The sequence below is a fragment of the Camellia sinensis genome, chromosome 1, assembly GCF_055761805.1.
Source record: "Camellia sinensis isolate YWXY chromosome 1, ASM5576180v1, whole genome shotgun sequence".
NCBI classification, from domain to species: domain Eukaryota; kingdom Viridiplantae; phylum Streptophyta; class Magnoliopsida; order Ericales; family Theaceae; genus Camellia; species Camellia sinensis.
The window spans coordinates 20,046,393-20,107,340 of NC_138961.1; the positions used below are offsets into that span (position 1 = coordinate 20,046,393).

The 60,948-nt window shown below is 36.1% G+C and overlaps 1 protein-coding gene across 1 annotated transcript; it reads left to right on the forward strand.

Moving 5' to 3' along the window:
* Nucleotides 1-41,627: 41,627 nt before the first annotated feature.
* LOC145822324 (uncharacterized) lies at nucleotides 41,628-42,026 on the forward strand. The gene has a single exon (XM_082919055.1). The coding sequence runs from the start codon at nucleotides 41,628-41,630 to the stop codon at nucleotides 42,024-42,026; it is 399 nt and encodes a 132-aa protein (XP_082775181.1).
* The last annotated feature ends 18,922 nt before the right edge of the window (nucleotides 42,027-60,948 follow it).

Below are 60,948 nucleotides of genomic sequence, written 5' to 3' on the forward strand. Positions count from 1 at the left end.
CCGTTTGTTTTCAGAGGTAGAATGGAGGGGATTGATAGCAAGTGGATTTATAGTGAGGGATTGATAGTGAAGGGAATGTGTTTGTTTTGATAGTAGTTGTGGGGATTGTTAAATTATTACCTTATAATAGAAATATAAAGTATTAAAACAAATAAAATTGTCATTTTTACTTAACAAAAAATACAAAAATATTAAATATTAATGTTTAAAAAAAATGCCCAACATGTAAATAAAAAATAAAATAAATCAAAAAAAACTAATCCTATCGGACTAATTTCCTAATATCATCTTTACTTTCTCCATCTCAATCCCAACACCAAGGCCCATTCTAATCCCATGAGATCTCTTTATATCAAAAAATAAACGTAACATATAGTGAGTCCCACCTCCATCTCAATTACAATCTTATGTCTATCTCCTAAAATAAACGGGGCCTTAGGTTAGGAAAGTGGGTGTACAATATTATAGAGTTATCTTTATTTGGTTAGTGGGTATTTTATTAAAAATTGAATTTTATTATAATTTTAGTTTGGAATATAATTATAAAAAAAAAAAAGGGAATTGGAGATTAAAAAAAATCAAGTAGACGCAGCTCTTTGAAAAATATGGAACGTGGTGCTAGGGTGCGCTCTGGGTGCGTATTGTAATGGTGTGATGTCCTCCATCCACTGAATTCTGTGTGTCAATCATATAAGAGTGTTGTAAACACCCCATTTTTGATCGTCCTCAAAACTGGGATATGCTTGCAGGTACATCCGATGACAAGTTCGATTGCTCGTCGAGTACTCGACTTTCGCGGCGGAACGTCATAGGTTTGAGTTTTCCAAACCCTGTATCCTTTCTGCCCCATTTTTGGATCATGTGTTGGTCTTTTCAGCATGCTCCTCTTGGTGCACTGCCGGCCACTCCCTGCCACTGCCAGCCATGCTTTTGTCCCTACCTGCTATTAATGAAACCTGTCGACCATCAATGAGGCATTGTCGGCTACAACTGATGGCCAGCAGAACACTTTGTCTCAATAGATTTCACTCCATATCTTTTGAGCCAGCTAGTTTTCACTCATCTCTCCTTCATACACGTGTATGGAGGGATGAAACCATTTCCAAGCTTGTTCAACAAGCTTTGCTTTGCATGCCTCTTTATAAGGAGAGGCCCCTCCTCCCCAGCAGGGGTTCAACATTTTTTTAGAGAAGATCTCTCTCTATATATATATTTCTCACTCTCTCTCTCTATATTGTATTGAATAGTGTCCCAAAGTGTGTTTTCTCTTCACTTTTGCAGATAAACACTTAGTGATACACCACCATCTTTGAGCTGAGGTTCTTGGGAGTGTTGTTTGAGCTCTGAAAGTTTGTTTTTGGCCTCAGAGTTTGCTTGTTTCGAAGTTGAGCTTCAAGGGTGAGTATTTTTCCCTTTTTAGCATTTGTTTGTATTACATTTTGGCCATCCTTGCATGTTGTTTTAAGCCTTGCTTTCAACTGAAAAAAGTTTTGTATTTAAGTGTTTTTTATGGTTGTTTAAGGCCTCTTTGGTGTTGAGGGTGTTCTACCCTCTTGTGTGCCTTGTTTGGCCTTGTTTTGTGCCATGTCTTAAGGCCTTTGAGTTAGTCTTTGTTTGGCCTTTTAGCCACTGAAATCTAGTTGATTTCCAGCAATAGGCATGTGGTTTTGAGGCCTCAAATCAGAGGGGATGACCCCCTCTATTTTTTGTTTTGTTTGCTTGAGTTATTGGCCTATCAAATGAGCATGTATCTTTATACTTTTGAGGCTTAGTTCAGGCACTTTTTTGTGACTTTTAGGACCTGCTTTAACTCTGTTCATGGCTGGTTTGGTCACCTTATGCATGCTTCTTGTATGTGTAGTGTTATCTTATTTGTGGCACATCAAAGTAACAGGTCTTTCTAGCATGCATTGGCTCCATTTCAGTAGGTTTTTTATCATCATTTGACATGTCATAACTCTAATTTGGGCTGGTGTGGTCACCTCTTGCATGCTCCATGTACTTGTAGTATAAATCTTGCTTACTAGCTTTGTATCCATGATGTTTTGGCTCATCATTCTAGCATATTTTGGCTATGCTCCAGCATGATTTTATTTGTATTTTGGGCTGTTCTAGGACTGTTTTGGGCTGCCATGGTCATATGACTCATGTTTTGTATAGCTATGGTGTAAATGCTTTGACTAGTCTTGAGTTTTGAGGCCCCTACCATGCTATACTTATATGTTTGCATGCTTTCGCATCATTTTAAATGTTATATCAGTGCATATTTCATGGTCATACACTTGTGCTTGTCACTCTTTTAATGCCTTGGAGGTTTGGCTCTTTATGCCTCAAGAGTGAATTTTTGTGCATGCCATCATGCCTAGGCCTTTGGGCCATCGTATCAGTGCATTTTTGGTCTTGTTGTATCATGATGTAACTCTGTTTTATGTTGTCCAAGTCCTGCCATGTTGGGTTGAAATAGGTGTAATGTAATCCCCCTTGTTAGCCTTGCATGTCTCGTGCTTTTTGGACTTCTAACTTGTGTTGGCTAGGTTCTAGCATGTCTTTGGTCTTGTCTTGACCTGCTTTGGGACTATTTTGGTTGCCCTTGGCCCTTTGGGGCTTGCTTGGCATAGCTATGGTATAAGTCCCTTTGCTAACCTTGAGTTTTGGACCTCTTAATATGCTATACTTGCTTTGTTTGGTTGATTTGGCATCACTCCATACATGATTTCAGAGCTTATGGTGCTGACACATATCTATACTTGTCACTCTTTAAGTGTGCTTAAGAGTTGCATCTTTGTGCCTTAATCCTTGAGCCAATTAGCACACATGCTTGTCTTGCCTTTTTCATGCTTTTCGTACCATCATTTTAGCACTAATGGCCATTGATTTGGGCATGACTGAGGTCTACCCCTTTTGGTTTAAGTCCATTTGGCATGTTCACTTGCATGTTGCTTGTATACTTATTTTACTTTGCATTGAGTATGCATGTCCATAGCATTGATAAGCTGCCCTTGTTTCATTGCATTGTACATGCATGCATTACATTATATTTAGAATCTTAAGTTGCTTTGCATTGAATATGCATGCCATTAAGCATTGAGTATGCTTATCTTACATCGCATTGTGCATGCCATGTAGTTCATAGCATTGAGTATGCCATGTAGTTGCATGTTTGCATGCTTAAGTCATATTGCATGTTTGTCATGCTTGTGTTGCGTTGTTGTTTGGATTAAGTATTAATCCGAGCACAAGAAACGAGGAACTTTTAATACTTCAAGTGATGAAACGTGCCTCGATTCTCGGTCGCCGAAGCTCTTGACGATGCATGATAGAGTTCTAGGCATTTATATGTTTCTTGTGCATTCATTTTACATTGATTTGCGCATGTTGGATCTTTGGCCATCATGCATCGAGATGCGTGATTAATGGTCCTGGATCCGATTATGCCTATTCCTTGATTTTTTGAGGTGATATGGAGTGGCATAGTGCATACATATCATTGGGAGACCCTCTATTTTCTCTATTTTGTGCTTTGCTGCAGCTTGGTGTCACAGCACACTAGTGGCCGGCACCCTCTTGTTATTGGCCGGCAGTCCTTCATTCTTGGCTGGCAGTACCTGCTCTTGGTCGGCAGGGGGGTCGGCAGAAGCTCCTCATGGCCGGCAGGCCACTGGTGCACTCCTCAGCACTGTTTTGGTAAGTTTCAGCAGCAAGCACTGGAAGACACCCTGCAAACAGAGCCTCTAAAGAGCATTTGGAGAGCTTGCGGGACGAAAACCGAGCATGCATCTTCTACTTCTTTGAGCAAAGCTGGAGTAGCTTAGTCTAATGCTTACTTGTTAGTTAGCTTCAATTTGTAATTCAATTAGTTAATTTGTTAATTAATTAAGTGTTATAATAATTAGTAAATAGATTTGCTTATTATTCAATTTGGTTGTGTAATAATTAATTAGATTGTTAGTTAGTTCATTAGTTAGTTTGTATTATTTATTCGAACCCTCCGTCGAGAGAGCGAATTTTGTAATAAGTATGCGTGTGTGCGATGCATGTCTTCCAACCCCAATTTCTTTCTCCCTTTTACTTACCTGTTTTCAGTGGTTAGTTTTAGGGCATATTTCAATTAGCATCATTATGCTTGCATACGTCCATTCATTCATCTGTCTTGCATGTACCTGACTCGGCGCATCATACAAACTGCATTGTATTTCAATTCTGATTTGAATACATGATTATCAAGTTGCATTTCACATGCCATTCTAGAATAGCCGAGCCTATTTTAGTTACATTCTCGCATGCGTTGCATTAGCCATCTTAACATGAACTAGGGTCATGCATGACTTCTAAGTAGTTCTTTGTTTTGGCTCGGAGTACACTGTGAGTGTTTACACTTTAGCATACTGCATGTGTGTTATTGATTGGCATGATAGCATACTTACCATGAGGCTATTTGTTTAAATGATATAACTGCCTGAATGCATGTGGGTGAAGGTTGGATTACTTGAATTGGAACAATTCATCAAATCCCTGATTTAGCCCACTTGCGAGTAGCAAACTTCAAACAATTTTCAAACAAACGGATATGCAATGTTTTGTTCCAAATTAGGCGATCTAGTCTATACTTGTTTGTTGTGCGCATCACGTAGTAGGATTAGCTAATTAATCGGAATAAGAGCACATGTGTTTTCAAAAATAAGATATCATGTTAGTAAAGGCCGATCTTTGATCGGGCGAGCGGACGGGCTCATTGCATGACCTTCCCCTCTCGTACCCAAGTTCCCGAGCCGAGGCAACTTTGGTGATGACGAACACGTGGCCTTAGGTACGAGTCCGGGTTTCCTAAATTCTCCCAAAACAAAATATTTAGGTGGCGATTCTGTATCTGGCAAAGCAGTCCATGGTTGGCACTTTTTTAATAAAAATCAGTTTTTCAAAACGATTTGCCGGATTTGGACTCTTTGGCGATTTATCGGTCTTGCATTGCACTTTGCGAGATTAGATTCAGAACCGTGACATGAGTCCGAACTGTAGTAGTAAGCTCAATGAACAGAAACCGGATTTCCGCGCCAATTTCGCACGCGGGGCCCATGGCCTACGGGCGCGTCTGCCAGTGTGTTTATTTGTACGAATTGGATAATGAGATATTATAATTCATTGGAATGTTAGTTTTAGAATACGTTATTTCTAGATTATTTGATTGGACTAGATTTATATCCTATGTTTGTTTAGTCATGGGATTAGATTTTTGAATTTGACTATTTTTAGTAAATGCAATATTTGGTTAGACAGGATAAAGATAAATGTTCAAAAGACTATTTTGTAATTTATAATTTTTATTTAATATATAGTTTTAAATTTGTAATCTATAATTTATTATTTAACAACACTGAAAAAATTTAATTTATAAGGCCTTAATTTTAATTTATTATTTTCAATTAAATTAAATTTATAATTTATATTTTTCATTTAATATATAATTTTAAATTAACAACACAAAAAAAATAATTTTATTTAATATATAAATTTAATTTTTTAACAACACTAAAAATATTTAATTTATAATGCCATAATTTATAATTTATTATTTTTAATTAAATTAAATTTATAATTTATATTTAATATATAATTTTAAATTAACAACACTAAAAAAATAATTTTATTTAATATATAAATTTAATTTTTTAACAACACTAAAAAAATTATAAGGCCATAATTTTTAATTTATTATTTTAAATTAACAACACTAAAAAAATAATTTATAAATGTTCAAAAAACTATTTTACCCTTTTTCCAATTGTTTATTAAGTAATAGCATGAGGGTAAAATTGACATTTCATACATTAGTCTCATGGGATACCAATCTCATGGAAATAATCTCACCCCCTTAGGATACAATAATCAGTCATATGAGGGACTAATAGTCCGAAGGGACTATTAATCCAAAACAAAAAAATTGAATCAAACAATGGACTATTAGCCCGAATGGACTATTAGTCCAATCCCATGGAATAATCCCTTAAAACAAACACACTCTAAGGCCATGTTTGTTTGAGCGGACTAGATTAGGTTGGATTAGCATTCCCATGACTAATAGTCCTAGGATTACGAATCATTTGGATTATGTATCCTATCTTATGTTTGGATTGAGTTAGGATTATAAAGAGGACTAATAGTCCAGACTTTGATATAGTCTTTCAATTTATATCTCACCCCCTTCTGTGAGATTGAATAGTCCATCATAATTAGGATACCATATCCAGATGGATTGTTAATCCGTACTTCAATTGTTTAACCAAATATCGGATTAATAATTTTATTGGACTATTAGTCCAATCCCAAGCTCATGTCCACCCAAACAAACATGCCCAAAGGTAGTCACTCTATTTGGTTTTAATTTTTATAATTCATTTTTCAAAAAAAATTATTTTTTCGTTTTTCGTTTTTCGTTTTTCATTTTTCATATGTTTTTTTTTATTGAATTTTTTTTAATATTTTAAGTATTTTTTTATTTTTATACATCTAACATAAAAACGTTTAAAAAATATAATATTTATAGAAAAAAAATCTTTAAAAAATTCACTAAATACTAAAATATAAAAAATAAAAAAATATTATTTTTTGTATTTTTTGTGTATTTATTAATTTTTTAATATATTTTTCATAAATATTTTATTATTTAGATACATCTAAATAAGGTGTATCTAATAAAATGAAAAAATTGTTTAAAATTTTTAAAATATTCACTAAAAAAAACACGAAAAAAAAAACTCAATTTATAGAAACTGAATTCATAAAACTAAAACCAAACACACGTGTTTTTCTATGTTTCTGTGGTACATTATATGGGCTTATTTTTATGAAAAAAGAAACCATGTTATCATGTATTTTCTTAATTATATTTAGAGTTGTACAGAAATCCAAGTCTAATTTAAATTATACTAAAGCTATGTTTGGCAATAGATTTTTGGCTAAAAAAGTACAAAAGACAAAATTGACTATATAAGTCAATAAGATAAAATGTATAGCAATACCGGTTTTCCCTCCATTGGTTATTGTATTCTAGACTCGGTTCCATAGATGTTGGTTGTTGTATATGTTGTATTTTCATCCTTTAATTCATTGTATTTGAGTTTTAGGATGTATTGGGCAGGTTTGTAACAGGTTGGGTGTGTTTTGAAACAAATGGTTGCTGCCCAGATTTTGGTGTCTTCGCTCGAGCGAGCTCTGTGTTTTAGCTCCTTCGCTCGAGCGAGAGTTAAGTGGTGTGTCTGTTGGCTCAAGCGAGAAGTCTTGCGCTCGAGCTTGCGTCTGCGTCTAGTTTGGACCTGAATGTTGCATTTATTGGCTCGAGCGAGCTTTCCTTCGCTCGAGCGAGCAAGGACTATATTTTGGGTTTCTTTGCTCGAGCGTGCTTCTGGGTTACAGATCTGAAGCTTCGTTTTGTTGGCTCGAGCAAGGCTTTCTGCGCTCGAGCGAGGTCTCTTTGTGTCTGGTCGCTCGAACGACCATTCATTCGCTCGAGCGAGTCTCGAATATATCAGCTCGCAGCAGCAGCAGCTTCTTCTTCATTTTTTCCATCTTCTCTTTTGCACAAACCCTAGATCGGTTGCTCCATCTCTCTCTACATACCTTCTCTCTATAAATCCATCTACTTCTAGTGGTCTCCTACCCTAGTCCCTTTGTAAAAAATGTGGAGCTTGGTATGAGCTTCCTTTCAATCCGAAAAAGTTAGTGTTTGAAGCTTCTTGGGATTTCACCTTCATCTCCTTTGGGTCTCTTCTCTTGAGGTAGGGATACCCTACTCCTTCTTATGGGTTTTGACATAAATTTTAGTCATTTTGATTAATTGGTGAGTTATGGTAATTTTGGAAAAGTTAGGGTTTGATTTGTAATTTATAAAATTGGAGTTTTTCATGTTTGAGTCAAATATGCATAAGAGGCTTGGAATTGGGGTCATTTATGAAAGATGAGTGAAATTTGGGCCTTGAGGGCAACATTGTGAATAAGGGAAAAATACCCTAATTATGTTGAATAATTAATTTGAATAATTAATTTGGGGAAATATGAAATTGAGTTGGAAATCATGAAATTGGGAAATTGTGAGATTGAATGGTGTAGTTGGATAAATAAATTACTCACCTATGAAAATGTTGATTTTTTATCTGTTCGATAAATTTATTATTTGTTTAGAGATAACTGCTTTAGGCTATCGGTAGAGGATAGTCTTGATTATCGTAGACATTGTATGTTGATTAGGGAAAACTGAAACTAATCACATCGAATATGTCATTGAATATGACGGTTGGGATAATTGTGATAACCCTCACCTCTAATTAGTGTTAATCTATGATTAAGCATGATAAGTAACTAATTAAGCTAAAAGTCTGAACTGATTGCATGAGTGTGTTGCATTAGTTGCATTTCTATCTGTTTATCATTAAATAATCTGTTCACGTTTTAATTTCGAACTGCAAATTGAAAGCCTTATCAGTGGCCGAATCAAAAATTGGTTAGTGTTTTATGCTAGTAAGAATTTATATGATTTTATGGTAGGTTTAATTAAAAATTGATTTGGAATGGTTAAATTAGCATTGTTGATGTTAAATTAATTGAACCTAGTTATTTACCTTAATGCCATTGAGTGGGTGTGACAACCCTCACTATTGTTTACTGATAACACCGCTGATTACTGCTAAACTGAGACTGATCATGATAAGTAATTGAATTGATTGAAATTCTCAGTTAATTGATTGAGTGTGTTGGTTTAAATGCATGTCTATCTGTTTGACCGTTAAATTATCTGTTCGTGTTTTATGTTTAAACTGCAAATTGAAGGCCTTGTCGGCGGCCGAATCAGAAATTGATTAATGTTTTATGCTAGTTAGAATTAATGTAATTTTATGATATATTTGATTGAAATGTGATTTGGTATGATTAAATTAGATTAATTAGAGTTGTATCACATTAGTTTGTCTTTATTTCCATTTTGCCACTTAGTGGGTTATGCTAGACCACTCCTTCTCTCACCCTTTGTATTGTCCTAGCACCTTTTTCTCATTCATTCTTGAGACCAAACCGATTAAGAGAGGGAGAGTAGGAGAATAAGTTGATTTTTACAAAACTTGCTTGAATCTAAAGGAATTGAAGAGCATTTACATACTTGAGCTTTTACATCTTAAATTCAAGACCTAAGGTAGAAAATTTACCTTATTGTTTGTGAATTTAAGTTGATTCATGCATGGCTCATGGTAATTTAGTCATCTAAGTCTAGAATTGGTCAGCAATGTTGAATTGAGAGCTAGATCATGCATGCATGTGTATATCTTGAAGTTTAGAGTTGTTTTCATGGAAATTCTTGTATGCATGTCCATATTTGGGTTATAGTCCATGAATTCATCATGTTTGGGAGTGAATTAACTCATTTGATCTTGCTTTGGAAGCTTTGAAGTTGATTAAATTCATGTATATTGCATGTTCATCATGTTCTTGAAGTTTTGATGAAATTGTGTTTTAATTGACTCACCCTTGGGCTTTGATTTTACAAATTGATCTTTAAAACATGTTATATTATGGGTTTAAAGTGTTTTTCCAGAAAATGGGCCCAAGAGGTTGAGTTTTGATGCATTAAAGTTGAGTTTTGAGCTTGAGGTTCAAATCTGGAAATTCCAGATTTTGGACTCACGCTCGAGCGAGGAACTTCATGCTCGAGCATACGCCTTGTGTTCATGCAGTCCGCTTGAGCGAGGAAAGTGGCGCTTGAGCGTGAAATGTGTGTATCCAGTACTTTGCATGTGTTTACAGTCCGCTCGAGCGAGAGAGTTCACACTCGAGCGAGGACTTGTGTCTCACGCTCGAGCGTGGATCGAGCGCCCGTCGAGCGTGATTTTTGTGCATCCAGTACTTTTACTGTAGCTTACAGTCCGCTCGAGCGACGGAAGTCACGCTTGAGCGGAGATCCTTTGTCTGCATGTCCGCTCGAGCGTAGAAAGCCATGGTCGAGTGAGACCCTTGTTTTCTGAAAATTCTGAAAGTGTTTTAAAGTGCATCTTTGCATCCTCATGCCATCATAGGCATTCTTAGGCCTAGTTTAAGGCATCTTAATGAAGATATTGATGTAGAGCCACACCGAGACAAATTAGGGATTAAGTTATTATTTTTCCAACTGTGTAGCTTAGTGTGTGTTCATTCTGAAACTGTAGGGTTGGCATCCGAGGACGCTCTAGCTGCTTATAGCTCAGTGCTCTGTGAGTAACTATGTTGTAAAGATATGTTCAATTGAGATTATTTTCTGAACAAATAACTGTACTGCTTTACGAAATGACACTGTTTACTGAATGAATGTTTGTCGTATTTGTGAACTGTATTCGTGGCATCCATAGCAATTTACTGTTACTGAACTATTATTGCTACTGTTACAGAGATCTCTGTCGGTTCCCATGTTTGGAACCACTATTGTTTACTGATATGATGACCATCATTGACTGTTCGGTCTGTTAAGACCTACTGTACTGTTTTGCTATTGGATGTACCACATATGACTATTATAGTTTTGGAATGACTGTTATGGCATGAATTATGAGCCACAAACTGAATGACTGATATACTGATAAATGACTGTTTTCAATACTGAAAAGACATTCATTCTTAACCTCTTTACGCATATGTTATTCACTGGGCTTTAGCTCGCTGCTCATATATATATGTAGGTGTACAGGCACTAGACCGTTGCTAGGAGCATCGGGCTAAGCTTCATTTTTGTCAAGCCAACCAACGTGCCTCACTGCGAGGTTCCAAGTGCTGCCAAGCTAAGGCTGCTTTGGGGTGTTTTAGATTCCCCCTTTCTGTATCTGTTTGTATCGACTGTATAGACTGTTACTATACTATTATGGTAGGGACTTGGTCCCTAACCTGTATGATTGTATATGAATGTATATGTACTGTTTATGTGGATATGTATGAAAAATCTTTTTGCGTACAGACTGTCACAGCTCATTGGACATCTTTAATTACTGTTTTGGCTTCCGCCAGCCCATGTACTCTGTATTATTGTCATTACTGTTAAGCAGGCCTTCGGTAATCTCAGATTACTGGCCGGTTACGGTGCTAAACCCATAGGGGCGGGTTTGGGTCGTGACAGTGGGTCACCTTAGGGTCATTGTTTGAGGACTAATCTATACATTTCATGCACCATTATTCAGCCATTTTCTTAGACCAAACCGTATGAGAGAGGGAGAGTAGGAAAACAAGGTTGAATTCAACAAGTTTTGCTTGAACTTAGAAGATTTGAAGGTTAATTGCAAAATTAAGCTAGCACACTTGAGATTCAAGGCCTAAGGTAGGAAAATCATCTTCTTAATTGTGAACTTAAGCTATTTCTTACATGGTTCATGGAAATTTGGTGTTTAGAGTCAAGAATTGATTTAAAAAGTTGATTTGAGTAGCTTATTGCATATGCATGTACACATTTTTGAAATTGAGGTTGTTTTTGTGAGAATTTCCACATGGATGTCCACATCTTGGTTGTAGTCCATGAATTCACCATATTTTGGGGTTCAAACTTGCATTTGGTTACATTTTGGAGCATTGGAATTCATTAGAACACTTGCATGTAATATTCTTGCATTGTTCTTCAAGTTTCCTTGAATTTGTGTTCAAATTGGCTTACCTTTGGGCTTGATTTTACAAATTGATCTTCAAAAACATGTTATACTATGAGTCTTCAAGTGTTTTTCCAGAAAATTGGCCCAAAAGGTTGAGTTTTGATGTGTTGAATGCTTGGTTTGAGTTTTGAAGGCAAATCTGGGAAACCCATAATTTGGCTTCCTCGCTCGAGCGAAGAATTCCACGCTCGAGCAAGCACCTGTGTGTTCAGAGGTCCGCTCGAGCGACGGAATGTTGGCTGGAGCGAGAATTGCAAGCTCTCAGGTTTTCTGTGTGTACAGACGCACGCTCGAGCAAAGGAACCTACGCTCAAGCAAGGACTGTGTCTCACGCTTGAGCGAGCATCGAGCGGAGATTTTCAACATCCAGCACTTTTTGCATTTTTACAGACCGCTCAAGCGAGGAAGTCCACGCTCGAGCGACCCCACTGTTTTGGCAAGCTCGCTCGAGCGAAGGAAATCATGCTCGAGCAAGACCCCTGTTTCAGCACAAATTTGAAAAGTGTTTCAAAGTGCATTTTTGCATACTCATTCCATCCTAGGTATTTCTAGGCCAAGTTTAAGGCATCTTAATAAGGACAATATTATAGAACCACGCCATGTATAATTAGGGGCTAAGTTATTAATCCCGAGTGTGTGTTCGTTCTGCAACTGTAGGGTTGGCATCCGAGGACACTCGTTAGCTTGTTTATAGCCCAGTGCTCTATGAGTAACAATGTTGTAAGGATATGTTCAATTATGATTATTTTATGAATGATCAACTGTTCTACTTACTGAAAAGTTATTGTTTAATGAATGAATGTTTGTCCGATTTGTAAACTGTATTCATGGTATCCATAGCAATTTACTGTTACTGCTACTGTCACAGAGATCTCTGTCGGTTCCCATGTTTGGAACCACTACTGTTACTATTACGATGGCCATCAACTGACTGTTCGGTCTGTTAAGACCTACTGTACTGTTTTGCTATGGGATGCACCACATATGACTGCTATGGTTTCTAAGTGACTGATATGACTGTTTAATTACTGAAAGGGCATTCATTCTTAGGCCCTTTACATAACTGTTATTCATTAGGTTTTAGCTCACTATATATATATATATATATATATGTGGGTGTCTAGGCACCGGACCGGAGCTAGGAGTGTCGGGTTAGCTCTTGTTTTGTCAAGTCAACCTATGTGCCTCGCCTCAAGGTTCTAAGTCCGTCCAAGCCACGGCTATTTTGGGGTGTTCAGATTCACCCTTTTGTTTCTGTTTTGTAATAGTTGAACAAGACTTGACTGTACAGTTATAGTTAGGGATTTGATCCCTGACATGGATGTTTGTGTATATGTTGCATATATATATATATATATATATATGTTTTGGTTGTCAATGTGGCATGTTTATAAAAAGTCATTTTGCATTCAGACTGTCACAGCTCATTGGACATATTTTATTTACCGTTTTGGCTTTCGCCAGCCCCTTTACTCTGTATTTCTGTTGTTACTGTTAAGCAGGCCTTTGGTAATCACGGATTACTGGCCGGTTGCGATGCTAAACCCATAGGGGCAGGTTTGGGTCGTGACAATAATATATCGAATATTTGTATTGATTGATCATTGTATATGATAAGTGTTTAAATACATTGTATGTGTATATTGTTTGGGAGGAGATAAGGGATGTGCTCCATGGTTTGAGAAGAGATAGGGGATGTACGCTCAAACCTGTTTGGGAGGAGATAGGAGATGGACTCCATTGATAACTATGCTGGCCGGAATGTCCAGGGTGAAAGTCCCGAAATCTTGATTACGTTTGCATAACGTAAATAATTGAAGTATGGAAGTGTTTTAATATGAGTTGTAGTCTCATGTGATCTGTGAATAATGGAAGTGTTTTAACGTGAGTTGTAGTCTTATTTAATTGTTTGGCTAGATATTAAGCCAGGTTTATGAATGTAAATTGGATAAGTAAAGGAAAGTGGAATGAAACATAGATGTAATTGTCATGGAATTGGGAAGTGTTGTAAGTTGGTTTACAATTGTTTACCTTTTATCGAATACTAATGTTTTAGTTATTTCTCATAATTGATTTAGTATATCTCTACTGCGTTTTGACTCACCCTTTATGGGACATCATTTTCAGGTACAGATGGTATGCCACCTCCAAGGACGTAGCTTGGGAGGCTTAGAGAATGAATGACTCTTTTGTTGTTTTTCTTTTGTACTACATGTAAATTAAGCCAAGGGTTTATTTTGTATAAAGAGTTAGAACTCTTATTTTGTTGTATCTAAGTGTTGACTTGGAAAGTTGTAAACCCGTAGGTCATTTATTTTTTATGTCAACATGTAATACTTTTGTACTTAATACTCTGATGAATGAAAATATGCTTTATTCTCTTATGTCTATACATGTCAAGAATATAGGTTTATATGTATTATTTTGAGGGTGTGGCAAAATGTCACATCTAAATCATAATTATTACACTTGTTTTCTCACAAAAGTCAAAAAAGCAAAAACCAAACGAGGCTAAAAAAATCAGGCTAAAATAACAAAAAAGTCAGACTATTTTAGCTCTTCCCAAACGAAAACTGACTTTATCTATTTTATATGAACTATATTTGACAAATATTTATTTTTCATGTATTTTTTATGATAAATTGAGATAATTCACAAATCTAAAACCAATTTTATATTTCACGTTTTTATTCTTAATTTTTTCAAGGGTATTAGGTTTTTTTTTTTTTTTTTTAAAAAAAATACTAAAAGCTGTCTTCTTTTTTTCTTCTTATTTTGCCATACATTATTCATCTATACCTAATACCAAATTTATATTATTATATATTATAGATTTGTCGTTTAAATTTTGTAATGATTATATATTTGGAATTATAATTCATTTCTTCCATTATTTTATATAATCACAACTCACATAAAAAAATCTGTACAACAATGATACTTTTGATGAACCTCCAAAGTTTGGATTTATTATTTGAATTACTTTTTCAATTGTTAAACAATAGGTTCTTCTATGTTTTGACATCATATTACAGATGATTAATCACTTCACACACTGAGATGTCTATCGTTTGGATATTTTCATTATTTTTTCTTTTTGAGTGTAGATGTTATTATGTGATTATTTCTTGATTAGTTGATGTTGAATTTCTTTTATATAGTTGATATTTTAATTTAATTAAAAGTGTTTATTTTACAATTTTATAATTTAATATATATATATATATATATATATCACATAAAATCATTATATGATATCCAATTACAGCATATTTATATTTAATTTTTTAATAAATTTTATATAATTTATATTTCTACATATTTTTATTTTCTAAATGAGCATAAAAGAAAATTAGATAGTTAGAATTACTTTTAATTTTATATTACTAATTCTTCTTCTAATTTAAATATTATTTTTAATATCAAAACGAGTATTTATTTTACTATTTTATAATTTAATATATATCATACAAAATTATTATATGATAATTATATTTTTATAATACGATAGAACTAAAACTATCAAAATATACAAATAATTCAACTAAAATTAATATATATAAGTATTTATGTAAAAATTTTATTGAATGATGGCGTTAATATTATCAAAATAAATAATTAAAATTATTATTTTATAACACACATTATACCATCAATTTGTTTTTATTAAAAAAATCAGGTGTATTGCACGTGTCAACTGCTAGTTTTATAGTTTGAAAATCAATATACTAGTATTTTGTTGTTTCAAAAAAGTAATTTTAAGGAACAAAATAATTTTAATGAATAAAATAAAAAATATGTTAAGTAAAAAATAAATTTTAAAAACAAAATAAAAAATATTTTTTTGAAAAAATATATATTTTTTTAAATAGAGTTTTGAAAAAGTTTGGTTATGAGTTTTGGAGGAAAAAAAATAAAAATAAATTGAGTTTTGAAAACTTTAATTGGTTATGAGTTTTAAAAAGAGTTTAGAAATTTTTTTGATCCAAATCATTAGTTGAAAATCAAAACAAACGCATGCTAGTATTTTCATTTTTTGTTTTTATAAGAAAAAAAAATCCAATTTGCCATCTTGTTGTTATTTGAAATATGACAATTGGCCCATTTTGGCAAAATAAATAAAGCCACCTTTTCTGAATTTTTTTTGTCTTGGGTGATTTTTTTTTTTTTAAATTATGTTACAAAATGTTACTTTTTCAGCCCGTCTTGTCCAACGGAATTTTAAAATTATATTTAAAAAAAAAATTCAAAAAAAATTCACTAAAGATAAAAATAAGCTAAAAATGATTGTTTATTTTGGCTTATTTTTGTCTTTTTTGTTTTTTTTTTTAATTTTTTCTTAAATAATTTCCCGGTTCGTCTTGTCGAGTTGAATTTAGAAACCTACAACTTTTTGAAAAATTATCACTAAAGATGAAAATAATTCAAAAGAAAAAAAAAAGCCAGAAAATAACACGCTAAAAATAATGAATGTTTATACAAAAAACTGTTTGAATTTTTTTTTCTTTCTTTTAACTAAGAGCATCTCTCCACTTTCTTGGGTTGAGTTTTTATAACTTGTTTTTTGAAAAAAAAAATTTTAAAAAATACATTTTTTAAAAATAAAAACTTAATAATTTTTAATAAACACTAACCGTTTAGGAAGGAAAACTTGGGCTAATTTAGCCACGTCCCGACAAATTAGGCTGATTCAGCCACGTCCAGACAAAATGGGTTTCACGGGTATGTTTGAAACCCTTATTGGTGTAAATTTACCAAGATGCCCTGAAGACAACCCTCTCAATCTGAGGGACAATGCCTCATCCAAAACACACATACCCTTCGGAAAGCTGAGAAGAACAAGCGAAATAGGCGATTCGAAAAGGCCAGCGGCGACGACGACATCTGAACGACCTTCGCAGAGGTGATCGGCACCGGAGTACGCATCCGCGGCGGCGAACAAGAACCAACCCTCTCAAACACAAACCGATCTGCAGGTAATGCTTTATGGCCTATCTGATTTCGTTTCCCTGCTTCTGATCTGCATAGTATGGGTTCATAACGGCATCGGTTCATGACCGATCTGTTTCTTTACGGTCGTGATTGGGTTGATTACGCTTACATTATACACATTTGTGGCATCTAGATATATAAGTATATATATATATATATATATCTCTGTGAAAAATTATTTCGGATCTGTTCTTATGTTAAAAATCTGTTCAGTTATCACAGAATGTTATGGTTACAGCTCACACATTTGGGACAGATATGTATATATATATATATATAAAATATATATCTGTTCTTATTTATGAAAATCTGTAAAATCTGTTCGATTTGGGTTCATTATGGTTAGTAACAAACACATTTGGGGCAGATATATATATATATATATATATATATATAAAATTTAATATATATCTGTTATTATTTATATATCTATTCTTATATGAAAATCTGTAAAATCTGTTCGGTTTGGGTTCATTACGATTACATTTCAGACATTTGGGGCAGATATATGTATCTGTTCTTATATTTTCATGTAGATCAATCTATGGTAAAAAAACAGTAATTTTCATATTCAACCTGTTCTGTTCTTGGCACCTGTTCTGTTCAAAACAGTCTGTTCTGCAATTTTTTTTTTCTTAGAAGTCACATTACAAATTATCAATTTCATATCACAATTTCACATTTATGGCATTCAATTGCTGACTGATGACATCAATTCTGTGAATGAATATCAATTTCTGTTACAAAATTCGGTTGATTACTTATCACTGTCATGATAAACTTCATTTAAAAATCTGTCAATTACCTATTGATGAGTTATGAAATGGTCTGTCAATGAATAAGGGAAACACATTATCTGAATGGGTTCTGTCATTTGTGAGTCAATGCTGGAGACGATGTCTCCATTTGTGAAATACCTATTGATTTGAAGAAAATTGAATTACCTATTGATTTGTCAATGGAGAAAAAAATTTGAAAATCTCTCTTCCAAAAACCACTCCTCGCAGGCAGTCTTCATTCTTAAATAAATGACACATTTTTGGATTGTCGTTATTGAACTTCATTTCTTCAAACACTGTTACGTTCATTATGTTACATGCGGATAAAGCCCCCTGCTTTCTTCATTCATATCTGTCTTCATTGAAAGCCAATACAGAAACTAGTTCAATATAACTCTGTCTCAGTTGATCTAGTCTAAGTATATATAAATTAATGCTGTATTTTCATTCAAAAAAGTAAGTCTAATTTGTGTGTGCATGTGGAGACAAACTTTAATCTTCAAAATTATTGATATGAATACACTATTCGGAAATAAAAAAAACATCAGAACAGAATAATAATAATAATAATAATAATAATAATAATAATAATAATAATAAGAAGTAGCAAAAAAGTAATAATATAATTTCATCATGAATTCTTCATCTCAGTCATGTAAACACAGGGTGTTCATGCCCTGTTGTTATGTTCATTGAAATCTAATTTACCAAATTACAGATTTACCATTCTATTACCACATTCACACTGAAACCATGAGAATGTAGGCTGCTTTTCCTTAAAATAAACGGAAGGAAGTTGAAGTTTGTCTACGTATCCATTGAAACATGTGCTAACATTGTATTCAGAAAATATTTAACCTGATACACAGATAACATAAACTAATTACTTACATGATTCATTGTCTGTATCGATTGTCTGTGAATCATAGCATGGCTTCGTTTACCTCTACTGCAACTTCCAGTACATAGCCACGACGAATGTGTCTCTGTGGACATGGCCCCTATTTTGTTAAGATTTCCAGGTCCGCCAAAAATCTAGGCCGTCCCTACTATGCATGTCCCCGCCCTGTGGTGAGTCACCCATTCTTTACCGGTCATAACTGTATGAGCATTAACAACCCATTCACTAATAATTTCATCATGTGCACTGATTAGCCCTGTGTCAATTGGATTGGTTGGTGCAAAGAACCAAGGCCAGACAACCAAGACTATACGTCACCCAGAGACGAACTTGTCATGCAATTGCGGGCTGATGTCATAGACATTCAACAATCCTTGCGTGTCCTTAAGACCATTGTGTACGTGCTATGCATTGTCGTTGTCATTTTGTTGTTCCGTATGTAAGAAAGGTTTGGATGTTGTCAGTATGTACAAACACGTTAGGACGTTGTTAGTATGTTCGTATAATGTTCTAGTATGACTTTAAGCTGCCTTTGCCTTTGTTAGTACGAAATGTAACGACGTATTAATGAATATCATAACTATGTCCACTACTTAGTTCCATGAAACTTGTGTATGTATGTTATTACTGTGCAATGGTTATATGCTCCCTAATTTAGCATCCTATTTCTCTGTTTCTTGTTAGTAATGTGTAATGGATTACGCGTTTGTATGTAACAACCGAATTTTTTATGGTAATCTTCTGTAACCGTACATTAGTAATGGCTTCCACACGTACTTCTCCGCGTACCCAATCGAAAAGCAAAGGCATTGTCACTGACAAGTCAAGCAGTCTTGAAGAGACATATCAGTTCAGCCACAAGGCTCATGGGATAGTCACTCAATCCGAGTTTTCCTGCAGTTGATTACAAATGAGATTACTAAAGGAAATCGCCCATTCCTAGTCCTCAACCAAGCAGGGTACAAGTCCTTGGCAAGGAAATTTGAGAAAAAAACAGGAAGAAAACATGGACTGAAACAGTTGAAGAATAAGTACATGAGCTTGAAAAAAGAGTGGCAAGCGTGGACAAAGTTGATGGATTCAAGCAAAGGAGTGTCAGGGATAGGCTTTGACAGTGACACCGGTATGTTTCAGGCACCTGAAGAGTGGTGGGACAAGATGGAATCGGTAAGTACATGTACAAACAAGTTTCATATTTGTCATTTACCAGTACATTTTGTACTTGTTTAGTTAGCTTTTAATTAATTTTATGAAATGTAATGTCTTCCTCTGTCATATATCTCTATTTCTACAGATAAACAAGGTGTGCGCCAAGTTCAAGAAAAAAACCTTGGAACATCGTGAGTTGATAGAGACGGTCTTCATGGGGGCATCAGCTACTGGGAAGCACCATTGGACCCCGGGAGAGAAACTTCCTGAAGCTGCTGATGACTCATCTAATTCAGTGCATAGTTTGGGAGCCTAGCCATTTCCAGATTCGATACCCGCAGGAGTACAGGACGTGGATTCAGATTCTTCACAAGAGCATGTTCCGATTGAAAAGGGGAAAGGAAGAAAAACGCCATCAACAAGTGTTTCAAAGTCGAAGGAGGCAACAAGTGGAGCGTCAGTTATTGCGGAAAGCATGAACAATCTGACAAATGTGGTGCGTATGAAGAATCAGCAGGTTACGGTGAGGCACCTCACAGGCAACGAATCGCTGTACACTATTTCGGAGTGCATGCATCACTTGACGAGTATTTCATCCCTGATTGGTACGCCTTTATTCCACTTCGCCTCGACACTTATGGATAACGCCGATTACCGGGAGATGATGATGTGCCAGCTTGATAACGACCACATCATTGGGTGGCTTACATAAAAGCAACTCTAGTGTACTGCGTCGGCGCCTTTTGCAAACCTGTTTGGGGGTCGCCGGATATGATGTAGCGGTGTTACGAGTGTTGAAGATGACTGTCCTTGTCTTCCTTTTTAAAACTTTGACTTATGGTATTGTTAGCACTGTATTAAAACAGAATGGTGGTATGTGCATGTTTTTATTCTGTCGTTTTTTTTTTCTTGCTAGCTATGGTGCACAAAACTTTTAGTTAAGTGCATGGGTTGACGGAACGGAAGCATGGTTGTGCTTCGTTTTTGGGAAATGAATGGGATGCTTATGTTTTAATAATTTGTGTGGCTATTTTTTAGATAGGGAATTACGTTTTTCTTGCTAGCTTTTGAATGCCTGTATGTTGCAACTTTAATTGTTAGTTTATTATTGTGGTTGTTACCACCATGGTCCCCCTGACGTATGGAAGTTGAACAGGTTTTCTTTTTTGTGCAATTCATACGATTATGCGTTACTAATGACATTGGTGACAACATTACTTACATTAAAAACAATGTCAGCATTTTTTAATTGCAAACTTCAATATAATTTGAGTCAATGAATCACGTGCCAACTGATTGAAAGAGTGCCACTCTTGTAGGTTTTACATCAACGAAGACGCGATGAATCCCTGGGATGGAAGCAACAATGATGAAATAACGGAAATGCTTAATCAAATGGCGGTCCAGGTGCAACAAGAACACAACTGCACATTTGTACAAGCATGCCAGTATGCGACAGAATGGTACGAAAAACACATGGATAAAACGCCGTGTCGCACTTCTATACTGATCGGGAATGCATGGATATGCGAACTATATGCGGGTCATATGGATCGATTTGAGGAAAATATTTGCATGCCGAATAAAGTTTTTGCCGCATTGTGTGAGACATTAGTAAATGATTTTGGGTTACAAGTCGCGCAACGTCCACATGGCTTAGCTGTTGAAGAAAGCGTTGCAATGTTTATCCATGTGTTGAAAGGGAAGCAAAATCGAGAAATCTAAGAACAGTTCCAACATTCTGGGGAGACTGTGTCTCGGCACGTGCATAATGTATTAACTTCCATGAAGGAGTTCACTGTTGTTCATTGCCGGCCCATATACAGTCAGCATCGTATACATCCATACGTGTGGTCTAGACGGAAATACCTACCGTTCAGGGTACTCCTGAAAATCATTATTGACATATAAATAAAGATTGTCAGTTATTTTGTTTTTATTATTAACTGGACGTGACGTATGGAAAAAATCAAACACTTGTTACCCATTTATGCAACAAAACAATTGGGTTGTTTGCAGGACTGTATTGGCGCAATAGACGGAACACATATAAGTGCATGGGTTACGGGGCCAGATGCGGCAACATATTTCGGTAAGAAATACTGTCACACGCAAAATATCATGGCCGCAGTGGATTTTGACATGTGCTTCATATTCATTTCGTGCGGATGGGAAGGAAGTATGCATGATAGTCGCATATTCAACGAGATACTAACGAATGACAATGTGTCATTCCCACATCCTGACGAAGGTAACACATGGCCATGAATTAGATTTACGAGCTATACATTTTTTTTCGGAAATAGCTTTACTTGAAAATGAAGCACAATGTTTGGTTTTCGTGTCATACATTGTTGTCATGTTTGCAGGCAAATATTATCTTGTCGATTCTGGCTATCCAAATTGGATAGGTTACTTAGCACCATTCAAAGGCCACCGTTACCACCAACAAGAATTCCGACGTATTGCACGAAACACAATGGCAAACACGCCAAGGAAATTATTTAACAAAGTTCACTCGTCATTACGCAGTGTGGTGGAACGCACTTTCGGTGCCTGGAAAAATCAATGGGGGTTTATTCGAGACATGCCCCGCTATGACTTTGTAAATGTGCAAGTTCAATTAGTAGGTGCGTCAATGGCATTACATAATTACATACGGCGAAACACAGGTAATCCAACAACTGTTCACCCAATCTGTGACGACGAAGAGGCAATGGCAATAGTAAATGCCATACCAGAAGTTGAACATGACGAGGATGGTTTAATGGTTGAGGATGAGGACCCGCATATGGCATTGGTGCGCCTTCGCATACGCGACAAATTATGTTACATGCGTAATAACGGAATGTTAGGAAATATATAATAGTCGACATAATTTTCGTAGGGTTGGAACATTGGTAACACATGTAGAACAGACTGTATTAAAAAATATTATCATGTACAATATGTATGTGTTTACACGGGAATATACCCACTTCCATTTGGTGACGTGCCTAACTCTGAAAAACCAAAAACCACAGAGAAAAACCAGTTCGAAAAAGAAAACAAAAATAGGCCTCATCCAAAAGTAAAAGGAATATAAAAAAAAAAGAAATTAGCATTTGCCACGTAATTTACAAATAAATAAAACACATGAAAATCCATTTTTGAAAAATAAAAACAAGTTAAAGTGAGTGAATAAAAAAATGACAAAATCGTAAAGTAAAAAAAATAACGAGAAAATACGCCTCATTGAAACAAAATAAATAAAAAAGAAAACATAAATTACCATTCGCCACGTAATTTACAAATAAATGAAATACATAAAAAAAAAATGTTATTGCATACCAATGAAAATAAATAAGGCAAAAAACGTAAATTAAAGATCAAGAACTAATTAAAGTATAAAAAAATAAAATAAACAAAAACATAAATTTTAAAAAAAAAAAAGTTAAGCAAAATACGCCAAATCCAAACCCAAAATAAAAAAATAAACAAATAAATAATTTACCAAAATATGCCAAAATAAAACCCAAAATAAAAAAATAAAAAAAATTTCAACAAAATACGCCAAATCCAAACCCAAAATATATAAAAAAAATATTTTACCAAAATAAGCCCAAATAAAACCCAAAATAAAAAATAATAAAATAATAAAATTGAAACAAAATATGCCAAATCCAAACCAAAAAAAAAAAAAAATTATTTTACCAAAATAAAACCCAAAAAAAAATAAAATAAAATCTAAACAAAATACGCTAAATCCAAACCCAAAATACAAAAAAAATAAATAAATATTTTACCAAAATAAAATAAAACCCAAAATAAAAAAATTTAAACAAAATAGGCCAAATCAAAACCCCTCCCCAAAAAAAAAGGGTTAGCAAACAACGCCAAATCCAAACCGAAAAATAAGAAAAAAATTAAAAAAAAAAAAAAAACAACAACAACAAGAAGTTCGGACCGTTGGAAAGCTGACGTGGACGTCAAATACATTTCAATTACAGGTACAAATCTTATCAAGGGCACTTTGGTAAATTCATAGGAAGACACCACAACAAAAAGTCAAAAAATCAAAAAGTCAAAAAGTTTTTCCCAAATCAGGCTTTTTCGCCTCAGGCTAAAATAGCCGAAAAAGTCAAAAAGTTAAAAAGTTAACCCACTTCCCAAACGGATTTTTAGGCCAAATTTAGGAGCCATTTAAAATAGTCTAAAAAAAAAATCACTATCAAAAAGTCAATTATTTTATTTATTATTCTATACATCTTTTCATAAAATGTTAATAAATCAACTAAAATAGTTAGTTGCCAACAAAATTTCACAGTAGGAAGAATAATAATAACAATTGAAGTTTTCATTATTTTTGTTTAAAAAAACAACAAAAACAAATACAGTAAAATTGAAAATGTATACCATTCTAATGTATTCAAAATTGGACGTTGAATGCAATATTAGGTCTGATATGGATTAGCTTTTTCTAATCAACAATGTCATTTTTTTATCATACTTTTTAATCAATTTTTAGCGTCTTCTGGATATGGATGCTTTTCCTTTAAACAGTATATTATTTTATTGTTGTAGTTTATATTTGTTGGGAAATTAGCAGTACATTCACCTCGTCCAACACATGGCTATGTTTGGGAGGTTGGTTTGAGGTTATTTTTGTCAAACATAAATAAATAAATAAAATAAGTTAAAAAATTAATAAAAAAAATATCACATTTAAATTATAATTATTTTATTTTTTCTTTTATAAAAGTCAAAAAAATTAAAAAAAAATTTCCCAAACAAAATTTTTTAATCCCACCCTAAAGTATCTAAAAAATCAAAAACCAACTCCCATGCCAAACAAATGCTATACGAGATTTTGATAAAAGATCAAAACTAATGGCCTAACTCTTTAAAATTTGGAACGGAATATCGGGTTAATATTTTTACGTGACTGCGTTGCCGATGTGTTATTTTGCCATGTAGATTATGGTTAAAGTACTGCTATAGACCACTAATTTGTTATCATTAATTCCACCATTAGTAAAGTGACAATTGAAAAAAAAAAGAAGGTACAAACACACTGTGGCAGTGGGTGATTCATCCCACTAAAAACATCACCACTAATAGCACTAATCCATTAAAAAAGTAAAAAAAAAAAAAAAAAAAACACAACTCCAAGACCAAAACATCACATCATTAATGGCGGGACTGCCACCTAATTAGTGGGAGCACTAATTAGTGCTCCCAAGCATTTTTCGGCAATGGGTACTGCCACATCATTAAAGCCACCACTAATTAGTGGTCTAAAGCATTTATCTAAGAGTATCCACAATGCACATGTTAAACACATTGTTAGTGTCAGATGTTAGCAGTTAGTGGGCTTGAGTGCATTTTATGCCATGCAATAGAGCTACTAAACTATGCACTAGTAGTGTGTGTTAGTGTCAGACACTAAAGTGTGTGTTAACTGTGGCTAGCGTTTTAGCTAGCAAAATGATGCATTTTTTTGTCTTTCAGGTTGACCAGTCAACGGCAATTTTTATTTATTTATTTATTTTTAGATTTTTTTTTTGGACTTGAAATTTAATTTTGGATTTGAAATTTTTTAAGCTAAATTATTTATTTATTTTTTTACTATATACACATATATATATATATTTAATACATACCTTAACACGTCCATTGCACCACCACTCACTCTTTAAAATTAATAAACTCTTAACACATCTTAACAAATATTTTTGAACCCTATTTTTACCACCTTTTATTATATAACACATACTTTAACAAATAATTTGACTAACCCATTGTAGATGGCCCAAGGGAGCTGTTCAATCTCATTCGGACTATACTTTTCCAAAAATAAATCATTGAATGTTACCGGAGCAAATCTTAAAAGGCAATGCTAGAGACCTCTAATTTAGAAGCTCTAAACACACCTCTAATGAGGTGAAAAAGACAAAAAAAAAAAAAAAAAAACAAGACATAGCACTGATGTGGCAGTGGGTGGGACCCACATCACTAGTGGTACCTCTAATTAGAGGTCCAAGCATTTTTCAATCTTAAAAAGCATGATGATGTAACTCAACCATCAATTTAAAAGTTGAGTTCAAACTTGAAGGTTTGTTCACAATGCTCCTTGCACATGAACTTTTCTTTGATGGAAAACTTGTTATGTTGTAACTATTTATGTTTCGATTGGCAGTGATGTCAGCGGTCTCATCAAATTCTTTAATTTAGTATACGTGGGTGTTTGAGAATTAAGTTTTTATATAGGTTTTTTTTAGTTGTAAGATATTATTGGAGAAAAAAAAATTTGTGTTTGGGAAGATAGTTAGATTTTTTTGTGGTTAGATGTGATATTTATGAGAAAAAAAGTGGAATGATTATGGGGTTTGATGTGATATTTTGTTTGGATTTGTTTTTTTTTTTTTGATTTTGCAAAAAAATTGTCTTTTAGTGAAAAAAATAAAAATAAAAAACTCAAAATTTTTTTTTGCCAAACACTGTTATAGGTAACAAGTAAAATAATTATGGAGTTTGATGTGATATATATGTTGAACGCACACCAAAGAGTAGAGGTCTGAATTCGTAAGGCTCCGTTTGGGAAGAGTTAGATTGGATTTTTTTGGCTATTTTAGTCATAAAAGACAAAATAGGTTATTTTAGACACAAAAAATAAAATATCACATCAAACCCATAATCATTACACTTTTCTCTCACAAAAAAAATCAAAAAAGTCAAAAAGTCAAAAAGTCATTTCCAAACCAAACTTTTTAGCCCAGGTTAAAATAGCCAAAAAAATCAAAAAACTAAAAATCCAATCTACTTCCCAAACCAACCCTAATTGTCTTTTCAAAGGCAACAAGTTTTATGGGAAGAGCTTTTATATTTTACTAATTTAGATCAGAAACCATGCCGCATAAAGGCCTATTTTGAATAGTGAGTTAAAAGTAATTTTTTTAGTTTTAACTTCTTTGTTTTTTTAATAAAAAAGTTTAAAAAAATTAAAAAGTGATTTTATTATCTTTTCAAAACATTCCAAAATAATTCGTCCTCTTTGCCCCTACATATAATAATAATAATTATAAAAGCTATTAAAACTTATAATTTAAGAACGTTATCTACTAAAAGCTATTGTGTATGGCTCTAACTTATATTCTCTTCGTCTCAATTTGTTTATCTATTACCTAAAATTCAATTTATTAAGGTCACTTGTAATCATTACATTTTAATTTAAATTTTGAAATATTTTTTCTCCTATTGCCCTTCTACTTTAATTTTAAACGGTGTTTATAATGATTTATAAACGAAATTTTGAAAATCTAACAAAAATTATTATCCCAAAATAGAAAGTGAACAAACATTTTGAAACAGACAAAAATAAAAAGGTGGACCAACAAAATGAAACAGAGGGAGTATGTATTACTATTTATTCAATAATAAAATTAGTAGTGTTATTTAAACTAGGAAATTATATCCACTTTTTAAACTCAAATTGTCGATCAATCAATTATTCTCATATGCTAGTTTATCTTATATTTACTTATACATCATTGAGTCTAAAAAAGTGGACTTATATATCATTCTCCTAATAAAAAATTATTTTTGTATATGAAGTACTTAACAAAAAATATAGCTGGACCATAGGTTTCTGTAGAGGGAAAAAATATGAGTCTAGGCTCAAATCCAATTACGCTAGCCCAAAACAAAAAGTGGTAAATCCAAACCTATTCCTTGGAGCTCATGAACGACAGCTGGTAACAACTTGACATTCAATCAAGGCACGTGAGGGGACAAGCAAATATAAAAGACAATCTTCTAGAAGGCAAATTTGTAGAATAAATGAGAGGCGTCGGATTAGGCATATCATCCAACGGTGACGAGTGTAGAACAGACAAGACTAAGGTATAGGCTAGACCTAATAGAAGGTAGAGTCGTCCGATCAATTTAATCCTATAGACATATTGCTCGGCGAACTACCCACTAACATTTGACATCATCCAAGTCGTCCATGCGCCAAAAATCCAACGATCAAGGACAAGGCACACTTGGCAAGTTGCTGTGACAACCCTCACCTCTGATTAATGTTAAACTGTGACTGAGCATGATAAGTAACTGATAACAACGAAATTTTGAATTGATTACATGAGAGTATTGTTTGTATTTGCATTTCTATCTGTTTGACTATAGATTGATCTGTTCGTGATCTGATTTCGAATCGCAAATTGAAGGTCTTATCGGCGACCAAACCAGAAATTAATTAGTGTTATATGCTAATTAGAATTTATGTGATTTTATGATAGGTTAAATTAAAATTTGATTCGGAAGGATTAAATTAGATTAAATATAGTTAAATCACATTAGTTTGAGGTTATTACCAAATTGCCATTGAGTGGCCATTTCCTACAAACTTTGTTTGGACTTAATTTTTGCATTTCATATCATCTCCTCAGCCTTTTCTAGACCCAAACCGTAGGAGAGAGGAGGAGTAGAAGAAAAAGGTTGAATTCACCTAGATTTTGCTCGAACTTAGAAGATTTGAAGGTTAATTGCAAAATTGAGCTAGCACTTTTGGAATTCAAGACTTAAGGTAAAGAATTTACCTTTTTGGTTGTGAATTTAAGTTGTTCTTGCATGATTCATGGTAAAATTAGTGATCTAAGTCAAGATTTGATTTAAAGTGTTGATTTGAGTAGCTAATCCATGCATGCATGTACATACTCTAGCATTTTAAGGTTGTTTTCATAAAAATTTTCACATGCATGTCTACATTTGGGTTGTAGTCCATGAATTCATCATGTTTTGGAGTTCAAACTTGCATTTGGTTATGTTTTGGAACATTGGAATCCATTAGAACACTTGCATGTGATGTTCTTGCATTGTTCTTCAAGTTTCCTTTGAATTTGTGTTTAATTGACTTACCTATGGGCTTTGATTTTACAAATTGATCTTTGAAACATGTTGTATTATGGGTTTTCAAGTGTTTTTCAGAAAATTAGCCCAATAGGATCGAATTTAAAGCTTTAAAAGTTGAGTTTTGTGCTTGAGGATCAATCTGGAAATTCCAGATTTTGGATCCACACTCGAGCGGGGGACTTCACGCTCGAGTGTACACTCTGAGTACATGCATTTCCGCTCGAGCGTAGAAAGTCACGCCCGAGCGTGAAATGCATATGCCTAGAAGTTCATATGTTTTGCAGTTTGCTCAAGCGAGAGAATTCACGCTCGAGCGAGGATCTGAGTCTCACGCTCGAGCGGAGGTCGAGCGTGAAAATCGTGCATCCAGTACTTTTTCATGAGTTTACAGTCCGCTCGAGCGAGAGAAGTCACGCTCGAGCGGAGCTCCTTTGTCTGCATGTCCGCTCGAGCGTAGAAAGCCACGCTCGAGCGAGACCTCTGTTTCAGCAAAAATTTGAAAAGTGTTTTAACGTGTATTTTTGCATCCTCATTCTATCCTAGACATTGTTAGGCCAAGTTTAAGGCATCTTAATGAGGATAATGTTATAGAACCACACCTGTATAGTTAAGGGCTAAGTTATTAATCCCGAGTATGTGTTCGTTTTGCAACTGTAAGGTTGACATCTGAGGACGCTCGTTAGCTTGTCTCTAGCCTAGTGCTCTGTGAGTAACAATGTTGTAAAGTTATGTTCAATTATGATTATTTTCTAAATGATCAACTGTTCTGCTTAATGAAACGTTATTGTTTAATGAATGAATGTTTGTCTTGTTTGTAAACTGTATTCGTGGCATCCATAGCAATTTACTGTTACTGCTACTAACACAGAGATCTTTGTCGGTTCCCATGTTTGGAACCACTACTGTTACTGTTATGATGGCCATCGACTGACTGTTCGGTTTGTTAAGACCTGCTGTACTGTTTTGCTATGGGATGCACCACATGTGACTGCTATGGTTTCTAAGTGACTGATATGACTGTTTAATTACTGAAAGGACATTCATTCTTAACCTCTTTACATAACTGTTATTCACTGGGCTTTAGCTCACTGTTTATATACATATATGTAAGTGTCCAAGCACCAGACCGGAGCTAGGAGCGTCGAATTAGCTCTTGTTTTGTCAAGCCAACCACCGTGCCTCACCTCGAGGTTCTAAGTCCGTTCAAGCTACAGCTGTTTTGGGGTGTTCGGATTCACCCTTTTGTCTCTGTTTTGTAATAGATGTTATAGACTCCTACTGTACAGTTATGACATAGGGATTGAATCCCTAACTTGTATGTATGTATATCCGATATGTAAATGTGATTTGGTTACGAATATGACTTGTTCATAAAAGTCTTTTTGCATTCAAACTGTCACAGCTCATTGGACACCTTTTATTTACTGTTTTGGCTTCCGCCAACCCCTTTACTCTATATTTCTGTCGTTACTGTTGAACAGGCCTTCGATAATCACGGATTATTGGCCGGTTACGGTGCTAAACCCATAGGGGCGGGTTTGGGTCGTGACAGTTGCCCAACCAAAGTCCGATATGGGTAGAATCCTTCGATTAAAACAAGATCCGACGGATGAGATTTGAACCATAATATCTATAAATAGGTAAGCTAACAAAGTACAAAAGAACACGTGAGTGAATCCAATCTAATCAAATTTTACTCAATCTTAATCAATTTTTACTTCAGAAATATTTCATTTCTTATATTTGTACACTAGGACTAATCAATGTACTGATTTGATCGTCGAAGGGTTTTCTCGACCAACTATAGTCGGGAGTGATCACTGATGTTTGATTTCTCTTTGCAGGGTGCAAAGGTCTCACTTTTCTTGTGAAGACAATTTCACCTTCCACAATTTCATTTGGCAATTGATACATAAAAAATGAAAAAAAAAAATAAAATTTTGATATAAATTGCCAAAGACAAGCCTATAAGCTAGAGCTCAATTTTTATCGTTATCGTGTGATTAATGCATGCAAAAAGCGAGTTTATTTTTATAATTTATGCGATAAAAAATGTTAAGTTGTCATCTTTTTTATTTTTTTTTATTTTTTTATCATTGAGTGACTTTTGGACAAATTTATATTGTTAAGTTGACGTTTTCATTAATTTGTAGTTTTCATTTCAAAAATAAAGATTTTATTTTTATTTATTAAAAAAGTAACGATAAATTACAAATATGCTCTCTAAAATTTATTTAAAATACAAATTATTCCATGTTATTATAGAAATAATTTTATTGTTGTATATAAGAGTAGTTAAACTTTTATTTTATTTCATTTATTAAATATATTAAATAAAAATTTATGACAATAAAATATTTATAATTTCTAAAATTAAAGCATTCGTATTTTGAATAAATCTCACAATATTTATTTGTAATTTACCTAAAAATTAATAAAAAAAAGTTTAAAATGTAAAAAATCAAAGCACTGCATCCAAATAGTGACTAAAAGAATAAGATAAACACTAACAAGTATCTCTTAGACATTATTTAATGTTGGAAAGTTTATTAAAAGTATCTTAAAGATATATAAAAATGTAAAAAATATATATATTGAATTTAGTAAAAATGTATTATATTGTTTAAATTTTTTTCTTTTTACTTGTGTAAAACACTTGGAAACCAAACCTTAAAAATAAAATTTGCCGAGGCCCTTGTGACCGAGTGGCATATAGCCACGCCTTAAGGTGCGGAGAATGGAAAGTCTAGGGTTCGAGCTAATGAATCAGTGGTGATCCCCTTAAATTATAGTCTAACTTTACTGATATACTAATATTTTATCTTTGACACACAAAAAAAAAAAACATACTTAAAAATTATGTACTGAGCAAATGCGAAATAGGCACTAAGTGCGATAGGTAACTGTAGTCTCATTTGACAAGAGTTAAAGTGAGGTTATTTGGTATAATTTACTTTGACACATCTTTTATCTTATTTGGGTAATATCACTTTTTATTTGAGTCGCATCACTTCTCTACCATTTTATACATTTTTTTTTTTTGTAAAAAATCAAAAAGTATACTTATTGGCCCCGTTTATATGGTCGCCTCAGTGGTTGGATTGGAATAGGATTGCTGTGGGTCCTACTCATAGCATGTTTGGTGTTGTCTGAGAAGGTCAGCTTCACAATCTAAGCGGCTTAGTAATCCTCCTCAGTATGGGGATTAGCTTAGCTGGAAAATGAGTGGAATTAAGAAAATAATGAGCACTTTCAGTCTGTTTGGTCATCTGTCTGGACGTCCAACACAGTGCAATTTTATTTTATTTTTACAAACATAGTCGGCTGGCCAAAAAAACATTCGGCTGGACAAAAAAATTGATAGCTGGCCAGCCATTTTTTTAATTTTTTTTTTATAACAATCCCAAGTGCACCTTTGTTTTAATATTTATTTTAATTTTTTAATATAGAACTAATTTTTTAATTTATTTTATTTAAAAATAATTTAACAATCTCATAATTAACTATCTCCTACACTATTATCAAAATAAACACACTTTTACTTAATCCTCTCACTAACAATCCTTACATTAATAATCTCTTCACTAACTATCCATTCACTAACAATCCCCTCTAACCTAATCCTCCAAACAAACATGGGCATTTAAATCATCTCAAACAACCCCTAAATAAGCACAAAAAGACAAAATATGTTAATTTAGCTAATAATATAAAATGCTACATCTAAATCATAATCATTTCACTTTTCTCTTACAATTATCACATCTAAATAAATAAATAAAAAAAAGTACATTTTTTTTCTAAACGGAACTAATTTAGCCAAGCTAAATTAATAATAAAAAATAGGCCTATTTTGGCAACACGATTAAAAGTCAGTTTTTTGTCTTTTTGAATTTTTTAGTAAAGATGGCAACGGGGCCGGAGCGGGGTCGGGGATCACACTCCCGTCCCCGATCCCTGATGGTAGAAATTTCCCCGTCCCCGACCCCGACCCCGATCCCCGACGAGGAACCTATCACCGCCCCCGCCCCCGCCCGCTAATAGGTATCAAGTTTCCCCGACCTCAAAAATTCTCTAGCAAAAAAAAAAAAAAAAAGGAAAAAAAAGCTTCAGATCTGATCAAATCCAAGCGGACTGTTTCTTGATATCTAGTTGCAAATCTAACAACACAATCATAAAGTTCTACAAGAATACAAGAATTCATCAACAACAACAACAACATTATTACCAAATCATATATGTTCATCATCATTAGTATCAACAACAACACACCTAGATACCAGATTTAACATATATATTCAACAGATCTAACATATCTAAGCTCAGATATAAAAAATAAAAAATACAAAGTCTAACACATTCAACAGATTATCATTTTCTTCATCTTCATCAACAACAGATTTGAGCTCATATTCATCTTTATTTTCATCAACAACAGATTTTCACCGTCGACTATCGCGACCAAATCTATGTAAGAGAAAGAGAGTAGTGGTGGTGTGACTCAACGCCGTTGGAGCTTCGTCAGCGTTGACGACAAAAGAAAATCAAAGCATTGAGAGTTCAGCGGCGAGAGTTAGTGGTGGTAGTGGTGTTTTCGGTTCAAATCACTTTATTGTCGTTTGTTTGGACCGTCGACGATGATGTGTTGGGAAAAGAGCTCCCAAGGTGGACGATGATTGTCACGCCCCAAAATTTGGACAATTAAATATTAAATTAAGACTAAACTGTTACGACCCAAATCCAGTACCTAAAGGTTTGGTGTCGCAACAAGATAAAAATAAAATAATTCTAATAATTTTGTAGTTGTAGAACAAGCGGATAAATTAAATAAATTAAAATAAAATAATTGGGTATCAAATGTTTATTAAAAGGAAATAAACATAGTCATTTGGGCTTTTATTTTATTCCAGGTATCCAATTAGAAATACAGATAGTACCAAAAAAAGAAAAGAAAAGAAAAGAAAACACTGTGGTTTATCCCCCATCTCGATCCTACTAAGTCTCGTCACCTGAAAGGGGTAACAGCTATAAGCATATAGTAGAGTGAGAAATATTATATTGTCAGTATATGGACACAAAATAGCCATGGATAGTTATTTAAGCTAAAACATTAACATAATTTAAGTGGCATAAATAAATTATTTAAGTAGCAGAAATTGAAATAAAAATTACGCAAATAACTATAACCATGGTACAGAACAGAACAGAACAGAATATGGGTCATTGGAGTGACAATCAGAACATGGGTCAATGGATCCATGGCAAACAGAGGACCACAAAGTGACCAAACAGGAGCCAAGGGTTATTTAAGTCTCCCAAGGCATGAGACTCTCGTGGTGATACTTACAGAAAATAATTGTTCACAAAATCATCGTCAAATAATTATTAAAAGTTAAACAGACATATTCACGAGTTTCAATTTAAGTAAGTAAAGTTCAGAAAATAATCCACATAATTGAAACATTAATATAACTACAAAACATAAATTATATAAAATAAATTGTGATAACTCAAAATATTCGTAAAATATATTATGGTTACTCAAGACATATAGAAAACATGTTATTACAACTCAAGGTATAATATAACTCATCTCTGATATAAATTTACTCCTATTATCACCATGCTCCCGGAACCTCTCTTGCTACACTCTTCCTACATTCACTCAACTTAACTTGGTGCTTCATTCTATAACAGTGCCCCCTATTTATACTTCCCCAAGTGTGAGCCCCAAGCCAACAAGTACACACGTAGATGTCTCCTCTTGTGCCATCTGTCAAGTATACACGTAGATGTCTCCTATTTATGCCATTTGTTTGGCCCTTGTTTTCATCTCCATGAATTCACCAAGAGCCATATTAACCCTTAGCCCTACCGAAATTTTACTTGGCTCATTTTTTTTTTCCTTTCTATTTATTTATTATGTTATTCCAATTCTAAAAGTCATGATTCCTAAAATTACCTATGGTTATATGTTAGGTTCACCTCTAAAAAACCTCTCCACCCAACTATAAAATATCACTTACTGTTTACTAAATTATTTACGATGTCTCGCAATCTATTCTCTTAACAATTTATTCGGTAAATGCACTTTTTGATATAATAAGGAATTCTATTTATTTAAAAAAAAGATCGGGTGTCACGTAAACCCCAATCAATATATTCCATCATCCAAACCCTATGGGTGAAACAAAATCTAAACGTTCACGTCTCCAAAAGGTTTATGTAAACTTTCATCCTCAAAAGATTACAAAATACCAATCAAACCATCCACCATAATTTTATAACTAACCAATACCTCTAACATTAAAGTAACAATAAATAGTCAAAATAACTTAAATAATGTAAGGTTACAAACCATGCCAAATTATCTAAATACTAAAGTCATAAAAAGAATAATAAATACATAAACTAATATCAACCTTAAGCTCAAAAAAATCAAAAGAAGTCTAAAAAACATGTCCTATGATCATAGTTATTTATTCTCACCACCATAGTCCCAACTAATCTTACAAAGGAAGCTCGGTTGCACTCAAATAGAATGCACCCGAGTTGCCAAGAGATAAAACGGGTCAGTATACAAGTATACTGGTATGAATATAAGATTTCACACCTACTTGTCCACTAAACACCAACAAAAAGTACATTAATTCTTGTTATGAGACAAGACAAGTAGTTCCACCAGCATCGAGACAAAGGGGTAGTTTCTCAAGATACGGTGACATTTAGTTTCTTACCCGTACACAACTAAATATAAATTGAGTATAAAATAAATAAAATAAACATAAAAATATGCTTGGTCAGCCCTGTATAAAAAAAGTTAGTAAGACCCATAATTCTGCAAAAAAAATAAAGTTAGTATAATTCAATCATAAATAACTTACTGAAAAAATATAAAAATGCATCGTTTCATACTTAAATAATTCGAATTAATCAAAACTCAAAGAATAAAAGTTGTATATAATTAAATTTCCTATATATGTGACACCTGAATGTTTTTAAATTTAATACTGTAATAAATAGAATTCTAATATATATATAATAATAAAAATAATAATAATAAATACAAAATTAATTAAAATAAAACAGTTGATTCTATAATTTTTCGTACCAAATGAATTCTAAATTAAAAGTATGGTTACTATCAAAGCATAATAAGATAATAAATATATTGTATGGGGCTAATTTCAAACAATTATAAAAATATGTGTGCAAAAATTATGGACTTACGGGTGGCACATGGGTATATTAAGCCACGTGTAAGGAAAAGGGAATTTAAGGCATTTGAGATCACCACCTGTGATCATTGGTGGAGAATTTCGGATGATGACACTTGTATAACAATTAAGAGATTTTGCTTGGAGGGCAAGCAGTGAAGCTAGTATAAAAAGCGAGGGAGGTGAAAACCGTAGGAGTTGAAACAAAGCAAAAGAAAAAAGGGGAAAGAAAGTAAGGTTGCGTGGGGTAGAGTTTTGTAATTATAATTTGAGAATATGTGTTGTATTTTGAGTTTGTGAAATTTGAAATTATGATTTGAGTGTAGAAAATTTGTTTGGTAAAGAGTTTTGAAAGTAGTTTTGAAAAGAGTTTTGAATTAAGTGGGGAATTGTTGATGTGATATTTGATATTTAATACAAAAATTTATAACTCATAACCAAACATACAACTCAAAATTAATTTAAAGTACATAAAAAAATTTTAAAAATTCAAAAAATATTTTTTTCGAATATATAAAAATTAACATATCAATTGCAAAAAAAAAATCACTATTCCGGTTGACCGGCCAGACGACTGATTAAGCCAAATTTGAAAAAAAAAATTTCGAAAATCGCGCCTCAGACAGAGTGTTTTGTGCAGAGTTTTGGAAATGTGTTTTGAGAACTCTAACCAAACATGATGTTTGAATCAAGGTGTAGAATCATGATTACAAAACACAACCAAACAGAGAGTTTAGGATGAAACTCGGAGGAATCAAGGAAAAGAAGCTAGTAAGGGTTAAAATTAAGGTGAATTATATTATACATTGAACTACCATAACATATTTTAAATATGTCTTGAGTTACCATAATATATTCTATAAATATTTTAAGCTACTATAATTTATTTTGTATAATTTATATTTTATGTTTATGTTAATGTTTCAATTACATGAATTATTTTTGAACCTTATTTGCTTAAATTGAAACTCATGGATATGTTTGTTTAAATTTTAGAAATTATTTGACAATAATTTTATAAACATTATGTTCTGTAAGTACCACCACGGGAGTCCCACGCCTTAGGGGACTAAAATAAACCATTGGCCCCTGTTTGGCCACCTTGTGGTCCCCTGTTTGTCATGGATCCATTGACCCCTGCTCTAATTGTCACTCCAGTGACCTCTGTTCTGTACCGTGGTTATAGTTATAATTATTTACAAAATTTTTATTTTAATTTCTGTCACTTAAATAATTTATTTATGCAACTTAAATTATGTTAATGTTTTAACTTAAATAACAATCCATAGCTCTTTCGTGCCCCTAACTCATAATATAATATTTCTTACTCTGCTATGTGCTTATAGCGGTAATCCCTTTCAGGTGACGAGATTTAGCAGGATCAAAATAGGGAATAAATCGCTGTGTTGTTTTTTTTCTTTTCTATATATTTTTTTTTATCGGATTCTTATAATACACTAAAGCCCAAATGATTATGTTTGTTTCCTTTTAATAAACATTTGGTACTCAATTATTTTAATTTATTTAATTTATCCACTTGCGCTACGACTACAAATTTATTTGAATTATTTTATTTTTATCTTGTTGCGACGCCGAGCCTTTGGGTACAGGGTTTGGGTCGTGACAAAAGTGGTATCAGAGCAATAGTTATAAAAAAAAAAAAATCCTACCTTAATCCTTATAGTAATAAGTCTTTTCTTAGTTCTATAGCTAAGTTGAACATCTTGTGGTACAGGCAATGTCGGAACTTAACTTTGGCGACTCTTTGTGGTACACGCCTGATCCCCCGGACGTTGAAGGGATTTTTGCAAATAATAGTTACGTTCCAAACTTACCAGAAGGAATAGGTGATTCAGAAGCAATAATTAGGCATGCAGACCCGACCCTCAACCGACTTATGGGCCGACCGGTATACTTAAGGGTCGTCCCTACAGAAGTAGACACACAATGGTGGAGGGTTGACGCTATGAGTACCTTAGAGAGGTTTTTGAGACCTACATGAGTACTAGGCATGGCCCTGAGTCAGGGATATCCTCGCTATTTAGTGGCACCTTTACCTTCAGAGTTTATGACTTGACGAGGAAATGCCTTCGTAAGTAATCATATTCAAGCAAGAGTCCCTCCCCCTCAAAACCTAATTGATGCTCAGATAATTGACTTTAGTGATATTATGACATATGTGGCGGTGCCCATGCGTATCATAGGACGACGACTGTGGGGTTACGAGGCAGATATTCCCATATATCGAGTGGAGGTGGTATGGCAATGCTTTGGTATTGAGCAAAGCGGTTGGGAGTTTGAGCATCATATGCAACTGCAGTACCCATGGTTATTTCCAACCTAAGATCCTGATAACAAAGTCCTTTCTTTTGTTGTTTTTGTGTTGTCCTTATTCCATCTACGTGGGCTGACCATGACCTAGTTCTAACCCATTTTGTCATAAAGGGTTAGGCACTAAAATTAAGATAACTACAAGTGATGTACCAACACCATTATCCATAAATAAAACTGATGTTTTGTGAATAATTCATGTATATTGTCTATGTTTTGTAGATTGTGTGAGTATGTTTTAATTAATAGAAATCATGCACCACGTTTATTAAAATTGGTTTATAGCTATGGCTAGCGATGGAAATGGAACTAAATCATCGGTCAGTGGTACTGATCCAATGGAGCAAATCATGGAAAGAGCAGTTACTAGTTTCCTTTTAGCCCTACAAACCAATATTAATGGCGGATTGCCTGAACGACGAGAAGAACCAACTATGATTAAACAATTTCAGGCTCTGACACCCACCATGTTTGTTGACGGTCCAAACCCATTAATGGCAGAAGCTTGGGCTAGGGACATAGAGAAAATCATCCGTGCGTTACCTTGTACAGAAAGGTAGAAAGTAATCTTTTCCACATTCACCTTCAAAGACGATGCACAAGAATGATGGCTTCTTACCCTAGAGAAAGAAGATATTGTGACTTGGGCAAGATTCTTGGAGGTATTCTATGAAAAATACTTTCCAGATTCGTTGCGGGAGCAAAAGGCGGCAAAATTCATATATCTAAGGCAAGGAACCATGACGGTGGCAGAATATGAGAGTAAGTTCACACAACTAGCTCGATTTGCAACATACGTCATCCCCACCGAAGCTCGAAAAGCCAAGAAATTTGAAGTAGGATTGGATCCTAAAATCAAGGACAGGCTGGAGGTCTTGAAACTACCAACCTATGCGGCAGTGGTAGATCAATCATACATTGCAAAAAAAGGGATTAAAACCTTACGCTCCGGGGAACCAAACCAGAAGAAATGATTCTGGGAAAGAAAAAATAGGAGACCTGTTGTCGCGCCTCCCAAGAGGGTATATTTGGTACAACCAGTTCAACCAATTCAAGCAATCAAGGTCCTACAAATCCCAGAAGTGGCACCATTCCAGCTTGCTTTACTTGTGGAACGGCTCGTTGGGGACAATGCCGTCGAGATACGGGAGAATGCTTTAGATGTGGCCAAGTTGGCCACTTGCTGAGAGATTGTCAAAAGCTTACCAGTCCTACAGCCAGCCCTCTGAACCAGTCCGAAAACCCGCGGTACCTGGAGGAGTGAGAAAGGACCAAAAACGCCAAGGAAAAGCTTTTGCCCTGGTGCCTGGAAACCCAGAAGCTACTGAGAATGTCGTGTCAGGTACACTTTCTGTTTGTGGTTACTTAGCCCATGTTCTTTTTGACTCTGGTTCGACTCATTCTTTTGTTACACTACACTTTGCTACTGAGTTGGTGTCAACACCTGAACCCTTAGGATACATATTATCTGTGTCTTTTCTTTCTGGAAGCTCCGCCCTTAGTGCTAATGTGTACAAATCTTGTACTGTATCCTTAAAAAGGGAAACCTTACACGTAGACTTGATTCGCCTTTGCATTAGTACCTTTGATGTGATCTTAGAAATGGATTGGTTAGCTACCAACCATGCCTCTATCGATTAGGGGTGAGCATGGTCCAGATTGGACTGGATTGGGGTAAAACTATGACCAATCCATTATCTACGGTTCCTGAAAAATTGGAACCAATCCAATCCATCTAAGTTATGGAACCAATCCATTTAAACACAGATTAGATCGGTTTAGGACCACGGATTTACATAATTAAATAACAAAAAAAAAATTTAACACTTTAATCTCATAAAAATATAAATATAGCACCATATTAGTTTCACAATAACATGTCTTTTCATAATACTGACATATTGTTCTAGAATTTAAAGAACCATAAGAAAACTGGTTCCACCATAAGTATTTAGACCATTACAAATTAACATTAAAAACTAGCAAACAAAAGTAATAAAAGAAGATATTATGCGAGTTTAGGTTTGGATTTAAATTTTATATAAAATAAGAGAAGATACTATGCAGGAGGGTGTATGATAAAAATCTAGACTATTTGTATACGGTCCGGATCGGTTCCAATCCGGAACCAATCTGTGAACTACGGATTTTTAATTTTTTAATCCAAAACTGAACCACGGATTCAGAAAACTAATCCAAACCTACTGGATTAGACTGGACTGGATCGGATTATGGATTTCACAGATTCCTTGCTCAGCCCTACTATCGATTGTGAAGCCAAAAAGGTCTTCCTCCGGTCACCAGACCAACTCGAGCTTGTCTTCAAAGGAACTAGAGCCTCTCCTCCTCCATGTATTATATCTTTCATGACAGCCCAACGACTACTAAGAAAATGTTGTTGTAGTTGTATCTGTTATGTGATCGATACTCAACAAGAGACCCACACACTTGATGCAATCCTTGTGGTTCGAGAATTCCCGGATGTATTTCCTGAAGACCTGCCTGTACCCCGGTTGATCGAGAAATCGAATTCACCATTGAAACCCAACCGGGTACACAACCAATCTCAAAGGCCCCTTACAGCATGTCCATGATAGAATTAAAAGAACTAAAGACCCAACTCCAAGAACTACTAGGCAAAGGTTTCATTCGACCTAGTACCTCACCTTGGGGAACTCCAGTACTATTTGTGAAAAAAAAGGATGGCATGATGAGGTTATGCATCGATTACCGAGAGCTAAACAAAGTCACCATCAAAAAATCGGTACCCTCCACCATGAACTGACGACTTGTTCGATCAACTGCAAGGCGCCCAAGTATTCTCAAAAATCGACTTGCGTTCCGGCTTCCATCAACTAAAGATCAAAATGGAAAGTATCGAAAAGACTGCCTTAGAACCCGTTACGGGCACTATGAGTTTCTTGTCATGCCATTTGGCGTCACAAATGCTCCAGCGGCCTTCATGGACCTCATGAATCGAGTGTTCAAACCCTATCTTGACGAATTCGTTATTGTCTTTATTGACGACATTCTCATATACTCCAAATCACCAGAAGTTCATGAACACCACTTGCGAAGAGTTCTACAAACACTATGAGATCATAAACTTTATGCCAAGTTGAAGAAATGCGAATTTTGGATCACTAGTGTACACTTCATTGGTCACATCATTAATAAGGATGGCATTTCAGTCGACCCTCAGAAAGTTGCGGCAATCGTGGATTGGCCATGTCCTACTAATGTATCCAAGATTCGAAGCTTATTAGGTCTAGCCGGCTATTACCGGCGCTTCGTACAAGATTTCTCAAAGATAGCATCACCCTTAACCCAGCTGACTCAGAAGAATATAACCTTTGAATGGACAGACAAGCAGGAACGTAGTTTCCAAGAATTGAAGAATAGACTCGTGACAGCTCCTATACTAGCACTCCCCGCGGAAACAGAAGGGTTCGTAATTTATAACGATGCCTCATACAATGGTTTGGGTTGCGTTCTTATGCAAAATGAGAAGGTCATTGCTTATACCTCTTGCCAACTAAAGACTCATGAAAGGAACTACCCAACCCATGATCTAGAATTGGCTGCGGTGATCTTCGCCATCAAGATTTGGCGTCATTATCTTTACGGAGTAACCTGAGAAATTTACATAGATCACAATAGTCTCAAATATCTGTTTACACAGAAGGAATTGAATATGAAGCAACGACGATGGCTAGAATTTATGAAGGACTACGATAAAGAGATCCATCACCACCCTGGCAAAGCCAATGTAGTAGCAGACGCATTAAGTCGAAAGATGACCAAGAGTTTGGCATGTACCTTCGTTCTCCGCAAGATCAATGGACTACTCGCCAACATAATCGTGGAACCCGAGTTGATTAAAGAAATTAAAGTCCGCCAATGTGAAGATAAACTTTTGAAGAAAAAGTACGAGGAGCAAAGAAACACGCCTGATCCTGACTTTACGACGAGCAACGGGATGCTAAAATTTCAAAATCAAATTTGTGTACCTGACCTTCCAGAACTCAAGAAGAAGATATTGGTAGAAGCTCATAACTCGAGGCTTGCGATCCACCCTGGCAAAACGAAGATGTATCACGATCTAAATGAACGCTTTTAGTGGGCAGGAATGAAGAAAAACATAGCAAGCCACGTCTCCAAATGCCTGCATTGTCAAGAGGTTAAAGTAGAACACCGGAGACCTGCAAGAATGTTACAACCACTCTTTATTTCTGAATGGAAATGGGAACACATTACGATGGACTTCGTGGTCGGGCTACCGCAATCAGTCTCGAAGAATGATGCAATATGTGTTATTGTAGATCGATTGACGAAGTCAGCGCATTTTCTACCAATCAGAATCATGTACTCCATCTCTAAGTTTGTCACTCTATATATTAAGGAAATCATTCGTTTGCACGGCACCCCAATTTCGATCGTATCCGATAAAGATCCCCGCTTTGTGTCTCATTTCTGGAGCAAGTTACAGGAAGCCTTGGAAACCACTCTAAAGTTTAGTACGACTTATCACCCGCAAACCAATGGGCAATCTAAAAGAACGATCCAGACCTTGGAAGATATGTTACGTGTGTGTGTGCTAGACCTCAAAGGTAATTGGGATGATCACCTACCTTTGGTGGAATTCACCTATAATACACAGCTACCATGCAAGCATTGGAATGGCACCGTACGAGGCACTGTATAGAAGAAGATGTCGATTACCTTTGTGTTGGATGGAAGTCGGAGACAGGAAGTTATTAGGCCCTGAAATCGTGCAAATCACAAGTGATAAGATTCAGCTCATCCAAAAATGAATCCACACTGCCCAAAGTCGCCAGAAAAGCTATGCGGATACACAGAGACGGGACTTCGAATTTCAAGTAGGCGATCATGTATTCCTAAAGATCTCACCAACAAGAGGGGTTATTCGATTTGGAAAGCGAGGAAAGTTAAACCCACGTTACATCGGCCCATTCGAGATACTCAAAAGGATTGGTTATGTAGCATATCGTCTTGTGCTTCCACCCGAACTGTCCAATGTCCATAATGTGTTTCACGTTTCTATGCTTCATTGATATTTTTGAGATCCAGAGCATGTTATCGATCATGAGAACCTAGAAGTTTAAGAAGACCTCTCTTACGAAGAGCAACCTGTACAGATTCTCGATTGTTGTGATCAGATCCTTCGAAACAAGACTATACCTCTCGTAAAAGTCTCATGGAGAAACCATCATGTCGAAGAAGCAACGTGGGAAACTGAAAGTCAAATGCGAGCTAAATATCCACACCTCTTTGAAAACCAAGGTACGTCAAGTTTGGGGACAAACTTCTTTTAAGGAGATGAGAAATGTGACACCCGAATGTTTTTAAATTTAATACTGCAATAAATAGAATTCTAAATATATATATATATATATATAAATAATAATAATAATAAATACAAAATTAATTAAAATGAAACAGTTGATTCTATAATTTTTCGTACCAAATGAATTCTAAATTAAAAGTATGGCTACTATAAAAAACATAACAAGATAGTAAATGTATTGTTAGAAGCTAATTTCAAGCAATTATAAAAATATATGTGCAAAAATTATGTACTTATGGGTGGCACAAGGGTATATTAAGCCACGTGTAAGGAAGAGGGGATTTAAGGCATTTGAGATCACCACCTGTGAGCATTGGTGGAGAATTTCGGATGATGACACTTGTATAACAATTAAGAGATTTTGCTTGGGGGGCAAGCAGGGGGGGAGGTGAAAATCGTAGGAGTAGAAACAAAACAAAAGAAAAAAAAGGAAACAAAGTAAAAGTTTAGGGTGAAACTTGGACGAATCAGGGAAAAGAAGCTAGTAAGGGTTAAAATTAAGGTGAGTTATATTATACCTTGAGTTATCATAATATGTTTTAAATATGTCTTGAGTTACCATAATATATTCTATAAATGTTTTGAGCTACCATAATTTATTTTGTATAATTTATATTTTATGGTTATGTTAATATTTCAATTACGTGGATTATTTTCTGAACCTTATTTGCTTAAATTGAAACTCGTGGATATGTTTGTTTAAATTTTAGGAATTATTTGACAATAATCTTATAAACATTATGTTTTGTAAGCACCACCACGGGAGTCTCACGCCTTGGGGGACTTAAATAAACTATTAGCTCCTATTTGGCCACCTTGTGGTCCCTTGTTTGTCATGGATCCATTGACCCCTGCTCTGATTGTCACTCCAATGACCCCTGTTCTATTATGTTCTGTACCGTGGTTACAGTTATAGTTATTTACGAAATTTGTATTTTAATTTCTGCCACTTAAATAATTTATTTATGCAACTTAAATTATGTTAATGTTTTAACTTAAATAACAATCCATGGCTCTTTCATGCCCCTAAACTCACAGTATAATATTTCTTACTCTGCTATGTGCTTATAGCGGTTACCCCATTCAGGTGACGAGGTTTAGCGGGATCAAAATGGGGAATGAATCACTGTGTTGTTTTTTTTTTCTTTTTTGTTTGTTTTTTTTTATCAGACTCTTGTAATACACTAAAACCCAAATGACTATGTTTGTTTCCTTTTAATAAACATTTGGTACCCAATTATTTTAATTTATTTAATTTATCCACTTGCGTTACGACTATAAAATTATTTTATTTTTATCTTGTTGCGACACCAAGCCTTTCGGTACTGGGTTTAGGTCGTGACTGAGAGGGTAATTTATATGAAAATTGGGCCGAGCTGGGTAATGGGCCGTTATGAGCCACGGTGCGAAGGGCTGAGTAAAAAGGCCATGAAGTTACTCCGGCCCAAGAGAGGTGTAAAGTTACTCCGATCCGCAAGAGGTGTAAAGTTACTCCAGTCCGCGAGAGGCCTAAAGTTACTCCGGTCCCAAAGAACTTACGGTAAGTTCGGTCGTCACTCACAAAGTTATCCCGGTTTGGACCGGAGTATTGGTTATTCCGGTCTAGACATATCATGGTTAGCATTAAGAAGAGCCAAGGTAAGAGCAGTAAATAAAAGAGCTGAGATAATGTTATCTCCGTCTAGTCTGCGGCTTAGCATAGCCATGCTTACCTCGGTCATGTTGAAGTCTGACCATGGTAGAACCATCTCACTTGGTTTATGCAGTGAGGGGGGTGTTGAAGGATAAGCATTATATTTCAGGAGTATGAATCCTGGGAGGACTCTACATGGAGGAGTAAAAGTCCTACTAGGTTTGTGCCATGCGGAACCTATAAAAGCTTACAATATCACCTATGGAGAGGTAACACACAACTTTGATTCTAGAATACACAGAGCTTTTTGTTTTTGTCTATTTTACTGACTTAGGCATCGGAGAGGTATCCGGCACACACCCGCCGGCTAGCTCACGTTTGTGTTTTCAGGGAGTAACGCGACGACGTACGGAGGAGCGCAGACTTGATCAACAGGATTATACGAGAAGGTTTATTTCTTTCCCGTACAATTGGCGCTGTCTTTGGGAAAATCAAACTAGAACAAAACCTCTTGATCAAGCTTTTCCTCTTTAGAAGCAATGGCGCACAACGAGATTTGCCGCAATCCGCCATTGACGGACAAACACCAGAGGGGGGTGCAAGGCGCGAAGGCCTACCTTCTATCCCTCCCATGGCGGACTTGGAGCCACAACGACAAAATCCCAGGAGGGATGCAAGGGGAAGGAGGCGGACTAACAGCCCCCGTCACTCTCGTTCACGAAGTCCTGCAGACAAAGGCGGAGGATTGATCCTCAAGTTTTGGAGGACCGCGTAAAGGAGCAAGATGAATTAATAAGGAAGATGGCAGCAGACATGGAGGCCATGAAACGCCAGATCAAGGAAAAATGGGTGACGACAGGAGAGGGGCGCAAAGGCAATGCGTCTCCTCGCCAGTCAGAAGATCGTAGTAGGCATACCACGACATCGCAAGCAGAAAGTAGAAGCCTCAGAACGAGCGACACTCAATCAAAGACTTCTCGAACTCGTTACTCCAGGTCTGAGAGAATGAGATCATTAAGGTCTTACACAGAGGGAAGTACCTATCGGCCTTCACACACGCACCATACATCATCTAGGCAAACGGAGTTGCCTAGATCGTCCGACTTACGGACTGTGCTTGAAGAAAGGGCACGACAGAAGGAGGATGCTAGGGCACGCGACCCGCACAGAGTTTCAGCCCTTCGACGGCTGGCTCCTCGGACGCATGGAAGCGTCGAGGTTGGAATGCCAGTACCACACCTTGCCTACGAACCAACAGATAAAGCGTTGGCAAGACTACATAGCTCGTCGTTTGTTCCGGCGATTGAGAACGCATTATTACCCTCAAGCTTTATCCAGCCTAAATTTACCACGTACGAAGGGAAAACAGACCCTTACATGCACCTAAGCCACTTCCGCCAGGTTGTGGCGATATATCGACGAAACGAGACTTTGATATGCATCCTCTTCCCATCAAGCCTTGGTGACCTAGGCTTGACTTGGTTTGAAAAACTTCCAGAAGACAGTATAGCCTCCTGGGTGCAATTGGCGGAGGCATTCGTAACAAGGTTCAGAACGAACACCAAAACCTCGGTGGAAATTGATCAATTGCTCTCCATCGACATGGGCGAAAAAGAGTCATTAAGATCCTACAATAGTCGCTACTAGGAGACGTTCAACCAGATTGGGGACTGCCCCGCCAATATCGCCATTGCACAGTACAAAAGAGGCCTTCCAGTCGGGAACAGACTAAGGGACTCAATCACCATGTCACTACCCCTCACCATGGAGGCCTTGATGAGTGCATCAGCATATTAGGGTGAAAGAGGATAGCGCCCGTGCCAAAACAAAATCTGACACGACCGCAATATCAAAGAAAAAGGCCTTAGCAAAGGTCAACACGGTAGACCGTCCAAGTAGAAATAGACGCGGCAGGCGAGACAACGGAGAGGACCAGGATAAAAGATAGTTGAGAGTCCGCACTGCCATAACCACGGTATTCAAGAAACCGATCTACCGGATTCTGAGCGAAATACGCGATGAGCCTTTCGTCAGATGGCCAGCTAAGCTAGGAGAAGCACAGAAAGACTACGACGAAAGATCGCAATGCACCTTTCACAAAGAAAAGGGGCACCGTACTGAAAATTGCATGCCATTGAGACAACACCTGGAGGAGTTGGTGGCAGCCGGTCACCTAGATAAATACATTGAAGGAGGGACGCAACCAGCCCCCCAGGACCAGAATAACCCCAATGGAATGCCAATTGACGCCCCACCTCAAGGAGTAATTAATGTGATACATGGAGTATTCGAACCTGAGCGTGTATGCGAGCTCAGAGGGTCGATCAAGAAGGCTGAGCACTTAAGGGAGGTACTAAGTGCCCAACCTACCATCAAAAAGGAGAGAACAGAGGCCAAGAACGTCATGTCTTTTTCAAACAAAGACTTGGAAAGAATATATTGCCCTCACAACGATGCACTGGTCGTCACCCTCCGCATCAAGGACTACGATGTCAAGCGAATTCTGATAGACCAAGGTAGCTCGTGTGAGATAATGTACTACGACACCTTCAAACAACTGAAATTGGAGGACAAAGACCTGGCACCAGCTGTATCCCCCCTGATCGGATTCAACCCAATGCCAGAATGGCCAGTCGGCAAAATTATCCTGCCAATCAGGGCAAGAAGCGTGACAAAACAAATGGAATTTTGGGTGTTGAAGGTCCCTTCCATTTATAACATAATCTTGGGAAGAACATGGCTCCATGCCATGAAATCAGTAGCATCATCCGACCATCAAGTAATGCAGTTCCCCAACGATGTCGGGGTAATTGAAGAGGTCTTTGGAGACCAGATTATGTCCAAGCTTTGCCACGGTTAATGGCAGCCGCGTTGCCAAGGGATATGTACATTCGGTGGAAAAACCTGAGAGTAATGAACTATTCGCAGATGTCGGCAAAGCAGCTGATCAAAAAGCGGTGGAAGACTTGGTAGAGGTAAGAATAGATGAAAAGAACCTGGATAAGTTATTTTTTCTCGGTTCGTCATTGTCCAGCACTGAGAGATTAGAGGTCGTGGAATTCTTGACCTATAACATCGAAGTGTTCACCTAGACACCCTACGACATGCCAGGCATTGATCGAAACTTCATCTGTCACCACCTCAATGTCCACCCATCCGCCAGACCAATCATTCAGCGCACTCACAGATCGACACTCCACCACACCGAAATAGTGGCGGAAGAAGTGGGAAACCTGCTGGAGGCAGGAGCAATCAGAGAGGTACATTACCCTAGATAGATTTCCAACACAGTCGTGGTGCCAAAAAAGAATGGCAAATGGCGTGTCTGCGTCGACTACAAGACAGTCAACAAAGCATGCCCAAAGAACAGCTTCCCTCTACCACGGATAGATCAATTGGTAGACCTAACGGCGGGGCACAACCGACTTAGCTTTCTTGACGCGTACAGAGGCTACCATTAGATCGCCATGTACGAACCAGACCAGAAGGTCACGTCCTTTACAACTCCAAGAGGACTGTATTGCTACAAGGTCATGCCCTTTGGCTTAAAGAACGCAGGAGCAACATTCCAGAGAATGGTCACCAAGATGTTTGAGCCATTGTTAGGCAGAACAATGGAGGCTTACATCGACGACATGGTGGTCAAGAGCAAGGATGAGAATGACCATCTAAGGGACCTAGGAGAGATGTTCCAGATTTTGAAGAGGCACAAGTTGCGTCTTAATGTATCCAAGTGCGCGTTCGGTGTAGGATCTGGCAAATGCCTAGGCTTCCTGGTGACCAATCGGGGTATAGAAACAGACCCCTCCCAAATCAAAGCTATTCAGGATTTGGAGAGGCCTAACTCAGTAAAAGAAGTACAGCATCTCATCGGCATAGCAGCTGCACTCAACAGATTCATTAGTTGGTCGTCAGACAGACTACGACCATTTTTTCAAGCATTAAAAGCCAAGTTTGAGTGGGACGAAGAATGCGACCGCGCACTGGAAAACTTGAAAGAATACATGTCTTCTCCACTACTGCTTGTCACCCCAATACTTGGAGAAGAACTCTTCCTGTACCTGGCAGTCTCTCAACACGCAATTAGCGCAGTGTTGGTCCGTGCGGAAGGAATCTAACATCTGCCCATCTATTATGTCAGCAAGACATTGCTGGGTGCTAAAACAAGGTATTTGCCACTAGAAAAACTGGCCCTAGCCTTAATGATAGCATCAAGAAAGTTGTCGCACTACTTTCACGCCCACACCATAGTTGTCCTCACAGCTTTCCCATTAAAAGCTCTGTTTGAAAAAGTGAACTTTTTTGGGAGAATCTTAAAGTGGGCAGTAGAGTTGGGACAATTCAACATCAAGTTCCAACCTAGAACCGCGATAAAGGCCTAAGCTTTGGCAGACTTTGTCACAGACTTTGTCGCAGAATTTATCCCAGGAAGTCATCATATCTTCCCAGTCGACCTAACTAACACAACCAAACTAGGGATAGAAGTTGACGCCAGAATAGTGTAACCCCTGGTGCAGGATACTCAGTCAAACCCCAAGGCAGACCAGAGTAAAGACAGCAAGGAAGAAGCGAACCAAGCTACACTGAGCCCTCCACCGAGCCAAGACTTACCAACAAATGAAGGCTTGGTACAATCAGATAGCGAGGGGCAGACAGCAAGCATGGACCCTGAAGAAAACACCAGCAACATTCTTGACCCACGACATCATCTGATCCCTCCACTTACTGGAAGTTGTTCGTTGGAGAGATGTGGAAGCTCTTTGTGGATGGAGCATCCAACCAGCATGGTGCAGGACTTGGCATAGTCCTCATCTCACCAAACGACCTGGTTGTAGAGCAAGCAATCAACCTTAGCTTCCCAGCATCAAACAACGAAGCAAAATATGAAGCACTTCTTGTAGAACTCAAATCAGCATTCTACATGAAGGCCACCGAACTAATGGTCTACAACGACTCACAGCTGGTGGTAAACCAAATTTCTGGCGATTATGAAGCAAAGGATGACAGGATGGCCAAGTACCAAGAATTGGTTAGAACAAAGATCAAGAAATTTGAAGTAGTAAGGATAGAACAGATTGGCAGGAAGGAAAACAGCAGAGCAAACGAACTAGCAGGCTTTACGTCAATGGCAGATACATCCATCCCTCATCCACTACTAATTGACTACCTACCAAGACCAAGCATTGAAGACCCCGAAGCAGAAGAGGTATGTTACGCCGACCTAGGCCCCTCATGGATGGATCCCATCATACTTTTCTTAAAAGACGGTGTCTTACAGGAAGAAAAGAAATAAGCCAACAAAATTAGAGCAAAATCGCAGCGATTTTGGCTCTCCCCATCTATGGCATTGTACAAAAAGTCATTCTCAGGATCTTATCTAAAATGTGTCCACCCAAGCAAAGTAGAAGCCTTCTTGTTTAAGATACACAAAGGCGTATGCGGAAGCCACCAAGGAGGAAGATCGTTAGCTTACAGAGCCATTTCACAAGGATACTGGTGGCCGTACATGCAAGTAGACTCAGAGAAATATGTGAAGAAGTGCGAGAAATGTCAGAAGTTCGCACACCAAATACATCAACCAGCCAGAGAACTCCTACCATTAACTAGCCCATGGCCTTTCGCAATGTGGGGCTTAGACATAGTAGGACCTCTTCCAACAGCACCGGCAACAGGAAGTTCTTCCTCGCAGCGACAGACTACTTCACAAAATAGGTGGAAGCAGAAGCATTGGCATCAATCAAGGAAAGAGATATGAAGAAGTTCGTCTGGCAGAATATCATTACTCGATTCGGCATACCTAAAGCCCTAATATCAGACAACGGCACCCAGTTTGATGGCAGAATCTTTAGAGGCTTTTGTGAAGAATACAAAATAGAGTTCTACAATTCTACACCAGCATATCCCTAAGCCAACGGCTAGGCGGAAGCATCAAACAAGGTCATCTTGGATGGACTGAAGAAAAGGTTCGAAAAAGCAAAAGGTAAATGGACTGAGGAGCTTCCTCGTGTTTTATGGGCTTACCACACCACACCTCGACGATCAACGGGAAAAACACCATTCTCCTTAGCCTATGGCATGGAAGCAGTAATACTGTTGGAAGTTGGCCTCCCATAATTAGAAGCAAAAAATTTGATCCAGACCTAAATGGAGAAGCCATCGCATTGGAGCTCGACCTCGCTGAAGAAAAAAGAGAAAAAACACTGGTTCACATTGCCTCATACCAATAAGAATTATCCAGGAAATACAACAAGACAGTACATCCAAGGCAATTCAAAATCGGAGATTGGGTACTGCGCAAAGTAATGGGAAACACCATAGTTCTGGGAGATGGCAAGTTAGGGCCCAATTGGGAAGGACCTTACAAAGTAGTTGGATTAGCAGGCAAAAGGGCATACCACTTAGAAGATGAGGACGACAACGTAATTCCCAGGCCATGGAATACTGCCAATCTTAAGTTATTTTATTTTTAGCTTTTTTTCTTTTAAGTATGTGTAATTTTTCCTTTCTCAATAAAATAAGTAGCTCCTTTTCAATATAATTGTTTCTCTCTGTAAGAGATTGTATTAGTGAGTTAGGGACATCAAAAGCAAGATTGGCCGGAATAACCAACTATGTACCCTCCTAAGCCCGGGATAAGGATCCAGGCTGCAGGACGTTTGGTCGGAACAACCAAACACTTTACTCTAGGTTGGCTGGAAAAACCAATCTAGAGGTTGGCTGGAAAAGCCAACACCCCTCCTAAGCCAGGATAAGGATCCAGGCTGTAGAACGTTTGGTCAGAATAAACTAAACACTTTACTCTAGGTTGACTGGAATAACCAATCTAGAGGTTGGCTGGAAAAACCAACACCCTTCCTAAGCCCAGGATAAGGATCCAAGTTGCAGGATGTTTGGTCGAAATAAACCAAACAGTTTACTTTAGGTTGGCTGGAAAAACCAATCTAGAGGTTGGCTGGATTAAACCAACACTTTGAACTCTTTAGCTGAAGTAAGGATATCGGCTAAAGAGTGGTTGGCTGGACTAAACCAACTCTGGGTACTCTTCAGCCAAAGTAAGGACATCGGCTAAAGAGTGGTTGGCTGGATTAAACCAACTTTTAGAACTCTTCAGCTGAAGAAAGGATATCGGCTAGAGAGTGGTTGGCTAGACTAAACCAACTCTGGGTACTCTTCAGCCAAAGTAAGGACATCGGCTAAAGAGTGGTAGCTGGACTAAACCAACTCTGGGTACTCTTCAGCCAAAGTAAGGACATCGGCTAAAGAGTGGTTGGCTGGATTAAACCAACTTTTAGAACTCTTCAGCTGAAGAAAGGATATCGGCTAAAGAGTGGTTGGCTGGACTAAACCAACTCTGGGTACTCTTCAGCCAAAGTAAGGACATCGGCTAAAGAGTGGTTGGTTGGACTAAACCAACGCTGGGTACTCTTCATCCAAAGTAAGGACATCGGCTAAAGAGTGGTTGACTGGATTAAACCAACTTTTAGAACTTTTCAGCCGAATAAAGGATATCGACTAAAGAGTGGTTGGCTGGACTAAACCAACTCTGGGTACTCTTCAGCCAAAGTAAGGACATCGGCTAAAGAGTGGTTGGCTGGACTAAACCAACTCTGGGTACTCTTCAGCCAAAGTAAGGACATCGGCTAAAGAGTGGTTGGCTGGACTAAACCAACTCTAGGTACTCTTCAGCCAAAGTAAGGACATCGGCTAAAAAGTGGTTGGCTGGATTAAACCAACTTTTAGAACTCTTCAGCCGAAGAAAGGATATCGGCTAAAGAGTGGTTGGCTGGACTAAACCAACTCTAGGTACTCTTCAGACAAAGTAAGGACATCGGCTAAAGAGTGGTTGGCTGGATTAAACTAACTTTAAGTATTCTTCAGCCGAGGTAGGAATCTCGGCTAAAGAATGATTGGCATGTGTACTTTATAGTTGCAAATGTTTGCAAATGTTAAAGACCAATATAAAGTATCTCGGCAAACGATTGCTATACCTCATCCAAGACTTCAATCAGAAAGTAAAATATAAGTATGGAGATCAACCGAAATGAGAGTTAGAACAAAAAGAGCAGACTTCATTCAAAATTCAAAAGCAAGTACAAAGGGTGGGGCCTCAGCCCGATTACAATTTGTTTCCAAAAAGAAGAGAAAATACAAAGTCAGTTAAACAGATCGTCTATTTCGGCGTCTAGATCTGCGTCAAGATCAACTCTAAGACCAGTTTCAGCTGGCAGCACAGTCCCGGTTTCGAGCACGGTTTCGGTAGGCAGCTCATCAGTCAGGTCTTCCACTACTGGCTCCAGTCGAGCTGACTGATCGGCAGGATCATTGACGACCGAGGTATCGTTGGGCACGGTTTCTTCTTCCTCATCTGATTCTTCAAGAAATTATTGTTGAACGGTCGTAGCATACTCCGCCATTGAGCCCGGTATGAAATACGGTGGAGGATTGTAGACCTTGGTCTCTAGTTGATGACCGAGCTGAGTCACGGCCACCCTCCAACCACATTTAAAGAACAAAGCCTCCCCCTCCTTGAAACCTTCAGCATTCGCATCATTCGCATTTTTCTTTAGCTCGGCGATCTCTGCGTTTTTCTTACCTTCGAGCTTGTGTAGCTCACGCAGGTATTTGTCTTTGATCACGGCTGTAACTTTTTGTTTTTCTGCATCAGCCAAGCTAACAAGACTGACCAGACGACCGTTCTCGGATTTTAGCTCGGCTAGCTGCTTCCTAGCCTCTTCTAGCTCGGCAGTTTTTTCAGTTACTTCGGCCATGGCTTGCCTTGCTGTTTTTCGGAGCTCCAACACACGCTTGTGGGCAATTTGACTTTTTTGCATGGCCTGAAGTAGAATGGAAAGAAACTAATGACAAAACCGAGCAAAAAGTTGGAAAGATTAGAGAGACTAGAGGGGCTGCTTACCAGGATCATTGATTTCGTTGCAGACTGGATGGCCTTGAGCTCGGTCAACTGGTTGTGATGCTCCATATCAGGGGGCAGACATACACTCTTAGCCAGATTGAAGGCTAGCATATGGTCTTTGTCAGCCACCACTGAGTCAGTATCACGAATAGCGCGGTTTTGGAAAGACATTTTTGGAGCCCACTTGAAGGAGCTAGCCCGGTCAGCACGCTTCGGCTGAGGGCTCGGTGGAGGGCTTAGTGGAAGAGTGGTTTCATCTTCATCAACAAGGCGTTGATCGGTTTGGGTAGTCCAGGCATGCTTGCTGGGGCGAGATGAGGAAGGTTGTTGAGGTAGAAGAGCCACCACGGTCTCTTGAGTCTGGGTGGTTGGTGGTACTTCGATTAGGTGTGTTTCGGTTAGGAGGGCTTTCACTCTGTTCCTCTTCGCCATCTCTTGTTCAGCAGTAGTACAGATCAGGTTAATTTGCGGCAAGGTTGGATCCGGTTCAGGCGATGCCTCCAACAAAAAGTTTGTTACTCTAGCTTTTCGTCGACTGCTATATCTGTATGTCGGTTCAAAATTGAGCAGCTTGGCCCAACTTCTTTCAGGATACCGTAGTGCGGCGCGAAGTGTGTTTAGGTTAGGGTAACTGTACAGTGACTTAAGGTGGGCTGAGTCTGCATAAAGAAGACAACTGTCAGTTCGGTTCAGGAACAGGAAACCGAAATAAAAAAGAGGCATGCAATAGAGCCGAGGTAATTATACCAGTGGTCCCTTTATTCCAGTTTATTCGGTCACCAGGAAGCTAGGCTTCTTGGTCTTCGAAGTTCCCAGAAATCCAAAAGAAATCATCATCGTTCAAGTCTTTATCCGGTGTGTCCGTTATTATTTTCTCTTGACGATGGCGTATTCTTAGATAATAGACCTAGCCATCTTCTTTTGATCCTATTGAATATTGATGAAAGAGTTCGGCTATGTCGAGGTTAATGCCAGCTCGGCGGTTTAGCTCGGCTATACTATTTATTATGCGGTATGAGTTTGTGGAAAGCTGAGTTGGGCATATCCTAGTTTGCCTAAGGAATTCACAAAGTAAAGGCTGTATAGGGAATCTTAGGCCAGTTTCTACAATAGAAATGAGGGTGAAGGAAACAAAACCAGGGTTTCCCCAAGGTATGATATCTTGTTCGGCTAAGGTGAGGTGAACATCATCAGGGATGTTATAATCCTTTCGGAATTCGGCCAAACCCCCAGGTGTGTCTACTAAGAACCTATATTTACCCATTCCTTTTTAAGTTACGAATAAATTAAGCTTATTTAGCTCGGCCGGAGAAAGGCGCTGAGTAGTTCGGTTGAGCGCTCAAAGGAGTGCCTGGGCAACCTAAAGTCTGCAAAGTGAAAAAAGAGGTGTTAAGCACAGCTTGTGGGACCATGCTAAAAGAACAAAAATAGGGAAGATAAATATAGTCCTAGCTCGGTTTGAAGAAAGAATTTGGTATCTTAATTTGTGCAAGGGGTTTGTTATTTCGTTTTGTGCAAAGGTAGTGTTAGGCCGGTTAAACCTCTAGGGGCAGCGCTCTTAGTTCGGTTTGAACTACGAAGGCTGGGTTAGCCTCAAGTTATAGCTCGGCCGTGGTTGAAACTAACAAACGCACTATTACACAGACTTAGTGCGGATTGCTAGCTCGGCTGAGTTAAAACAAAAGGTGGTTTGACTTGTTACAGCTAATGGTATAACATGAAGTGTTAGTTCGGTTGAATGGTCTGGCTAGAATGACATCAACTACAAACGACTTTTTAGTTCGGTTATACTATGGTTTTGGATCAAAATTAGTGTTTTTCAGTTTATTCGTGAAAAGCCAGAGGTTCTATCAACACGAAAGAGAGGTATGTGTTTTGAAAAAACACACAAAATACATGTATTATAAAAGCAAATGCGAAAACAACAAAAACAAGGTAGATTTGAGTAAACTTACCAGGTCAAGAGGAAGAAATCGGAGATGGAAGCAACGGCAGTGAAGAATACGAACTCAGCAAGTTCAGGGTTAAAGAAGCTCGGGAATGAGAGAGTGAGAAGAAGAAATGAATAGTGTGGTAAGTGATTCAAAAAAACAAAGAGTTTTGTTTTGATGCAAGGACCAGAGGCGGGAACTGTTCAAAATACACGGCAGAACGAATACGGCGTGACAGCTGCATTGGGCCAAACAGAGGGGGCCACGTGTCCTTGGAATGAGAAGCGATTCAGTTGCTGTGATTGAAGAGACGTTTTGACCGGACAGGTAGAGCCGACGTGAATTTAGCTCGGCTAGGGAGGCTAAAAGAATCTTTTTAGCTCGGTCGGAAAGGCTAAAGAGTTTTTTAGCTCGGTTGGTAGACAAGGTAATCCCGATCATGCTGCACAGATGGAATTAAGGGGCAATTGAGAGGGTAATTTATATGAAAATTGGGCCGAGCTGGGTAATGGGCCGTTATGGACCACGGTGCGAAGGGCTGAGTAAAAAGGCCATGAAGTTACTCCGGCCCAAGAGAGGTGTGAAGTTACTCCGGCCCAAGAGAGATGTAAAGTTACTCCGATCCGCAAGAGGTGTAAAGTTACTCCGGTCCGCAAGAGACCTAAAGTTACTCCGGTCCCAAAGAACTTACGGTAAGTTCGGTCGTCACTCACAAAGTTATCCCGGTTTGGACCGGAGTATTGGTTATTCCGGTCTAGACATACCGTGGTTAGCATTAAGAAGAGCCAAGGTAAGAGCAGTGAATGGAAGAGTCGAGATAATGTTATCTCGGTCTAGTCTGCGGCTTAGTATAGCCATGCTTACCTCGGTCATGTTGAAGTCTGACCATGGTAGAACCATCTCACTTGGTTTATGCAGTGAGAGGGGTGTTGAAGGGTAAGCATTATCTTTCAGGAGTATGAATCCTAGGAGGACTCTACATGGAGGAGTAAAAGTCCTACTAAGATTGTGCCATGCGGAACCTATAAAAGCTTACAATATCACCTATGGAGAGGTAACACACAACTTTGATTCTCGAATACACAGAGCTTTTTGTCTTTGTCTATTTTGCTGACTTAGGTATCGGAGAGGTATCCGGCACACACCCGCCGGCTAGCTCACGTTTGTGTTTTCAGGGAGTAAAGCGACGATGTACGGAGGAGCGCAGCCTTGATCAACAGGATTATACGAGAAGGTTTATTTCTTTCCCGTACAGTGACAATAAATGATCAACACATGTATATACATATATATAAAACACCTTTTATATATATATGTAAAATATATATATATATATATATAAATATTCAGATTAATTATATATAATTAAATATCACATTAAATTAATTAAATATCACATTAAATTCTCATGTAACCACACAATTAATAAAGCCAAATATAAGATAAAGTAATAATAAATAAATAATGACCTACGAAAAATTAGAGTCGCTACAATGATAGACTATAGATCTGGTGATGATGGTGGCAGATTCGTTGCCGATGAACCGCAAGTGTGGCAACAGAGGAGATCGCGAGATAAAGAGAACGAGAGAGGAGAGAGAGAAGGAGAAGTTGCAGCCGACATTGTGAGCACCTGCAGCACAGAGAGAGAGAGAGAGAGAGAGAGAGAGAGAGAGAGAGAGAGAGAGAGAGAGAATGAGAGGCTGAGAGAAGAGAAGTGAGTGTGAGTGAGAGAGGGAGAGGCTAAAAATGAGACACAGAAAAACCCTAAACATATATATATATATATGGGGAATATGCGGGGATTATTTGGGGCGAGGCTGGGGCCAGGGGAACCTATCCCCGTCCTTGGCCCAAAAACATCAAGGATTCAATTTTCAATACCATCCCGGCCTTATGGGAGATAATTTTTGGGAAAAATCCGTTTTAATTGGGGTCGGGGGGTTGGGTCCCCGTCTGGCCGGGTTCAAATTGTCATCCCTATTTTTTAGTCACATTATTTCTCTATTTTTTTGCACATTTTTTACAAAAATAAATAAAATCAAAAAAATAACCTTTAACATACTTCCCAAAATAGGCCAAATTAACTGTTATCAAACCAAGGCTGTGTCCAAAATTCTAAAATCAAGAACGACCATAATGGTATGGGAAATTCTAATATACACATCTTGAAAAAGGTATGCGATATGCACCACTAGTTATGTCATTTTTCTTTTTAGTTATGACTATTTTTCTTCTTTAATTATGACATATTTTTAGTTATGATTCATGAGATTTTTAGTTATACTTTATATTGTGTTTAATTATAACAATTTTTTTTTTAAAGTTAAGACTCAGAAAGTATAAAATTATATCATATTTTTTTTACTTACTAGTATATTTCTCGTGCAACGCACGAGTATAAATAAATAATCAAAAATTAGTTTCTAAATTAAAATAATAATATAAATTTATTTAAATTATGTAGTAAAAATGATTTCTAATCGATTAAATTTTATTCATTTTTATCAGAGTTACACATAAGAGAATATTTTTATTCTAATGTCATTAATTGTGTGTTTTAAATTCTTAATAAAAAATTACATTTCATAATTTAAAATAAATTACAAAATTATATTTACTATAAAATATAAATACATTTCGTTTTATAAGTTTTGCAATTTTAATTTACCATATAATAGTAATAAATTACATTTGTTAATATACTCTTTTTTTTATATATATTTTGTAAAACCTAAAAATTTGTTTACTCAAAATTGTAAATTGTCGTTTGTTATAACTCCTACGTGAAAATGGATCAGGATTGACTTGTGGGGTTGGACTAAACATTATAAGTGATTTAGAAGCTACTCGACCCAATAGCCACAATTTGGGCATAAACTAAATAAATACACTTATTTAGATAATTGTACTTATTTGGGTCACATCACCCTTATACTTTTGTGCACATCTTTTCGTAAAAAGTTAAAAAATATAGTTATTTAGATCATTCCAAACAACCTCTAAGTGTGACCTTCACCTAATCATTAAAAATTATTCTTATCGGTTCATGATCGTATGAGTTATTTTGGAAGTTTCAATATTGGATCGAATATAAAAAATTAGTTTAGAAGGTCTAATTCGAGTCGATTTTTTTTTTTTCTTTTTCAAATCATTCTTGATTTAACCTATAATACAGTGTATTTTAATAACTCAATATCATAAATTTTTTTAAAAAAAATCTAAATGTTTATGGTGCTTTTTATCAATCAACAAAAAAAAAATATTAAGATAATTGTATTTGAACAAATTCTAACATAAAAATTTTATTTTAAAACTTTAAGACCTACACATTTTCTTTGACTCTGTAACTAATTTTTGAGATAGTAACTAAAAAAAAATTTAATCATTATTATATTGAGAGATATGTGTTATAAGAGTTTGTAATATACAATTTTAAAAATTAATATTAATTCAAAATTTTCATTATGAAAAATATGTACCCAATTTTATATTATGTTTGATTCATGGTGTAAGAATTTTGAATAAGAAAGGAAAAAGATAGATGGAATCTGAAATATGAATGAAACATAATTACATTTTATTTAATTTCACACATCTTTTATTTTTTCTGTCAAAATTTATCCTCAAAAGGAGTTTTGGATCCTTTATTGTATTGATATACACTATCTAAAAAAAAACCTATATAATATTTGATGGAAGAAACAACTTCTTAAAATGGATCATCAATCACGTTATAAGGAAAAAAAAGTAGCCAATAAAAGATTTTTAAATTATTTACAAAATTAAACATCAAAAGAAATAAACTATGAAATATGTGAATTGATTTATATATTTTAGCGGTACAAAAATCTAAATTTTAAAGCTGACCATTTTCAAATTCCTAAATTTAAAATTTTAAATAGATTAATTAACTTTGTTTTTTAAATGTGTAAATAAAGGTATAATAAGATTTTTTTATATGATTTAATAAAAATTATAAGATTTTTTTTTAAAATTTTAAAACTTATTAGTTAACTTTTATTTTCAAATGAATTAATTTACTTTCTTTTTTAATTGTGTAAATCAAGGTATAATAATTTTTTTAAAATGATTCAACAAAAATTAGAAGATTTTTAAAAAAAAATTAAAACAGATTAGCTAACTTCATTTTCAAATTTTTAAATTTAAATTTATAAGTTAATTAATTAACTTTTCTTTTAAAATGTGTAAATTAAGGTATAATAGGATTTTTTTAAAAACAATTCAATAAAAATTAGACAATAGAAGATTTTTTAATTATTTAAAAAATAAAAATTCTACAAAAATAGTAGAAGCATTTTGAGTTTCACAAGTCTCTTCTTATAAAAAAAAAAAATACATTTTTTTAATATATAATATAAATAGATAAGGTACGTATAATACACACTATTTAGGATACGTGTACGGTAATATTCCCCGAATGATATAGATTCATTCACATCATTGCTAGTAGTTGTTATTACGTGCTTGCCTTTGTTTGGGATGGGGGTTGACTTTTTTACTTTTTAACTTTTGAGTTATTTTAGCTTAGGCTAAAAAGCCTCGTTTATGATAAATTTTTTGATTTTTTTTTTACTTTTGTGAGAAAAAAAATAAAATAATTATAGTTTAGATGTAATGTTTTATTTTATTAATTTTTTAGCCTATTTTATCTTTTTGTGACTATTTTAACCAAAAAACTATATGCCAAACGAAGCCTAAAGATATTAGAAGGAGGATAGGAGAATTTTATAATACACATCTCTATCTTTAATTATGTTATATTTTTAGGTATGATTATTATTTTTTAATTATAACATTATTTTAATATGTTTTACTATAACTTAAAAAATATAAATTTATATCCTTTTTTTTTAAAGTTATCTATATATACTATCTATACTATCTATCTATCTATCTATACAATATATATGAGCAAATGTATTGGAGTATGGGAATTCTCCAAACTCTTTAATACTAAACTCTTACAAATTCTCTTTCTTATGTGTCACCTCTCAAGTCTCCTCTCCTATTTTTCCTAATTTTTAATCATATGTCAATTATCTAAATCTCAAAAGTCAAAAGGATTATATATTTTTAAATAAAATGATAACTATTTAGATATAACAACAAATATTTAGATTTGAACAACAAAGAAGTAGAGATAAAAATATAAAAAAAGAAAAAGAAAAAAAG

Excerpts from the sequence above, each read along its gene's own strand:
- LOC145822324 (XM_082919055.1), top strand. The coding sequence starts at position 41,628 with ATGAAGGACTACGATAAAGAGATCCATCACCACCCTGGCAAAGCCAAT.